The sequence below is a fragment of the Hyaena hyaena genome, unplaced genomic scaffold, assembly GCF_003009895.1.
Source record: "Hyaena hyaena isolate Hyena2069 unplaced genomic scaffold, ASM300989v1 scaffold_29, whole genome shotgun sequence".
NCBI lineage: Eukaryota > Metazoa > Chordata > Mammalia > Carnivora > Hyaenidae > Hyaena > Hyaena hyaena.
Window position 1 is genome coordinate 2,228,670 of NW_024080661.1, and position 61,318 is coordinate 2,289,987.

Here is a 61,318-nt window from a genome sequence, read left to right on the forward strand (position 1 = left end):
CTTCACCTCTCTGGGGGACCCAGGGCACCTTCTCCACAGTCGAAGGGTGAGCACCAGTGGGGCGGGGGGAGGCAGAGCCATCAGAGTCTGGCAGAGACCCCCTACCATACCCGCCCCCCCCAACCCTACCTGCCTGGTCTCAGTGTCCGGGCTACAGACAGAGGGACCCAGAGGAAGGGATTTGAGGAAGAGAAACAGAGGGTGAGAGCAAGGCAAAGGGAGGGAGGCAGCCCCTCCCCCCACCCCCCAGCGCCTGGCGTTTGATGCTGGGGATGCTGAGACATCTCCTCTCCCGGAAACCCGGAAACCCGAGGCCAGACAGATAAACACAGATGGAGGGAGAGACTCAGCTGCTTTATTTATGGGCCTGGTGACAGGCCCTCTCCTGTCTCAGAGTCCCTAATCTACCGGGCGGAAGAGGCATCCCACCCCCTCGCTACCCCCTTCCCTCCCTCCTGAGACTGGGGCTCAGCCAGGCTCTGAGCCTTCCCCAGCCAGCCAAGCACAGGCCTGTGTGGCAGCTCCCATGGGCTGGGAGAGAGTGTCCAGGGGCTGTCCCCCAACCATGCGACGCGCATCCCACTCCCTGCCCTCCCCCCACCTGTACCCCCTGCCTCAACGGGCCATCGGTTCTGCAAGGAGACCCACCCCCACAAATGTGCCTGAGGACAGGAGACAGCAGCACAGGGTCCTTCCCATCGAGAGGCTAGACTGTTCAAATGTCTTGACCTGGGAGGCGGCTGAGGAGAACGTGTGGGCTGGCCCCTCGTGGACCCATCCAGCAGGGACTGATGGGGGACTGATTCCCTGATGTCCCCGTAGGGTCAGACCCAGAGCTGAAGGCTCCTGTGCTCCTGCAGTGTTTCCCTCTGATGCCAGTTTGCACCCACATAAAGGGGGCTCTGGGGACCCACGTTCATTCCTCCTTCTCTCCACCTTTACCTTCTCCCCACCCGCCCTGACGCACACTCCCCGACACTCTCTTACTATGAGTTAATTCCCAAGTGGCTGTCAGAGTAGGGTCCGGCAGTGGCCAGGCCTCCCATCGGCTGAGAAACCTGGATTTCTCCGGCCCCCTGCCCTGCGCCTGGATGTACAGCCCCTTCGTTCTGTACCTTTTACCCAGATCTACCCCCAAATCTGGGTAGGGGGAGAAGCAAGTCAGCCTTCCCGGGAGGCCCCAGGGTCGGAGGTCAGAGAGCAGCGAAGAAAAGGAGGAGGTCAGGGAGGGGCAGATCCCTACCTGGCAGCAGTGGCTTTGAGGCCGGACAGAAGGAGCCTTTAAAGCCGCAGAGACTCAGGGATTTGGCTCATAGGATCAGACGCCCAGCTCCCTGACTCACAGCGGCCAGACAGGGACCTGCTCACCTCGCCTCTTTCTCTTTGTCATTTAAGGGACTTTGGTTCTTCTGTGGACCGGGGAGGAACTTCACCAAAATGACAAGCTTCCCATCGCCCTCTCATTGTAGCCGTCCCCTGCCTGTCTTCAAGCCCTCCCCACCTCCCCCATTTCTCAGCACTTTGTCCTAGAGCCCAATCTCCCCCTCCCCCAGCAACCCCGCCCAGGGAAAAGGGGTGACTTGGAATCCTAGCTCTGAGGTACTGATTTACTGTGAAGTCCCAGGCAGTTTGTGTTTGGGATAAATGGGCCCGGCTTACTGATAAATGGTCAGGGTGCCTGGATGGCTCATTTGGTTAAGGGTATGACTCCTGATTTTGGCTCAGGTCATGATCTCACAGTTCGTGAGATTGAGCCCTGAGTCAGGCTCTGCCTTGAGCCGGCTTGTGATTCTCTCTCTCTCTCTCTCTCTCTCTCTCTCTGCCCCTCCCTTGCTCCCACACACACACACACAGATACACTCTCTCTCTCAAAATAAATAAACTTTTTTTCTTAAAGGATAAATGGCATTCACTGGACTCTCCCCCTAAATCTACTTTGCCTTCTCTTCTAGGACCTTCTCTCCACTGACTGCACTCAGCCAGCTCCCTGGAGCGCCTTCCCAGTCTCCAAGCTACCACCTCAGGAACCCCACGCATTTGTTGTCTGTCCTTGTCTCTGGACTCCTGATGAGTCAGGGATGTGCTCTGTCTCCCCCATCAGTCTGGGAAATCTTTGTGGTCAAGAACCATGTCTCCGCTATCTGACCAACAGCTCCCTGAAGGGGTCGTCTTCTGGACCTACTTCCAGCCCCGGGCACAGGCCCCTGCCCTGGGTGGGGGCGGGGAGCCGAAGCAGTGCACAGGGAGGGAAGACCGGAGAAACTTGATTTCTCTACTCATTAAACGGGTCACTGCAAAGGTAAGCCCAGGGAGCAAAGGGGATAGGCTTCCCACTTCGGCAACTTTTAAGTTGAAACTGAAAAGAAGAAAGAAGAGAGTATGTTTCCCGCCCCCCACCGAGATTTTCCCCAGAGATTCAGAGCCTTCCCATTTCACTTGCTTCCCCCTTGAGGCCCAAGACAGAGGACAGTAGGGTCTGTATCATCTCTTCCGAACTGGCCTGGTGCCCCCTCCTCCTCCCCCTTGCCCGCCTCTCCAACCTCAGGGCCCTGCCTCCCACCCCCAAGTGTCAGCCTGCTCAGCCCCACCCAGGGTCCTTACTCAGGGCAGAACCAGCTGGAGGGACAGTGCCTCCTCTTCCTAGAAGCAGCTGCCAAACCCAACACCCCATGGTCCCCGAGGAGAGGCGGGATCAACATGTAAAGCAGCTTGTGGACCACTCTGAACTCAGGGGCGTGTCTCTACCCACTACAGGGATGATGGATATGTGCTCAGCTTTGGGTATGGCTTCACCTCCTTCTTTTTTTTTTTTTTTTTTTTTTTTTTTTTTTTTTTTTTTTTTTTTTTTTTTTTTTTTTTTTTTTTTTTTTTTTTTTCTTTTTTTTTTTTTTTTTTAGGGGATTTTTTTTTTAATGTTTTTGTTTATTTCTAGGAGAGAGAGAGACAGCGTGAGCAGGGGAGGGTCAGAGAGAGAGGGAGTCACAGACTGCGAAACAGGCTCCAGGCTCTGAGCTGGCAGTCAGCACAGAGCCCGACGCGGGGCTCGAACCCACGAACCGCGAGATCATGACCCAAGCGAAAGTCGGACGCTTAACCGACTAAGCCACCCAGGCGCCCCATGGCTTCACCTCCTTCTGCCCCCTCCCTTCCTTCAGGAGATCTTGAGATCCATGGTCTGGGAGAGGTCATTGTGTCCATCCCCCGGCCCAACCATCCACCATATACTGGGTAAACATCTGTTGGTCTGAGGCCACGGCCACCCTGGTGAAGAGACTGCTACGGTCTTCTGAAGCCATGAAACACACAGTCCCTTCTCTCCACTCTGCCTCCACAGTTGGATCTTAACTCAGTATCCATCTTCATTGCTGGGTCCCTGAGGCTGCGCATGCCAACCGCAGCTCCCCTTGCTCCCTCCTGGAGATGATGGACTTGCCCTGTCCACTGAGGTCTCAGCCTGAGCTCCCCACAGAGCTGCCAGGCTGGCCGGCTTCTGGCCTTCCCATTTCAAGCCTGGGCCGCTGGAGTTCCATCCTGCTTTCTGATGGATGGGAAGCTGCTGTCTTCCTTTGTACCCACTGCCCCCAAAGTTAATAAGAGCTCTCCTTTGCTGGGCCCTTGGGATGGGCCGGGCACACACATTTTCTTAAGTAACCTTTACAACAACTTCTGAGGTGGGTCCTATTATCACCCCCCATTTTACAGATGAAGAAATGAAGGCTCTGACAGACTACGGCTGCACTTCCTGTCCAGAAGGCAGCCCGCTTTGGGCTAGAACCAGAGTCATTACCATATATAGACAGCAAGAGTGGCCTACTGTGGACAAACCCCTGCCCTGAGCAACCGAGGGAAGGGGCAGACTGTCTACGAGGCATGGCTCTCTCTTGGGAAGAGAGCTTCTTGAGGACTTTTCAGTCGGATGGAAGAGACAAGGCCACTGCCTTCTGGGAGCTGCCAGTCTGAGAGAGGAGTCTGACTGTACTAAAAACAAAACCGAAAACATAAGGAAAAAAACAGTAGGGGGGCCTGGGTAGCTCAGTCGGTTGAGCGTCTGACTTTGGCTCAGGTCATGATCTCACGGTTTGTGGGTTCGAGCCCTGCATTGGGCTCTGCTAACAGCTCAGAGCCTAGAGCCTGCTTCGGATGCTATGTCTCCCTCTCTCTGTGCCTCTCCCCTGCTCACACTCTGTCTCTCTGTCTCTCAAAAATAAATAAGGATTAAAATTTTTTTAAATAAATAAAAAATAAATATAAATCAGCAATTCCCCTGACCTCTGAGACCAACATCCAGGGCGACAACAACCCGAGGCCTCCACGGGTTGAGCCCAGCTCCTGCCCATCCTGTTCTGGGAATAAACAGGAATGGGATTCCTCTTCCCTGAGTGGCTGGAGCAAAGGACAAAAGAAAGCCCCTTTCTCAGGCTTGTGTCTTGTGCGTCTTTGTGTCTTGTTGGACACAAAGGCTTGCTGACTTCCAGGGCCGAGGGCCTCACCTGGAGGGAAGTTCTCCTAAAGGCATCCCTCCCTCCTCCCCCACCCCCCCAAGCAAGGGAATGGCTGGGATGAACTCTGAAGCCATCCTGGCATTCCATCCCATCCCATTTCCTCTCCAACCCGGCCAAGCTCTTAGGATTATGACAGTGTGGGCAATAAAAAGTGCCTAATTGGTTGTTGTCCAGCCCAGGCCGCTCCCTGGTTCCCTCTGCGGGGGTGGGAAACCGGCGGAGTCAGTTTCACTTTTGCTATTGCCCAGCTTCCTGATGGTTGCTGGGTGCTAGCGGAAGCAGGACAGCCAGTGGGAGCCGATAGCTAGTCCCTGGTGCTGCTTCCAAGGTGGGTGTACCCCACCAGAACGGCTTTTTCCCTGAGCAAAGAGGACAACACTCCTGTTGGCGTCTGTGGGAGGCTGGAGGAGGTATCCGGGCCTAGGGGAGAGTGCCCTCCTTCCGCTTCTGCATCAGAGGAGGCATCAGAGGGCAGAAATAGAGAACACGGCCTGGGTTGGAACCCTGACCGTGCCATTATTCAGCTGGGTGATCCTGGGCAAATTCCTGAGACTTGCTGTGCCTCAGCTTCCTCATCTGCAAAGTGGGGCTAAGTGCACGTGACGTGCTTAGAGCAGTCCCTGGCACGTAGTAAGTGTTCAGTAAAAACTGGCAGCCACTAGCAGTTATCTTGGCCTGGCCGTGGAGTGGGGAGGTGGCACCCAAGTCAGACAGAGTCTGGACATGGTGGGAACTGGGAGGATGGTGTGAGGTGACTTTCCGGGGCCAAGAACCTGGCCTCCCAGTGTCTTCTCTTCTGGCAGCGAGCCAGAAGAAGTTAGGAGGGTCTTCTGGAAGTTAGGAGGGTCAGTGAGGCCCTGGGGTGGGAAGTTCTCTGCCCCTCGCGGAGCCCTCTCTCCACCTCCCACCTTGCCCACTCCCAGTCTTCAGCGGGAGGGCCACTCTTCCCTTCCCAGGTCTCATTCCAGGAAGGGCAGAGCCAGGCACAGGCTTCTCACCTTCCTGGCAAACCTGCTCTGTCCCCTGCTCTGTCTCTCTCCCCCAGGGAACCTTTGAACAGACTGTTCCCTCATTTGGAACCACCAGCACTCGCCAAGCTTCGGCTTCCTCCTCGGCAGCTCTCACCTTGCCTGCCTTTCCCAGCCAGTCCTGTGGCCCCTTCCCCGGCTACCAATTCCCAGGCACAAGCCCTTCCCTCCCCCACCTGCCCCAGCCCTGAGACACCCCAGGCCCTGGCAACGCGAGGCCAGTCTCTCTGCCCTGTCCGCCTGAGTGTCCAATCTCCCCGGTAAGACTGAGAAGTTACGAACTGTGTTTTACCACCGAATCCACTGGACCGTGCAAGTCATCTGTGACCCTCCACGTCTGTCTCCGGCACTGTTACCCCCTTTCCCATTCCTCGGGCTCCTCATTTTGATCCAGGAAAGTGGCACAGTCATTGGGCTGCCTGCCACCTCTGTCGGCACCTGGGGGCTTGGCAGACAGACAGCCACCTGTCTCAGAAGGCTCAGGTGGATGCTGGCAGGCAGTGGAGGCCGAGAGTCCTCCCCATCAGAGACCCGCAGAAGCCCTTTCAGTGCTGGATGCTGTCAAAACAGATGATTCAGTTACAGGGCCCAACCCCAGCCAGGCAGTGGGTGACGCTGAGGGGCAAAGTAGAAGGCTCCAGAAAACCCCTCAGCCATCTTCTGCCCCTCTCAGAACTCCTTAAGCCTCTCTTCCCTGTCCCTGCTCTGCTGTCCGCCATCTCTTGGAGGGTGGGAGGCTGACGGGGGGGGGGGGGTAGGAGGAACGCTGCTTGGCCCCAGGGGGGCAGCTGAGATTTATGGGACTGGATTTTTACAGGCTGGGGAGAGGCCCCAGGCAGGAGCTGTGGAGCCCAACAGAGAAGCATAAAAACCTCCTGACATGAAAGCCAAGTAGGAGGCACCCCCAGGCCTGTGGGTGGTGAGAGATTTACAGCTCTTGCACAAGGCCTGGAGGGGGCCTGGGGAGCTGCGAGGACACTTCAGAGCCAGAATAACTCCCCACCAAGGCCTTCACCTTTCTCTTCTAGGAAAAAAAAGTTACTCACCAATAGAACAGGTTGGAGCTGCCAGAAAGATGGTTATCGCTGTGGGGACCCCGCCCCACCTGGAGACTAGGTGACTCCCAATTTCCTTCCCCACCCTAGACTCTCCTCTCTGCCCCCAGGTCAGGGAGAGGTGGCTGGGGGGGAGTGAAGGGGGAGACTTCCAGAAGGGGCTTCCCTCTGGAGGTAGGGACACTCTTGGTCCCATGGTCCCTTTTCCCAGAAAGTGGAAGCAGGAGCAGAGGGTGGGTTCTGGCCAATTCTGGAAGAGTCTCAAGACTTAGGGACCACTTTCAGAGTCGGACTGTGGGGTAGGAGCTTTCCCTGAAGGAGACAAGAATGGGACAGTAAGGACACAAAAACACCGAAAGCTTGGTCACCCTGAGCTTGGTGGCCATCCTTCATTTAAACCAATGACTCAAGAGGCTGGGCTGAAGAAGGTGCCCAGCGCAGCCCCTACCCTCCGTTCTCAGCTGCCAGTCTGCCCTTGGGCCTGACCCCCCAGGCTCCTTCCCCATCCCTGAAAGAATGATCTAGTATCCCCGTCCCTGAAAGAATGATGTAGTAGTCAATGGCCTGTGTTTAGGACTTGATATCACTGGGGGCAGGCAGCTCAACTGGTTTAGGGGTGTGTTTCTGCTTCCTCTCTAAGTCTGGACTCTGCACCCCATCACCCTAGTCCCCCACGTCCTGTCCCCTGCACCTTCACGGAGAAGCCCTGAACCTCGGCTGGGTGGAGGAGGGGTGCGCTGCTAACCACTTAAAAGGGCCCCTGCGTAAGCATCCTGGGACAGGTGAGGAGCTAGAGCCTTTGAACTGGGCCAGGGGTGGGGGTTGCCGGAAGATGGAAATCCTGGGCCAGGGCTTGCGGTATCATCATTGGCAAAGAGATGGGGAGGAAGCTCTATAAAAGGCTGACCCACCCTCTTTCCAGCCTGGCCTTCCCCTCCCCACTGCTCAGTCCAGCCTCTCAAGACCAGAGCTGGCACGGAGACAGCCAACTGAGTAATGTCTCGGGTGCCCAGCCGGGTGGGCACAGACTTGCCCGTTGCCAGGCCCCACCCTGAGTGGTCCGTCAGCACTCCCCGGGAACAGGCCAGGGGCACAAGTGGAGAAGAGGACAGAGGCACTGCCCTTCCACAGCAGGGCACTGCTCTGATCCAGCCCACCAGGGAAGAGGTTGGGGGAGGGAGCCCAGGGCTGAGTAGCAGGTGGGGTGGAAGGGAGCAGCTATACTTTCCTTGGGTCCTTTCTTCTGCTGATTAGCAGGCAGGGAAGAGAAGGAAGACTAACTTGAGGGCAGTGCTCTAGCAGGGAGGGAGAGCAAGTCAGAGAGGAAAATGGCTTTTCCCTTGGTCCCCAATCCCCCCCCCCCCCCCCCCCCCCCCTGCCACCAGCTTCAGACTACAGGCTCAAGGAGGAGTGGGCCGGGCTGGTCAGGACCTGCCTTCCTCCCCAGCAGGTCGGGGGAAAATTGCTTTCCTGGTGCTGCTTTTTATTTTTTGAAGCCAGATCAAAGGTGGGACCCAGCTGGGAGCCCTAGTAAAATCTCAGCAATGTGGAGCCATTGAGTTTCAGCCCGGGAACGGGGAGCTGTGGGAGGGACGGGCCCAGGCCCTGGCTGCAGGGGTCACAGGGGCGGGACAGGAGTCAGGAGTGGAGCTGGGGGGGGCGGGGGCGGTGGTCAGGATCAGTGGCTTGATGAACCCAGGCAAGGCTGTTTCCACCGCTGCTCTCTCTAAGCAGGGACCCACCCGCATATGGAGAACTCAATCCCAGCATCCAAGCCAACCAAATGTCATCCAGTCTCTGTCACCTGCTCCAGGGCGTTATCTTGTGTAGCCAGGAAGCTCTCAGATTAGATAACCGTGTTCCCTCCTGCTGCACAAAAAACACGAGAGTTTTTTTTTCCCTTTCCGTGCCTGAATTCAGACAAAGAAAAAGTGTCTCCTCATTTCTTTTATACTTTCTCGGTGAAATCTTGAAACTGAGAATCATCCCCGTGCCCAGCTCCCACTCTCCCCTCCTCCACTTGTTCATGTCCTGGGTCTTCTTGTGGAGGCCAAATAAACTGCCATCTGGGGGCACCTGGGGGGCTCAGTTAGCTAAGCCGCTGACTTTGGCTTATGAATGTGAGCCCCCCGCCCCCCTGTTGGGCTCTGTGCGGACAGCTCAGAGCCTGGAGCCAGCTTCAGATTCTGTGTCTCCCTCTTTCTCTGCTCCTTTCCCACTCGTGCTCTGTCTCTCAAAAATAAGTAAACATTAAAAAATTTTCTCAATTTAAAAAATAAAGTGCCATTCTGGTTCGGGGAGCCCTTCTTCCTCTCTAGGGAGGTCACATCTCTTCTCTGGAATCACATTGTCATCCCTGGTATCTCACTGGTTCTCAGGGCGAACACGTGTCTGGCACTATCACTGAAGATATGGTGTGTGGAGACCCAGACGCCACCCCATTTCTTCCCCCATGAGTCCTGAAGTCTGGGAAGGCTCGATCCTGACTGACACCCTGTCAGACATGAGGCGTATTCAACAGCACAGAGAAAGATCTCCCCAGAGCCTTGGCTGGCCCTGAGAAGCGCCCTTCCGTGGTAACTGGGATTCCTTGTTACCCCAGGCAGCAGTCTTCTGCCCCACTTCCTGCTTCTCCCAGATGTTGAGGTCTGTGGCAAGGTAGAGGGATAGGTAGGGACATGTATGGGCGCGTGTGCATGAGTGTGTATGGGGGCACGTGCACTCAGGTGGGTCTGAATATAGAGGAAAGCAGGGAGAGAGTGGCACTCTACAAAGTCTGCTCTCACTAATGCACTGTGTGACCTCAGCCAACTCCATCATCTTCTCAGAGCCTCGGTTTCCCCTGGCCATAAAATAGGGGCTTAATTGTCCCTCCTAGGGAAGCGAGGAGGGTTAATTGGGCAATGGCTCTGAAGTGTCGAGGAAGAGAAGGAGATCTATAAATACAAGTGGTCATTAGAGGGTATTTCACAGCCATTTTGTGGGCCCCAATCTATTATTACTATTATTACTGTTATTGTTATCGCCATCGTCACCCACTTCCTGAGTCTCTGCCAGCTGGGTCTGGGCTCCCAGGTGAAGAAGTTATGCTCCCGAGCCCAGCATCCCAGCCAATGGCCTCACCGAACCCACACCGTCCACACTCAGGGTGTCTGGGGAACCTTCAGGAGGCTAGTGATGGCGATCAAGATGGGGCTTTGACAGAAGGGGGTCAGGGACCCAGAAGAGAGAGGGAGACAGGGCTCACCTGGGGAAATTCACTTTGTCCCTAGATATGTTGCCAGTCTGTCATGGGAAGCCTGGACTCAGAGAAGCAGACACAGAGCTGTGGTCCTCGGGGTCCGCAGGGGAGGAGAGGGGCTGAGGGCAGGGAAGAGGCTGAGGCCGAGACAGAGGAGAATGTTCCCAGACATGGTAAGTTGAGCTGATTGGTCAGAAATGATTCCTTAGAGAGGCAAATGGCTCTTCAAGGAGTCTTTGCAGTGGCTAGAACATACTGTTTCCAGGTGAAGCAGGGCACAGGCAAACAGCTGGCACTCAATGCATGCTTGTTAAAACTCAATTTCTATGCTTGCCATTCCCTTCCAGTAAGGTTAAAACAAACAAGCAAACAAGCAAACAACAAAACCCACCCAGCATCTTCTTTTAGAAATGCGTTGGATGCCCCCTAGTGGCAACAAGGAAGACTGAGAGGGTACAGGTGCCTTCTACCCTAAAGGGCTTCTCCATGGGAGGGGAGTGGGGAGGAGGGGGAAGGAGGGGCCTGCTCTTTCTTCCTAAGACTCCAGAGACCTCATCCCAAAGGGACTAAGGGTTGGAAAGAACCAGGTAAGAAGGAAGAATCCTGTGGGGAAGGAAGGGTGGAACGTTCTTGCTGGAAGATTCCGTGGCAGTTGGTGGACAGTCATCAGTCTGGCAGGGCAACCAGGGGGCAGAGGGAGTTGACAAGTCAGGGCATGGGTCAGGAGCGGCATCCCCAGGTAGTGGCGAAAGAGGGGTGGCTGTGTGTGTATACCCGGGGTGCGAGGTGGGGTAGCTGCCAATGTGTAATAGGGAGACGCACTTTACAGCCTCTGTCACTGTTTCGGGCTCATGGAAAACTAAGGAAAAGTAGATGGTTGAAACCATAGATGGGCCTGGGAGGAAAAAAGAAATCAGGATTCACTTAAACTAGGTGTTTTTGTCTGGGTGCTTGAGAGTGTCAGGGACTATGTGAAAAGTCGGCAAATTTGATTTCTCTGTAGGTGGAAAGGGAAGACATGAGAATGTGGAAAAGCAGAGGAGGTCAATGGGAGAAGCAGAGGCTACTGGGAAAATCCCTAAGGGAGGATGAGCAGGCTTTAGAAGGCTGAATTTGCTGGAACTCTTCAAAAATAAAGCAATCAAGCTTGGGTTGTAGTAGCTATGAATGAGGACCAGCAGGTAGTCAAAGGCGGGACACTGATATTCTTCTGGCTTCTGGACCCCCCCAGCATCTGCTCACTACCCCTTTCCCACGAGGCTCCCCAGAAGGAAGCTGGAGCTTCCTAAGGGCAGAGACTGCGGCTCTGCACCCCTTTCTCCCTCCCTCTGGTGCTCTCACCCATCCTTGGGGACAGATGCGCATTCTCTGGTACTGAAGAATGAGAGGGGAAGTTGCAAAAGGGAAGGACAAGGAGAATGTCAGGAAGCAGGGAAAGCAGGTCAGAATCAAGAGGAAAGGGGGTGAAGAAGCAGATGGGGAAGGAGAGGTGAAATGGAGGTAGAGGAAGCTGGGCCAGGAAGAGGAGGGAAGTCCATGAAAAGTGTTAAAGGGGTGCAGTCATTTAGTCAGTCAACAAACTCATTCTGCACATATATCAGGCAATGTGTTGAGAGTGGAAGGTGCAGGAGTGAATAAGACAAAATGGGGCTTTAAGACGGATGGGGAGTTTGTAAATGAGAAAGGGGGAGAAATTGACCACTTAGAGCAAGAAGAGCCTGAGTATAGTTGGAAACAAGAAGAGAAATATCACAGAGAGAGAGAGAGAGCCTGCCTCCAGGCCCATTGGGTGAGACACAGCCAGAACCACTTGTCAGCCCTGGCTCCGTGAAGACCGAAACAGGTAGGGTGGGCAGGGGAGAAATTCAGGAAGGGGAGGGACAGGAGTGGGTGGGGGTGGAGGGTCAGACTGTTCACAGCTTTTCACTTGGGCGCCCACAGTGAAAAGATGTATGTGCTACTGAGTGGTCTCCACGTTTGGCTGCCTGTGGGAGTCACCTAAGGAACTTCCAAATACCATCACTGAGGTCCCACCCCCAGAGATTCTGATTTTCTGGACCTGGGATGGGACTTGGACTTCAGAATTTATGAAGAGCTCTCTAGGGAGCCTATAAAGTGTGGCCAGGGAGAAAGCAAGCCTTAGAAGCTGGCTGCCTGGGCTCCTTCCTCTCTGGCGAGAATGGGGGCCATCTTGAAAGCAGCGACCTCTGGAAGGGAAGAGAAGTTGTACGGTGGTCTGAGGGGGTTGTAAACCAGGCTCAAAGACTCCAGTGGTCCTGACAAAAGTGTAAGGGGCTCCTTAGAAAAGGGCCCCCTTCCTCGCCTATGCCTCTAGTAAGAAAGGAGCAAAACAGCCTAAAAAAAAGAGAAAACATGGCGGTCTTTAAAAGGGAAGAACAATTCAAGTAACTCAGAACGGCCAAATTTCCGGGTTTGCACCCTGCTCCCCCACCCACACACATGCACACTCTGCCCCTCCCCCTCCCGTTTCTGCCATCTTCATGATGGGGCCTCTGGGGTCAGAGAACACACCTGCCACAAAAGGTTTGGCAGTGGCCCAGCAGGATATTCAACCTCGCCTCCCCCCGCCCCCCAAAACTCCCTGCACCCTCATTGAGCTGAGTCACTGAACTCGGGTGGAGTCCTCGGTTGACAGTGAAGCAATCTTAACTTGAAAAATGGCCTGGGAACAGAATGTATGGTCTATATAAACAAGTCCTATGTAGATGTAATTGTATGCAAATATTCATTCTTTAACTCAACTTAACGCTTCCTGCCAGTGCTCTTGTGCGGGCTTCAGCCCTTCCACTGCAGCTTACAGTGTACGTAGCAGGACACAGAAATGAAAATAGAAGCGCGGTGTTAGTGAGTGAAGCCCTCTGCAGTCTAGAGAAGGAAGAAGCTGTGGCTGTGTGGGAGTTAGGTGTTCAGAGTTTGGGCAGGGTCTTGAAGGATGTATAGGAGTTTACCAGGAGAAAGGAAGGATAAAGTAGGAAGGGAAAGAGAAGAATAAGCGTTTAAGAAATATGGAATCTTTTCTTGAGGCAAGAGGGTAGGGTCTGTAGAAAGGGAATCGGGTGGGGGGAGGAAAGATACACAAGTGTGTATGAAGGACATTGCCCCTTAAAAAAGGAGTTCGGATTTTTATCCAGGACGGCATAGGGAGCCCAATGAAGGAGCTTAACTAGAGGAGTGATACCTTTTTTTTTAATTTTGAGAAAGAGATCAGCAGGGGAGAGGGGCAGAGGAAGGGAGAGAGAGGCACTCAAATGGGATCTGCGCTGAGTGTGGAGCACCAAGCCTGACTCGATCCTATAACCCTAGGAAACCAAGAGTCGGGTGCTCAACTGACTGAGCCACCCAGGCACCTGGAAGGAGTCTTGCTTTTAGAGTCTTGGTTTTCAAAGGCAAAGGCTGAGATGGGAAGACAGGGAGATAATATTAATATTTATTCATCAATTACTGTGTAGCAGGCATTGGGCTCTGTATTTTATTTTATCACTCCAACCCTTTATGATGGCGTTTTACAAACTGCCAGTCAAGATCAAGAAAAGGAAGGGAAAAAAGGAAGGGAGGGAGGAAGGAAGAATAATAACAGTATAGAAAATATCAGTGCATCACCGGTAGGAAGGTTTAGTATTGCTTTTGGAAACTTCTGCTACCCATTTTCACCAGAGTGTTAAGTGTATCGTGTCGGGATTTGAATCTTATTTCTCACGGTGGCATATGGTGTTAAAAAAAAAAAAAAGAGAGAGAAGCCGATGCTGTCAGGTGTAGGTGTGACCAGCCTCATTTTACAGCTGAGGACGTAAAGGCGCAGGGAGTTTCAGTTCCCTGCCCCTCTCTGTAAGTGAGATGGAAATTTCAAACCCGGGCTGGTCTGAAGCCAGCGTGGATTCCTGCTCAGTAATGCCAGGCAGCCTGCCCAAGTTACGCATGTACAGCAAAGACTTGGGAAAGAAAAACGTACCCGGGTAGCGCCTTCCGAGGGCTGTCTGTACTCTCACAGCACCTCATTCAAGGAAGTAAATCGGAAAGTCCGTCCGCCTGAGGCGCTGGGCTGAATGCACATTCCAGGAGTGCCCTAGACGTACAGAATCGGATTATGATCGGCAGCCCCGGGACTCTCCTTTTAGAGAGCTTCAGGTGACCTTGGGTGGACCGCCCGTTGGGGGCGGAGGGGGGGGGGGTGTCGTCGCTCCAATAACCAGGTGAGAATGAACAGGGGCTTGAACTGAAACAGCGAGATAATCCCTTCTCTCAGAAGTGTCACGTAGCCCAACTCCCGCTATTGTGTTGGACTCCGACGCCTCGCGCTATAAAGTCGCCTGGAGGCTAATTTTCCTCTCCGAGGCGATAACGGCGAGGGACTAAGTAAAAGGCCGGTGGCTTCCCACTCACCAGGCACGGTGTCTGAGTGGCCGAAGAGCGTGAGTCTCCTGCCACTCCAGGGCGACACTGGACTGAGGTGCAATGTGTGTACTATTTATAGGGCATTTCTGGGCCTCACCCTAAGGACTTCTGATTGGCTTTAGGGTAGATCTATCACCCATCTTTTGGGTTCGAGGTGGGTGGAAGGTCAACCACGACCAATACAAAACCACTCCTCAGCTAAGCCCCTCCCCATCTAGCTTCCTGTTGCTGTCCATCAACCACCTCGTAGGCGGGACTTCACGTCCCGCCAATTGGTTGACGAACATGTCGTTCACTCTTCAGTAGGTTTCCGGTTGGTGCCCTCTACCGTCCATCAGTGACATTTCAGAGGTCTATTGGCCAAACCAACGTCGCTCTAGATGCCTCTCTCTGATTGGGTACTAGTGCTGTCGGTCCCCAATGTAGTGAACTCTTATTGGTGAACGCTGCCGTCGCTCGGGCGGTGGCGGGCTCCGGGATTGGCGGGTGCTGGGCGGGCGGTGTCAGGCTCTCGGTGGCGGCGGAGGCGGCGGAGGCCAGGGAGGAAGATGTCGTAATGAGCGGTGGGTCTTGGCCGCTGCCGGCGGGGTCTTCCCGGCCCTCAAGGGTCGGGAAGACGGGCAGAGGCCGCAGGGAGGGGAAGCCGGGGCTGGGGGTTCCCCCCTGGGGCCGGGCCTGGCGCCGGGGCCCGGCTCCGGGAGGGGCGGGGGAGGGAGGATTCCCGCCCGGAGGAGGAGCGGGGCTGGCCAGCCGGGCGGAGGCACCCGGAAGGGGGCGTTCGACTCCCCGCCCCCTCGGAGCCCGCTGGGCGGGAGGGCGGCGCTTCCGGGGGCTGGTGAGAGGTGTGGGCACCCGGGCACGCCTGGCACCCCCTTCACCCGGTTGCCGACCCACCTCAGTGCTTCCCGGCGCGTGGACATAGCCTGGGTCTGCTCCGAGGAGGCGGCCGACGCTCCTCGCGCTTGCCCTGTTTTCAGGGGACCCTCTTGCCTTCTGACTCGGTGCCCGCCGGCGATTCAGGGGCCTTCCGAGTGCAGAGAGGGGCAAGGGAATGCTTGAAATGCAGACGGCGCCAACCATGTGGGCACTGCGGCGTCTAGAAGCCAGCCTGGTTCCCGATATATCCCTATAGAGAAATGGTGTCAGGACACGAGGGCACACCCCCCCACCCCCCAACACCCAGGGCAGATGATCTCTTGCCTTAGACTGGAGTGGACAAAAACCTTGTAATGTTTTCACTTGGGTCCTTGAACACCAGCTAGATACCTGCAAGCCCTTAGCAGAATTATGAGCCGTTTAAGAACTTGCTGACAGAGCCTCCAGCCTGTTAGCTGATGCTCCGTTGGTGGGTCTGCTGAATCCCAAAAGCCAGATGCAAACCTGAGGAATGATAGACGAAATAAAACGGATATTTACTTTCTTCCTCCACCCCACCTCCATCCCACTGCTGACTTATGGTTCTCAGCCTCCTACCCGTGCTTCTTGGCTTATGTTCCCAGTGGCTTTCTAATTTTAGTTGAAAAGGAACTGTGTCTTCTCTTCTGGGCAATTGAGAAACCTGTCCTCACCGCATTCCTTGGTTTTGACTCCAGTATACCGTCGTGTTTATTTCTTAATTAACTTGATCCAGAAGGACTCCATCTGGCTTTTCTCAGTGCACATTCTCCCAGAGTTTTTTTCTTCTTGAGACTACTTGCTCCCTTATTTGTGGTTTCCTAGAGAAAGGGAGGGAGGAGCTAGTAGATCTGCTTTAAGCAATGAATTGGCTCACAGGCCCCCCCCCCCCCATTACACTGATTTAATTGCAGAAAAAAGGGTGATGACTATTTCAAAGTACACTAGCATGCACTATCTACAACTTGCATGCTGTACCCCAGAAGGCCTTAAGTATCACAGCGGAGGGCTAAGCATTGAGTTGATATTTTGGATAAGATTTTTAGGGCTAGAAAGTTTAGGGTGTCGGCCAGTTCAGGGTGTTGGCCAGTTCAGAGAGGTTGTTAAGGGAACGGTGGTGAAGTCCGCACCATAGAAGTCATTTTGATGAATAACACAAAGAAACCTCTTGTCTGCAATAATGAGTGTAATGGCAGTGTCTTGTTTTGTTTTAAATTCTTGTGTGCGGTGAAGGGGGCGAATCTGTCAGACAACCTGTCAGTTGGGCTGATGATGTCAATGTTCCAGTGGCTTCCAACAGGCATTAATACCTGTTGGAACTGGATTCTCATTGGCTGGGGCGATTGGTAAGTTTTCTAATTCTGGTTCTTCCACTTGGTTGTACGGAGGCTTCACCCCTCTTCATTTAAAAGCAGCAACAAGAGGAAAGAAAAAAAAAAGGCTGGTCTGACATAATTATAAACTCCCTGAGCTAGGCTGCTAAAGACACAATGTCTTTGCCAAGGAGACCCAAGTGGAATTAGTTCATTATTGGATCCTCACCTGACTGCCCTGTAAGGGGAACTGACTCCAGGAGGAAGAGCTTGGCGTAAGTGTTGACAAGCACATAGACTGACCGGCTTTCTTCTCTCAGACTCTATTAAAATTTGGGCCTCCGGAGGCCTGTCAGAGGAGAGAAGCTAAAAGAAGATTTTGGCAAATATCTGGGTAAAGGAACTTCGTGGCATAATAGCATATAGGGCAGTTCATCTTGAGATGTTGGCCTTGAACTTCCTCGTTCTTTTGTTGACCACTAGCAGCCTTTTGGAGAAGTTGCAGGATCCCTTGTAGCTTGAACAGTCCTTTGCAATAGGCATGTGATAATTCCTGACTCTACTTTCAGTGAGTATTGCCCAACCAGGGCCCTTATGAAGACATCCTAAGCTTGTTCCGCCAGCCAGTAGACCCTGGTGTTGGCTTGAGTTCAGCAATCTTCCAGAACTTTGTCACCACACATTTCTATGATGGAAATGTAGCATGTTCTTCTGTGACTTCCCTCCATCACCTCCATTCTCTGCTTATACACAAATTGGAAGTCTCGCTTCCAAGGATTGAAAAATGTAGTAATTATTTTGGAGGGGCGTGTTCAGTGGCCACGGAATGAAAGAGGCAGAGAAGTAACTTTTAACGTGTATACAGAGTACTAGAAGTCGTAGAGATGTGAACACTGCTGAGTTAAACAATTATGGGGTCTAGTCTGAAACCTTGTGGGCTGAAGACTTGAAGTAAAATGTATTTGGAGAAGCCCCAGTCCTTTCTTATGAGTTTACTGCGTGATACATCCCGAGGGTCCCTTTAGATAGTTTAACTGGATTAGGGAACTTCTTGTAAGTTCTAAACGAGGAAACCTGGCCAACATGCTGGACCAGAACAACACAGGCTGGCCTGGGAGATGGACATCTTTATGCATTCGCTGATGTTTTTGCTTACTTGTTGTTTTGCTATGAATTAGGAGGGTAAAAACATGGGACATTACCACCTAACTTGAGGGCACTGTCAGCCTAAGTATTGCGAAAGGATTAGAGATTGCCCTGGAAGAGATGTTCCCAGATGGTACTGGTAGATTTGTTCTCGTGGACAGGATTCCGAAATGGAAAACTGATTTTTCCACTGCCTTTACATGGTGCTAGAAAGAGAACCCAGGAGTAAGGTCAGTCAGCACTCGCTGCTTGGCTTCCCCCACATGGCTAGGGGGTGCTCTTCCCGGGGCCATCACCGGCACAGGGCATTACCTCGCTTCTCTTCAGGATGTGCCCCAGGGAGCCAGGCTCTGCACGAGATCGAGGGAGTGCGAAAGGGCTGAGTGCCCAGCCCAGGCTAGATGCTGTTCAGTCTGTCCCCGGGAACAGCTTCGAGCAGTAGTGAGATGTCCAAGCTGTTTGTGTCACAGGAGAGCATGTGTGCGGGCCCAGCTGTTTGAATCCCTCCTGGGGACATCTCCTTCCTTAGCTGCAGGTGGTCCCAGGTTTGGAATTGGGTGCTGTACGTGGCCAGAAGCCTCCCCACGTCGTAATGCCAAGGTTTAGCGTGGGGGACTGCTGTGTTTGATGCTGAGGGCTCTGAAATGCCGGCTTGTCCTTACGCCAGGATTTAGGCTGGTAGGTGGCCTCTTTCACCTCAGCCATGGGGTGAAAGTGGCCCAGGAACGCGCAGCAAGCTCTGGCCTGCCCACTGCCAAATGTCCTCTTTTTAGTGCTTCCTCTTTGGGGTGTTTGTTAGCTTTCCTCTGGGGCTCAGTGGAGTCACAAAGCAACTTCTCAGAGAGTGTGACTAGGGACTAAGAGACAGCAGGCAGGGCTCTGTGGTTGGAAGTGGAATATTTCTGCCCCAGGTCGGTGTCGGACTGAAGGCTTCTCAGATTAGCCTGAAAACAGACCAAAACCTTTCCCAGCCTTCAGAACAGTGAATGGCAAGCCAGCTCTCTCTTCCCTGGGGAAATGAAGTCAGAGCTCATTTCAGTACCGGTCTGAGCCTGGGATGAATGTGGGCGTGACTCTCAAATAAATGTGCCAAAAGCAGAGAAAACACGTGTTTTGTACATAGTTCTCTTCTGGCGGGGGGGGGGGGGGGGGGGGGGGGGGGGGGGAGGAGTGTATCTTGGTTTCTTTTTCTCTCCTGTTCTCCAAGAGCAGTGTGAGACCAAGCATTCTTTGCACCATTTCCTGGGATTGCTCTGTCAGGGTGAAGAGTTTTCACCACTCCTGCCGTCCCGGGGTCCCCACACACTTCTCCAGTGTCCCTTCCAGTACCACTGGGTGTGACCCAGGCAGGATGCAAACTAGCAAATGATAGTCACATTTTGAGGAGGCACATTCATCTAGCCGGCCCTTGTTATCTTAACTCATTTGGAAAAGAATTCCCCTTCCCCTGTGCATGTATCGTCCAAGAGCAGGACTGGACTGTGCCGGTCTGCACACAGGTACTTGTCCCCACGTGAGGTGACTGGCAGGCTTGGGAGTTCTGTCTGGGACAGTGTCAGCTGAGCTAACCTGGCGAGTGGATCCCACATCCGTGGGTTTTCTCCTGTGGTTCTTAAAACTCCATTTAGGTTCTCCCTCTCTGTAGTCTCCAGGATTCATTCACTCATCCATTTAAAAAATGTAAACTAGGCACCTACTATGTGCCAGGTAGGAGGGTTACCTCAGTGGGTAAGGGAAGGAGAAGTCCCTGGCTTTAGGAAGCCTGCATCTTAGTGGGTGACAGTAAATAAGTAACTACTGTGTATTAGACGATGAGAAGTGGTACAGAGACAAAGAGAAGACGGAAGAATGTGAAAGGGTGCAATTTATGTAGGGCGGTCAGGGAAGGTTTCAGTGAGAAGGTGACATGTGAGTAAAGTCAGAAGGAGGGGAGAGATTGAGTCATTCTCAGTCTGGCGTGGGGAGTGGAGGGTGAGAACTCAGGCAAAGAGGACAGCAAGTGCAAAGGCCCTGAGGAGGGGCTGTACCTAGCATGTTGGGAAGCAGCAGGGAGGCCAGCGTGGCTGAAGTAGTGAAGAGGAGGGACAGGATAGGTCAGAGGGGTCACAAGAGACAGGTCACGTAGGGTCCTTAAGTGTCACGGTGGGGACTTCGGTTCTTACTTTGAATGGGAGAGGCGGTGCTGTTGGGGGTTCTGAGCAGAGGAGTAATGTGATTTTGCTTAAGTGTGATGGGTCTCATTCTGGATGCATGTTGAGACCAGACTGACAGGAACAAGGTCAGAAGCCCGGCTAGGAGGCTTTCGCAAAGTTAACCAGGTGACAGATGATGACCTGACTCTGGGTGATAACAGGTGGTGGTGAAAGCAATCAGATTCTAAATGTATTTTGTACCTTCAGAATATATTTTCTACCTTGAACCGAAACACTGTTTGCTGGCTGTCAAATGTAGAGTGTGGAAAAAAAGAAGGGTCAAGAACGACTTGCAGAGTTTTAGCACTAAGGCGCCGGAAGGATGGAATTCCATTCACTGCATGGGAGAGTTTGAAGGAGACACAGTTAGGGCGATATCAGGTGCTAGTTAGGTCTGAGATGCTTGTTAACATATCCAAGTGGAGACGTCAGTAGGCAGTTGGATATACAAGTTTGCAGATATAAACTTGGAAGTCATCGTTATATAGAACCTGTATGCTACTGGTTGTTAAAGCTGTGGAGCTAGACGAAACCACCCAGAAAATAGGTACAGACAGAAGAATAAATGCTGAGACTTCACCTTCGGGCAGCTCAACCAGTTAGAATTGGAGAGGAGAGGAGGACCCAGCAAGGGAATCTTTGAAAAAGTAGCTAGAGACAGAGGTCAGCTTGGCAAGTGTGTTCTGGAAGCCAAGTGTAGAAAGTGTTTCAAGGAGAAAGAGGGGTCAGCTGTCAGCTCAACAAGCAAAATGAGGTCTAAGAATGAACTGTTAGATTTAGCAGCGCAGAGGTCACTGGTGGCACAAGCAGTTTATGTGGCATGGGCAAAAACCGGGAGCAGGTTCCAGAAAGACTGGCAGGAGAGGAATTAGGGGCAGCAATTATGGGTAACTCTTGCAAAGGGTTTTGTTTGAAAAGGGGAGAAATAACGGGTCTTAGCTGATGAAGGGAATTTTTTATTAGTGTTTACTGGGGCGGGGGGGGGGGGAGGGACAGAAAGGAGAGGGAGACAGAGAATCTGAAGCTGGCTCTGAGCTGTCAGCCCAGAGCCCAACATGGTGCTTGAATTTATGAATTGTGAGATCACGATCTGAGCTTAAACTAAGATCTGAGCTTAACCAACTGAGCCACTCAGATGCTCCAGGAATTTAAAAAAAAAAATTTTTTTTTTTTTTGAGAGGCAGGGAAGGGACAGAGAGAATCCCAAGCAGGCTCCGCACTGTCAGCACAGAGACTGACACGGGGCTTGCACTCACAAACCGTGAGATCATGACTTGAGCTGAAAACAAGAGTCAGATGCTTAACCGACTGAGCTGCCCAGGTGCCTCACGCTGATGAAGGGAATTTTAACTTCGTGATAAATTGTGGGCCCATATAAGGGTCCTGGGCTGAGCTTGCCGTCAAAGTTGGGCACAGGGAAGACAGGAAGGCTCCCAAGCCTTGACTGAGTAGAGGCTATAGATTAGATCTTTCCCACCCTCTGCCTTTGGCCTGAGGCATTAGCAAGCCGCCACCCAGAGTTCTCATTTAAGGCAAGTCAGTGAAGTTCCTTTTACCCTTATTGAGCTCTTTATAGTATGGTTATTACGGTGCTGGAGACTTGCTTCTCTGCAGTTTGGTGTTTTTAACAACCAGTGTTGCTGCCCCCTCCATGCAGGCCAGTTCTCTTAGCCCACTTATGAACTCCCTTCAAGGTCCAACTTTGTTCTCTAAAACCAGCCATGGCTTGCCTTTCCCTTACCAGCTCTGAATTCTTCCAGGCCAGGCAACTGGGAGAAACTGTTTTGTTGGCTTCTGGCCCAGCTGGGCTGACCAAAATAGCCTGCAGAAGGACTGTTTGTGCAGAGTGAAATTCCTCCAGGGGACATACCGTAGCGGATGGCCAAGAAAGCCATGGTAGGAACTCATGAGACCAACAACAACAAAAAGCCAGTTACCCCCAAGTCCTGGCTGTAGTTTGACCAAAGTTGTCTCCAGAGGGAAAAGAGCTTCCTAAAGCCTGTTGTGGTATTGCTTAGGTCCCCTTCTCTCTCATTCCCTGTGTCTCAGGAGGAATGTTCTCAAGTGAAAGACCAGTGGAACAGCCCCCAGCCTGATGTCCAGGGGCTTTGGGGTCGTGTCTGAGGCCTCCTCCTGTTACCAGTGCTTCCTGAGCCAGGCCATTGGAAAGACCCCTAGGAAGTTCCACTCCTTGCCCTGTGATGGGGGAAGGGGGCGGTGGGACCTATACACTGGCACACAGCACGGGCTCTTGCTCCAGACTTGGGGGTTGGGAGCGAAGAGGTCAGCAAAGGTTCTCCCTACTGAAGTGAATTCTAAACTGAGCTCTAAGGACTGGAGTTGGCCAGACAAATGCCAGAGGGAGCAAGCTTAGGCTCCAAGTGAGAGAGGGCGGATTGTAGTTCCAGAGATGGAAAACACCAAGCGCCTGTGGGGAGAATCTGAAGTGCAAGAGATAAAGGAGAGGTAGAGGGGGAGGGGCAGAGTGTTTTGGTTTTTACAAAGCTTATCCTAAGATCATCTGGAAGCTATTGAAAGGTATAATGGGAGGGGGTGGCTGAATGGGATTTACGTTTTAAAGATTCTTCTGACACTGATGTTGGAGGCTGGATTAGAGGGGGCAAGGCCAGAGGCTGGGGAGCCATTTTGAAGGCTTTGGGCAGTATTCCAGGCTGAGCGGAAGGTGGTCAGTGCCAGGGTCGCAGCAAAGGGGATGGAGAGTGGTGAGTGGATTGGAGAGAGGTTTATATTTAGGAGGTAGAATCATGAGGGCTTGATGAGTCATTGGCAGTGAGGATGATGTTCAGGTTTCCTTGTGATTGGAAATACCAGACAGAGGCTGGCTGAACCAAAGACTGCCATTATTCATCCGGCCCGCAGGCACTGAAGGGCTCCTGTGTTGTGTGCTGGGCTTGGTGTAGCTGCGCAGTGAAAACTGGCCTGGCCCACCCTGGGAACCCTCCTGCGAATATGGGAACCCTCCTGCGAATATCGAGAGACATTAAGCCTGTGATTATTTAATGGGTGGCGAGTGTTTCCGGAGGGGTTAGCCTCATCTCCGGGGTCTGAGTAAATGACAGCTAGGTACATAGTGGGCTCTCAATAAATTTTGCTGGGGAAAAAACCAGGCTGAGACGTGAAGGGAGAGTAGGTATTAGCTAGTAGAAAGAGAAGAAGGAGTTCTGAGCAAGGAAAGGTCAGCCGGCAGAGATGAAAACTTCAGGGATCTGGAAGAGGGCCTGTGGAGGCCAGGGATGAGGAAGCTGGGGAGAGAAGGGGCAGAGGTGGCAGCTCAGTGTGGGAAGTCCTGTGGCCTGCCCAAGTGGAAGGCTCACAGAGGGCTGGATGTAACCACCTGCTGCTCAGGAGACCTGGGCCACTTGCAGACCCGGGAGGTGGCAGTCTGTGGATAGTACCGGGAGCCACGTGAGTGGGCATGGTCACCTGTGGAACAAGTATTGGGTGAGAAGGACGTGTGTTGAGGAACAGAGCCCACAATTGGGAGAGGAGGCTGGAGAGGTAGGAGAAGATCCATGGGAATTTGAGGCCTTGGGAGTAGTCAGGTTCAAGAACTGCTGATGGGCGTCTATTGGATCTAGCCATGAGGAGGTCCTTGGTGACCCGGGCAGGAGCAGTGAGAGCATAGAGCTGGGGTCAGAGTCCTGCTGCTGCTGCTCAGGGAAATAAGCAAGTGAGAAAGGAGGGGAACAGGAGGGTGCCGGCAGCTTTTCCACCAGGATTGGCCAGGGCTCAAGGAAGAAAAGTCTGGCTGGAGGGGCGGAGGTGGAGATGGGTGATCTGTGCACAGAAGAGCTGGGAGACTCAGAGGATGCTTTTCTGCTGGTGTTGGAACTAGACTGGCCTCTGGGTCTAGGGAATGGAGAGTTAGGGGTGGTGCCATCAGGCCAGAGACCTCCCCACAGGCCCCACCCACCCACACACCCCCCTCTGCCCCCCAGTCTGGAAGCCTTGCTTGATGCCCTTGGAAGTTTTCCTTAAGAGCCTGAGAGAGCTACTGTTGCTTTTGTATAATAAATCACTGTAAAACTTCACCAGCCCAGGGACGGTTGGGAAAGTTCTAGCTAACCTAAATTAATGAAAAGTCTGAATGGCACAACTCTGAAAGAAATGCAGCTTTTTCTTTCAAGAACACTTAGTAAATCCCACTCACTGGTGCTGCTAAATGTAGGTTTCAGTGACCGGATGTAAACTGCTGTTAAAAGCATGCGGTACAATTAAATCGAAGTGGTATAAAACCATTACGTGGTTACGCGCAAGACTCCCTTTGCAGGCTTCGTACACTATTTAGCCTCCCTTTGAATAGTATGAAGACAAAGTCCAGCACAATCTATGTCCAGGTTACATGTTTTAAACGTAAGGTTCCAAATTAATGAGGTTCTAAAGTACCTTTGCATATAGTCTTGCAGTTACACATCTGTGCTTACTTTTGAACCACTTTTCATTTCCAAACACCCAACTGGAAATGCTTCTCTTTTCCCGTTCATGGCTAATCCTAGCATAGAGTTCTGCAGTGGCAGGGAGATCAGTCTCTGTTTTGGTTGCCCAGGCCTGCAGCTGAGGGGCCACAAAGCTCTGAGTGACACGAGGAGAGATACTTACAAACACTGGTTTGAAATCTAGAAGGTTATTTCGAGAGCCAGCTGGGGAAGAAAATGAAACCAAACCCAAGTGGTACAACGTCAAGTGCCAGCAGGGCTGTTTCGGTAGATGCTGCTGTAACTTCCTAACTGAAGATTCGCTCCGAGCCCGGCCTGGTCTCCAAACAGTTCGAGTCCAGGGTAACAGCAGCTGCAGAGGGAGAAAGGGAGATGGGAAGGGGAGACGAGTCAGAAGCCTGAGGCCTGTTTTCCAGGCCCATTTTTCAAGTCGTTTGCACTCTGTCCTATTCTAATGTCCTTCTATTTTGGAGAAGAGAATGCCGGTGGGAGTCAGTCACCAATTTTGGCTAACGAACCTGAGCCTAGGGGAGCCTCCTGGGGGAGCCCCTGCCTTCCTTCCCAGCCTTTGGGTGCAAGTAACTCATCTTGTGTTTCTAATCGCAACATGGTCTAAGAATTTTAAAAATCTTACAAAAGTTTGTTTAGTCCAGCTTCCCACTCCATCTAGATATCCCATCTCTGACAAAGACACACATCCTGCCTCTGTCTGAACGATTCCAGAAAAGGGAGAACATTCCCTCAAAAGGCAACTGATTCCATCTTTTGAAAATTTTCCCTTCTATTAATCCGAAATCTGCCTTCTTTTTCTTCTTCTTTTTAAGTAAATACTACCTCCAACGTGGGGCTCAAACTCATGACCCCGAGATCAAGAGTTGCATGCTCAATGGACTGAGCCAGCCAGGCGCCCCCCACATCTGCCTTCTTGAAGTTACTACCCTGAAGTCTTTGAACCACATATGGAATAAGTGCCCTGGTGGATCTCACTAGTCTGGCATCCTGGTCACACCACTGCTCCTGTCCTCTGAACAAGCTCCAATTGAAAATGTCCCTTTCAAAGTGTGCCTCAGAATGAAAGCTGCCACTCCAGATGTGGCCCAGGTGTGCAGAACACACTGGGATGATTTTTATTCTTCTGTGATTGAACTTTTGGAAATGCAGTCCAAGATTGCAATAGCTGTTTTGGCAACCACATTAGATTCTGTTGCCTCCCGTTTAGGTTTGAGACAAACCCACTGGGGCTTTTTCACAGGAGAACCACTGTTAAGCTCTGTCTTCCTGTCCTATATGCATGTGCTTTTTTTTTTTTTTAACCCAATGGTAGGATGTGCTCAACTTCAAAGTTTAAACCAGTATTTATTGATTACACACTGTGTGCTCGCTGCTCTCCATAGTAATTATTGACGCCCCCTAGAATCCCGGGAGGTGCCATGCCCTTTGTCTTACAGTGCAGCGAGGCTGAGAGGGTCGCCCTCGCCACCCCACAGATGACAGCACAGTCCCAGCTCTCATTTAGGTCTGGATGGAGCCTCCTGCTCTAAAAGCACTGCACATACTAGTTTTTAAAGATCTCTTTGAACCCTAATACTAACAGCCATTGTATTTATAATCCTCAGTTTTGTGACATCTGTGAGTTGAACTTGGCTGCTTGGTCTTCGTATGGTTTTCCAAACTTCGGTGGTGGATTTGACTAGTCTAAAGCCACGTTTTCCAGCCTCTAGGGCGTAGAACCAATTTAGTGAGTCACAGCCAGCATTTAAAAAAAAAATGAAATAGAGTAGTAGAAAAATACCCAAGTCCATCATACAGAGTAGGATAGATTTTGTTTCAGGAAACTTCAGTGCCTGAGCACAAGACAGGGAGATGTGTGGGTGCGTGCACATCGGTCTTGATGTAAATTGTTTTTATAGCTGTGGTTCGTGGTCGAAATACTTTGAACATCGCTGCTCTAAAGGAAAACTGTTTTTGAGTCAACTTAGATCGTTTTCATTAGAATGCTGCAACCTTACTTAATTATGCACATAAATCTGTTTATCAACTCATTGATCTCGCTCCTATAAAATTAATTAACTACAAAAAAGCCAGTGAAAATCACATCAACAACCTCATTCTGCGACGATGACACTTGATGGAACCCGTACTGCTGCTGTCAGCAGCAGCATGCCACAGACTTGACACGTCAGGCTCCCTGAGCTCTGCACGCCTACCCTGCAGTGTCTAGCGCCAGGCACCACAGTCCTCCCACGCTTCTGCAGAGCCGTCATCCCTCACTTTGCACAAATGTATCGTGAATTAAATGTGCAGAATTAAGTTGTCTTAATTAGCCCACGCAGCTAGAGCGGCACCCTTGGCACCGGTACCGTTGTAAAAACACACACAGGCCTTGAAACAGGCAAAGCTTGGCAGAGCCACAGTCACCCAGTAATCTAGAGCGTGTGTTCCTTTTTCAAAGACCATCACAGTGAAAATACAGGAATAAAACATTCTGGTAGAAAAAGCACAAGCCTCCCAGGAGAAGCTGCAGACCCTTGCCCTGGGGCCTGCCTCAAAGTTTGAGACACCCTGGTTGACCTTGTAGCAAACCCCCCCACAGTGTGTGGATCTCAGCCCTTTTAGGTGAAGGCACATTCAGCTTAGCCCCCAAACCAGACTATCCTGCCTGCAGGGTTTTTTTCCCTTCTTGTTTATAAGAATATTATGAAAATTTCAGTCAGATCCCTTGTTGAAATAAAACACAGTTTGTTTTATTCTCTTGATGTATCCATGCAAAACCCCAGGAAACAAGCATGACTCTTTTTTTATTGTTGTTGCAACCCTGTGCTTATTCCTTACCACCACTGCTTCCTTACTTCAGTAATTGTAGCGTGCGGTAAGCTGTTCTAGGACTTCGCCAAGGATCAGTGTCTGTGATATTGCAGGATCTCCTCATACAATTTTGCCCAGAGCTGCCTTCCAGCTTCTCACACAGGTTGCCAGTGTGCCCATAAAGTCTTATTCTGGAGTACAGTTTGTTTGGCCTTTACGCCTGGAAACCATTGAAAGCGTTGGTCTGTCTTCTTGCTGCCCAAACACCTATCCTGGGCTTTGTTCCTTCCCCCTTGACCATTTCTTTCCCTTCCCCCTGACCTCCCCCGTGGAAGAATGACTCCGCCAGAGGCCAGCCGAGACCGAATGGTTTGAGCAGTTGCTCTCTCTCCTTGACCTCAGTCCTCTTCTCGGGAGGTCAGGGGGGTCAGTGCCTTCTCCAGTTTCCAAAGTCATAACCTGGTTTCTGTACTTCCTGAAAGCTGCTTTCTAAAGGTTCAGGATGCAGATCTCACTGCCCAGTGCCCTTTTCCTTAGTGACTTACGAACCACAAGATGGCATAGATTCTTTGCCCCAAATTCTCATGATTTCCACTTTACTTATATTTCTCTTAGATCAGAATTAAGTTCAGAGTAGAGATTCCCTTCGTTACTTCCTCAACGCTCTTTATTTTTAAAAAACAAAAAGGCACAATAGAGTATACTCATTGTGGGGAAATGAGAAAATCCAGGAGAACAAAGAGAAAAATTCTTTGAGTCTAACGACATTCTACCACCAAGGGATAATGGCCTTTAGCATTTCAGCATTTTTAAAGACGTTTCCTGCTGTAGTCATATTTAGGAATATATACACATTTAACAAAAATAGAATTTACTCAGTTTTCATTCTTTTTGTTACATTTGACCATTAGTTCTAGTCTCGGTGACAATTTTGGGGCCATACCTAACTATCCTATATAAATTTGCTTAAGGCAGTTACCCGTATGCTGAAGACGTTGTGCCTTTGTGGTGAAGGCTGGGAATAAAGCACCTAAGGCTTTCTCACGGAGCAGGCATGTCCCTATCAGAGATCCTGGCTGAGAGATGCTTCTCTCCGAGGCTGGCATGGCATCTGGCATGGCATCTCGCAAGAGTGAGCAAGAAACTTGGGTTAGAACTAGAGGGCCAGCTGGGCGGCGGTGGTGGGGGGAGGGCTCTTCTGCCCACCAAATAGGGATTCTGATCTAGAGTCACCAGTACCTTGTAGAGAGAGCTCCATTCGGTGACTGAAGCTGCTCTTGGTATAGTCTCGTATCTTCATGTCATCCTAGGCTGTCTGATGGCTGGAGACAGGACGGGCTGTCCTCACAGCCACAGCTGGGCAAGTTGGAGGAGAGGAGAGAAGGTTATCTACTAACGGGGAGCCTGGGTGGCTCCGTCATTGAAGCGTCCCAATTTCAGCTCAGGTCATGATCTTGTGGTCAGTGATTTCGAGCCCCACGTTGGGCTCTGTGCTGACAGTAGAGCCTGGAACCTACTTCAGATTTTGTGTCTCCCTGTCTCTGTTCCTTCTTCACTCATGCTCGGTCTCTCAAAAATGAATAATGGTTAAAAAAAAAACCAAAACAGTGTAGGGTTGCTAATCTTGAGTGGGGAGGTGCGAGTAAAGATTAATCTCTCTTGGAGAAGCAGCAGCAAGGAGGCGAAAAGCGTATCTGAGCCCGGTGGGCTCGCGTTCTGTTTGGGCGTCTTAAGCATTGCTCTGTCTCTTTCCTTCCAGCAGGTCCACAGACGAGCATGGCTGCCACTGCCGCTGTCAGTCCCAGTGACTACCTGCAGCCCGCCGCCTCCACCACCCAGGTGAGTGGCAGTGGCTATGAGGGTTGGGGGCTGCATTGGCCCGGAAGTGCTCCCTGAAGCTGACTTTAAACCACAGCCGAGAGCTCTGTACTGGCTCACTCTCACTATAAACACCCTGGGATATGAGACCAGGAAGGCTCGGTTGTCTCCTTTCTCTGAACTAAGAAGCCAGGGCTGCCTACCTAAGGCAGCACAGTCGAGCCGGGGGGAAAGCAAGATTAAACTCAAGGTCCCTTCCACCAGACCCTCTGACCATAAAAGGGAAAGAGAGGCTGTGTCCCCACACTCCAGAGGCTCTGTCCCTGTAGCCTCGAAAGAGCAGCCCTCCCCACTTTACCAGAGTGTTTATTCTTCCTGTTGTCCCTCCCTCCCTCTTTCCCTCCCTCCCCTCCTCAGCCCTTCCTTAGCTGAGGAATCAGTGTCCCCTTCTCCCCTGTGATGGGCCCATGGACTTCTGTCTAAGAGCTGAGGATGGATGGCTTCGTGAACCCTAAGAAACAAGGATAGTGGGAAGTAAGAGTGTTAGTTTACCCCGCCCTGGGGGCTTCTGGAGAGTTCCTTCCTGAGGAAGGCATTGCCCACTCTTTCTCCCTGAGAGGAAGAGGAGCCAGCAGGGAGGGGGAAGATGCCGGCACCCTGCCTACCACAGCCGTGGCGGAGAGCCTGCCAAGGACGGCGCAGGGCAGAGGGTGGCTGGGCAGCGAGCTCCCGCCTCACTTTCTCTCCGCCTGTTCTCTCGCAGGATTCCCAGCCATCTCCTCTAGCCCTGCTTGCTGCAACATGTAGCAAAATCGGCCCTCCAGCTGTTGAAGCTGCAGTGACGCCTCCTGCTCCCCCTCAGCCCACGCCACGGAAACTCGTCCCCATCAAACCTGCCCCTCTCCCTCTCAGTCCTGGCAAGAATAGCTTTGGAATCTTGTCCTCCAAAGGAAACATCCTTCAGATTCAGGGGTCACAGCTCAGCGCATCCTATCCTGGGGGGCAGCTGGTGTTTGCCATCCAGAACCCCACGGTGATCAACAAAGGGACCCGATCAAATGCCAATATCCAGTACCAGGCGGTCCCTCAGATACAGGCGAGCAATTCCCAGACCATCCAGGTACAGCCCGGCCTCACCAACCAGATCCAGATCATCCCCGGCACCAGCCAAGCCATCATCACCCCCTCGCCGTCCAGCCATAAGCCTGTCCCCATCAAGCCGGCCCCTGTCCAGAAGTCGAGTACGACTACCACTCCTGTGCAGAGTGGCGCCAATGTGGTGAAGCTGACAGGCGGGGGCGGCAACGTGACGCTCACACTGCCCGTCAACAACCTTGTGAACACCAGTGACTCTGGGGCCACCACTCAACTCCTTACGGAGAGCCCCCCCACACCACTGTCTAAGACTAACAAGAAAGCCCGGAAGAAGAGTCTGCCTGCCTCACAGCCCCCGGTGGCTGTGGCTGAGCAGGTGGAGACGGTGCTGATCGAGACCACCGCGGACAACATCATCCAGGCAGGAAACAACCTGCTTATCGTTCAGAGCCCTGGCGGGGGCCAGCCGGCCGTGGTCCAGCAGGTCCAGGTGGTGCCCCCCAAGGCCGAGCAGCAACAGGTGGTGCAGATCCCCCAGCAGGCCCTGCGGGTGGTGCAGGCGGCATCTGCCACCCTCCCCACCGTCCCCCAGAAGCCCTCCCAGAACTTTCAGATCCAGGCGGCTGAGCCGACACCTACTCAGGTACCACACTCACCCTCTGCACCTGCCTCCCTCTCCTTCTGAATGGCTGACACTCCGTTCCCCCTGGGCTTGCTCTGGAAGATGGTGCTGACGCATCTCCCTGCTTGACCTGAGTGCTAGAAGTCAGCATCATCTGGGGTGGGCAGGAAGTGGCCGTTTTGGCCGACAAATGGGCTCTCTTCGGTTACAGGGCTGAGTACATCTCATCCTTAGAAATAAGCTAGGATATCCCTGAACACCTGTACTGTGGTCCAGTTTTCCTTTTGGGGAGTCGTTTTTGGAGGATGGGTAGGGGGCAGATAACATACTTTCTAATAATAAAGGGTTTTTAAAAAATTATTATGGAACTGCATACTTAGCACAATACAAGAATGAAACGAATTTCAGTCAGAACCATAGAATTTGATGTAAGGCAAGAAAATTCTGGTCATTGTTAATGACGAGAAAAAAATAGGGAGATGCAGGCCAGCTTGATGACAGGGACTCTTAGACTAGATTCATCTGTGATGCTAAGAACTTCAGCAAGAATTTTTTTTTTTTAATATTTTTATTTATTTCTAGGAGAGAGAGAGAGAGAGAGAGACAGCGTGAGCAGGGGAGGGTCAGAGAGAGAGGGAGATACAGACTCTGAAATAGGCTCCAGGCTCTGAGCTGGCAGTCAGCACAGACCCTGAAGCGGGACTCGAACCCACGAACCACGAGATCATGACCTAAGCGAAAGTCGGACGCTTAACCGACTAAGCCACCCAGGCGCCCCATCAGCAAGAATGTTTTTATTGGGGGCTTTTATTAATTTATTTTCTTTCATAGTTTATTCTTAAGTTGGTTTCCATATAGTGCCCAGTGCTCATCCCCATAAGTGCCCTCCTCCATGCCCATCACCCCCCTTTCCCTCTCCCCCACCCTCATCAGCCCTCAGTTTGTTCTCAGTATTCATGAGTTTCTCATGGTTTGCCTCCTTCCCTCTCCCCAACTATTTCTTTCCCCTTCTCCTCATTGGGGGCTTTTATTAAGGTGCTGTATTACTCTGGAATCTCTTTGGCTCTGTGAGGCGGTTTTATTCTTTGTGTATGCCCACTAAGTGCCAGGGAGTGTGCCCATGCTATAGATGGAGAACCTGGAACTCAGGGAGGTTAGGAAGTTTCCAGGAGCTCATGGGGCACAGGTGACAAGCGCCAGGATTCAACTCCAAGTGCTGACTTCGCAGCCTGTGCTCTTTTCTGCTTTTCACTTTGACTTGCTGGATCTCAGTGGCAGGTGCTACAATTAAAGTTGAGGACAAGGATTTTGTTTAATGTAAGAAAACAGCTGCTGCCATCGAGGAATTTATAATGCAGCTGTCTAGAGAGAAAGAGAGAACCACGACATCACAGTCAGTGAGAGCAGGGAGTTGTGTCCTCTCCTGGGTAGAAAAGGAGTGCCCTTGAGTTTGACCTGTGGACATGGGAGGCACACAGGAGGGAATCTGAGGTCTGCCCTGGAATGCCTCCCCTCTTCTGGCATATTTTGTACTGTCAAGTGATTTTCTTTAGATTGATTAATTTACTTATTATACTCTGTGAGGTATCATTATCAGCTCTACCTTACAGAGAAACTGAGGTGATACCCGCTCAGTGCACACATCCTTGGCAGTACCTCCCCTCTCTTCCCTGAGGCCCCGTATCTTGAGATTGATGGAGGCAGGGCTTAAACCTTAAACCTTAGGTGTTCCTAAGGAAATAATCATGCATATTCGGGTAGATTTAGCTACAACATTATTTTATTGTTTTTTTAATATATTTTTTTAAGTCTTTATTTATTTTTGAAAGAATGAGAGAGCACTAGTGGGGAAGGGGTGGAGAGAGAGGACAGAGGATCTGAAGCGGGCTCTGCTTTGACAGCAGAGAGCCCAGTGTGGGACTCGAACTCACAAACCGTGAGATCATGACCTGAGCCAAAGTCAGATGCTTAACCAACTGAGCCACCCAGGTGCCCCTACAACATTATTTCAAAGATAAAATAGTTTTCCAGTATCTTGAGGTGCTGTATATTTTACCACTCATACTCTGTTAAGTGTAGATACAGGCAGTTTCCAGTCTTCTAGCTAAATACATTCCTAAAAGTGGGGCAAAGGATATGGACATTTTTTTTAAAAGGCGTTATATTCTGATTCAGAGATGGGCAATTCACGGTCCAATCTGGGCCACCCATCTGCTTTCATTCATGAAGTTTAATTGGAAAGCAGACATGTCCATTTGTGCTGCATTTGCACTACAAGGCAGAGACCTCATGGTGACTTGCAGAGTTTAAAATATTTAGTATCTGCCCTTTACAGAAGTGGTTTGCTGACCCCTGCTCTACATTATGAACAAAAAAATGTTCTAGTAACAGAAACTTCAGATAACACAGAAAATAGCAATGATACGCAAAAGGGGCACATACGAGAAAACTGGGGATGAGAGTTGTGTATTCATTAAGACATGCTTGAAGATCTGTTTCTTTGCTTTTAACTGAGAAACACAGTCCCAGATAACCCAGGAATTTAAAAATAGCCCTAATCAAAGTCCCAGCAGGACTTTTTTTAACAAGTAACTTTTTGCCCCTGAATCATTTGAGTGTAAGTTGCCACCACAATCCCTGTCACTTCCAAATGTTTTATAGAAACTGTCTCATTAGTACGTGCAGGATGTTCTACGTGACAACAGTACAACCATCACACCTAGGAAATTAGCGACGGAACATGCTAGTGTCTAGTTTAGAGACTCCCTCTGGTCTCAGCACTTGTCCCATAATTCCCTTATGGCAGAAGAATCTCCCACCATTGCATGTAGTTGTTATGTCTCCTTAGCCTGTTTCGGTCTGGAACAGTTCCCTGTCTTAACTTGATGTTCATGACCTTGACACTTTTTTTTTAATGTTTATTTATTTTTGAGAGAGAGAGAGACGGAATGCAAGTGGGGTGGGGGGAGCAGAGAGAGAGGAGACACGGAACGTGAGGCAGGCTCCAGGCTCCGAGCTGTCAGCACAGAGCCCAACACAGGGCTCAAACTGACGAACTGTGAGATCATGACCTGAACTGAAGTGAGCTGCTTAACTGACTGAGCCACCCAGGCGCCCCTAATTTTAATTAAAAAAAAAACAAACAAACACTTTTTTAAATTTTGAGGGGGGAGGAAGGGGCAGAGAGAAAGGGAGACACAGAGTCCAAAACAGGCTCCAGGCTCTAAGCTGTCAGCACAGAGCCTGACACGGGGCTCGAACTCACAAACTGTGAGATCATGACCTGAGCTATGACCTCAACCGACTGAGCCACCCAGGCGCCCCGACCCTGACACTTTTGTAGAATGTTCCTCAGTTCAGGTTTGTGTGATGTTTGCTCATGACCTGTGGGTTGTGCTCCCCCCCCCCCCCGAAATATCACAGAAGTAATGCTATGCTGTTTCTCACTGTATCCTAGAAGAGGTGCATGATTTCAGTTTGTCTCCCTATTGGTGACAATTAAAGTGATGTTCGCCAGATTTCTGCACCTTTTTTTCTTTGTAATGAAGTAGTGTTTTGTAGGGAGATACTTTGAGATTATGTAAATATCCCATTCCTCATCAGACTTTTGCGCACTTGTTTTAGCAACTTATTATAAGAAATTTTCTTAAAATTAATGTTTTATGTTAGAATAAGTTTATATTTACAGAAAGGTTGTAAAGGTAGTGCAGAGAGTGTCTGTTTACCTCTCACTTGAGTTTCCCCCAGGGTCAAACATCACACATTACCAGGTATGTTTGTCAAAACTAAGAAACTTACATTGGCACATGATTGTTAACTCACTCCAAACTTGGATCTGGATGTCACCAGTCTTTCCATTTATGTCCTCCTCTGTCCCAGGACCCAATCCACATACCATGTGCACTTAGCGGGCGCATTGCCCTGAACCCCTCAGGTGATAGCTTCTCCGTCCTTATTTTCCATGATCTTGAGTCTTGAGGTGTATTGGTCAGGTATCCTACAGAATGTCCCTCAATCTGGGCTTACGGGTTTTTGGAAAGAATCCTACAGAGGTGAAATGGCCCTCTGATCATCTTATATGAGGAGTACATGATGTCCACATGCTGTCACTGGTTAAGGTGGCATTTGCTAGGTCTCTTCATTGTAAGTCGCTACTTTTCCCATTCTCTGTTCTTTGTTTTTTGTATTTTTTTTAAATTTAAGTTTATTGATTTATTCATTTTGAGAGAGAGAGAACATGTGCGTGTGCACAAGCCGGGGAGGGGCAGAGAGGGAGAGGGAGACAGAGAATCCCAGGCCCGCTCTGCACTGTCCCGATGTGGGGCTAAAACTCATGAACCATGAGATCGTGACCTGAACCAAGATCAAGAGATGGACACTTGGGGTACCTGGGTGGCTTAGTCGGTTAAGCCTCCGACTTTGGCTCAGGTCATGTTCTCACAGTTCATAAGTTCGAGCCCCGCGTCAGGCTCTGTGCGAACAGCTCAGAGTCTGCTTCAGATTCTGTGTTCTCCTTCCCTCTCTCTCTCTCTCTGCCCCTCCCCTGCTTGTGCTTTATCTCTCTCAAAAATAAATACACATTTAAAAAAAGAGAGAGAGAGATGGACACTTAACTGACTGAGCCACCCAGGCACCCCTCTCTGTTCTTTGGAAGGGAGTTGCTAAGTCTCCCATAGTCAGGGCGGAACTCGGGGTTAAGAATTAAGCTCTGCATCCTGGAAGAGAAAGTATCTACATAATATTATTTAGAATTCTTCTATAAAGACGAAGTTTTTCTTCTTTATTTACTTATTCAATTATTTAGTTCTAGCAATAGAGGGACTCATGTATAGTTATCTTCTACTTTGGGTTATAATCCAGGACCACGTTATTTATTTTGTTACTCACATTGGTCCCACCCATGGCCATTTGGAGCTCTTTCAGGTTCACCTGTATATCCTCTGACATACTCCCATCCTTTTCTTTTTTAAATCAGCTGTGAGATATTCACATACTATGAAATTTACCCTTTAAAGTGTAGGTTCGGTAGGTTTAAAGTAGGTTTTAGTATGTTCACAGGGTTGTGTAACCATCCCCACTGTCTGGTTTTAGAACATTTTCATCACCCCAAAAAGAAACCCTGTACCTTTAGTGGCCACCTCTCCCTTCCCCTTTCTCCTAAGTCCCCTGGTGACCACTAATCCATTTCCTATCTCTATGGATCCGCCTATTCTGGATATTTCATTAAATGGAACCTTACAATGGGTGAGCTTTTGCAAGGGACTTGTTTCACTTAGTAATAATGTTTTCAAGGCCCATCCCTGTTGTAGCAGGTCCTTTATGCCTTGTATTTCCCTAGCCCCAGCCCTGGGATGGATCCTTCTTCCCAGGAGTCCTGGCTCTTACTGGAAAGCATACCATTCCCGTCTCCGTTTGTTTATTTATGTCAATAGGGACTATTAGGTTCCCATTTTATTCAGTGGGTTATAATCCATTAGTAGTATTATTTTGATGTTCAAGTTATCTCATATTTGGCCAGTGGGGGCCCCCTCAGGCTGGCTCCTGTGTCCTTTTCCCATGATACCACCATCCTTACACCTTCCTACTTCCTGGTACAACAGGTGGTCCAAGTTCTTCTTGCACTTTCCGTGCCCCCAATCCTGGAATCAGCTTTTTCTCCAAGGAGCCCTGGTTCCTTTTAGTGGAGCATGAGATTTAGAAGCTAAGACCTGGGTGCTGGGTGCGCTCATTGCCCCTGGAGTATTGCTCCTGGCCCTTCTCGGTGGACACAGCCAAGAAGTGTACATAAACATACAGAAGTACACATGTACACATATGTGATACCTACATAAAGATACGGACATGCACATACCTACATATATATCACACATTCATGTCTCTATATTGAAACCAAGTGTCTCCACCAGTACCTCTGATTCCTGTCCAGTGCCACACACTTCATTCTAGATGCTCCCTTTCCATATTTGTAACCGTCTTCTGTGAGAGACCTCACTTCCGTTAGCCTGAAAGTAGTCCTTTCTGGATCACGGCCCCCTGGATCTCAGCTCTCCCATGTGGACAGGTTCTCAGCCTGCTGGGGCTGTGACACCCATGCCAGGCTGCTGTCATCACTGCCCCACCAAATGCCCTCCTCGTCTCACTCATGCTCTGACGTGCGGATTTTTAAGGTTTTTGATACACGTTCCCACATTTCCCTCCAGTAAGCCCAGATCACCTCACACTCCTGCTCCTGATGTAAGGGCGCCTGTTTCCCTGCTGCATCATACTTCGTTTTTCCATCTTTGTCAACCTGAGGCGGAGGACAACTGTCCCTTGTCGGCCGTGCCTCCTAAGAGCTCTTGTCGTTTGGCGGTCATTCATGGTGCATCTTTTGTGAAGTTCCCATTTAGTTCCCTTCTAATTCTCTACTTCTGAGGTTGGTGTATCTTTCCATGCTGAGGAAATTCGGTGTTTGGTTTCCAATCAGTCGTCGGCATTTGCCACCTTAGTATGGGGATGCCGTCGACAATGTGTGAATGTAGGTCTGGGCCAGCTGGAGAAGACTTGGGTGGATGAAGAGGCACCCCACTTCTCACTTGGGTGGGGGGGTGACACTATTCAAAGTGCGGGGCACCCAGTTTCTCTGGGGCACTGACCCTTTTTCTCTGGCCCTTCCCAGGTCTACATCCGTACGCCTTCCGGTGAGGTGCAGACGGTCCTCGTCCAGGACAGCCCCCCAACAACAGCTGCCGCCACCTCTGCCACCACCTGTAGCAGCCCTGCGTCCCGTGCTCCCCATCTGAGTGGGACCAGCAAAAAGCACTCTGCCGCAATTCTCCGGAAAGAGCGCCCCCTGCCAAAGATCGCCCCTGCCGGGAGCATCATCAGCCTGAATGCAGCCCAGCTGGCGGCAGCGGCCCAGGCCATGCAGACCATCAACATCAACGGTGTCCAGGTCCAGGGCGTGCCTGTCACCATCACCAACACCGGAGGTGACGGAGGGCCCCTGGGCCATGGTGCGCACCAGCCTGGGCTTCCCCGTACCCACGGCGAGAATACTGCCCATCGTTTGCCTGGCCTCCTCTAGCTCTAGACCAGGTCCACTTGGTCCTTACAGATGTCCTAGGAGATAGTTTAAGACACATGTTGGCCCCACCTGCCAGCTGAAGACCTTGAAAATGATGGAGAAATAAGATGTACCCGGGAAAGCTCTCCAACTAATACACATGCGCAAATTAGCCTGGTACAGACCAGAGAGAGATGTTCCAGGGAGGTTCCATGTAAAGGGACTTGAAAGAAGGCTTCTAGAAGGAGACAGCCTTGAGTTATGGTTAGAAGGAAAGGAGGGAGCCTCTGGCGGATGGAATGGCCTGAGCTGCACTTCAGCTAGGTGGTCATATTGGGCAGGATTGACAGTGCAACGGTCCTTGCACATAATCAAAGGAACATGGGAGCTACCAAGCAAAAATGGTTCCTGGCACTTTAGCTGGGTGTTATTTTCTTTTTTACATTTTTCAAAAATTTATTTTGAGAGAGAAAGAGAGTACATGAGCAGGGGAGGGGCAGAGAAAAACTCCCAAGCAGGCTCCATGCTGTCAGCCCAGAGCCTGATGTGGGGGCTCGAACTCACAAACTGTGAGATCATAGCCTGAGCCAAAATCAAGAGTCGGTGGCTTAACTGTCTGAGCCACCCAGGTGCCCCCTGGTGAGTATTCTTTAGCTGGGTGAGGAGCACTTTTCAAGGTACTGGGAGCTCTCCGAATCTCCTCTCATACTTAAAATGAATTTATGTCACCTTACGCATCTGGTTTGGTGACATAGGATGAATCCCCTGAGAGACACCAGTGTTGGGTCAGTGACACTCCCCACGCTTTGAATGGCTTTATGCAAGTTGTAGAGGACTTGATTTGTCCCGTTTCCTCACTCTTCTTTTTTTTTTAAATTTTTTAATGGCTTATTTATTTCTGAGAGAGAGAGACAGTGTGAGCAGGGGAGGGTCAGAGAGAGAGGGAGATACAGAATCTGAAGCAGGCCCCAGGCTCTGAGCTAGCTGTCAGCACAGAGCCTGATGCGGGGCTCGAACTCACAAACCATGAGATCATGACCTGAACTGAAGTCGGACGCTTAACCGACTAAGCCACCCAGGCGCCCCTCCTCACTCTTCTTAACAAAACTCCCCAGAGACCTTCCTGAGAGCAGAGTTGGTATCTAATAAGGGCCTGAGATTGGAGGCATTCCTGAAGAAACACTTCCAAGACCACTCAGGACAAGACCTTTCCCCCACTGAGGTCACTTGGGCAGGGCCTGACACCTAATTCTGCCTGCATAGTGTGCTATTCAGGACACTGGCTCGGAGGTCGAGCCTCCGATGGGCTCAGATGTAGGTTCTACTGATTATTAGCTGTGACCTTGATATGCTATTGAGCCTCAGCCTCCTTAACTATGGAAGAGGAATAACAGCATCTAATGTAGGGGGTCATGAAGGTTGGATCAGTTAATGCATTTAAAGTCTCTAACATGGTTTCTGGCACGTGACAGCCTCCCGAAAGTATGAGCCACTCCGATGATCCCTTTGTCGTGCCCAGAAGGGAAGAGGGGTTCCAGGCCGCCTTCCCCTGAACCGCGCCCTCCTCTTGGCCACAGGGCAGCAGCAGCTGACGGTGCAGAACGTCTCCGGGAACAACCTGACCATCAGCGGCCTGAGCCCCACCCAGATCCAGCTGCAGATGGAGCAGGCGCTGGCCGGAGAGGCCCAGCCCGGGGAGAAGCGGCGCCGCATGGCCTGCACGTGTCCCAACTGCAAGGATGGGGACAAGAGGTGATTGGGGAGGGGGGGGCGCGTGCCCTGTTCCCAGGCCCTTCTCCGGGACCCAGACGGGAGAGGGGTGAGGTAGCAGCTGCCGGCCACCTGTCCCCCTCCCCTTTCCTGTGCCCTCTGACCTGACCTGACCTCACATCTCTCTCCAACCTGTCCTGCCCCCCTCTTCTGCCTCCTCCCTTTCTCGGCTTCCCACCCCCTCCATCCCCACCCTCAACCCAGGTCCGGGGAGCAGGGCAAGAAGAAGCACGTGTGCCACATCCCCGACTGCGGCAAGACCTTCCGCAAGACGTCCTTGCTGCGGGCCCACGTGCGCCTGCACACCGGCGAGCGGCCCTTTGTCTGCAACTGGTTCTTCTGTGGAAAGAGGTTCACACGGAGCGACGAGCTCCAGCGGCATGCGCGCACCCACACAGGTATGTCCTCCCCCCGCCCGCTCCACTGTCCTCGGCGACATCGGCGTCCCTGGCCCCAGTGAGAGCCGTGCGCTGTTCTCGGGGGCCCCAGGCCTACCCAGTAAGTTCCTTCAGGCCAGTCCTTCACTGTAGTGCTTCCCAGAGAGAGGCATTGGTGCCGTGCAGCCTCAACGATGTCTGCTGTACCCGTACCGCACACTTATCTAGTCAACAAGTCCTGCTTCCTATCAACAAACTAATTTAATCCTCGGAATGACTCTGAGGGGAGGGTTCTGAGACACGGGGAGGTGGCCTGGTCACCAGGCCCTCTGGTTCCCAGGTCAACACTCTGTTTTCTTTTTTTTTAAAGTTTATTTATTTATTTTGAGGGAGCATGAACGGAGGAGGAGCAGAGGGAGGGAGAGAGAAAATCCCAAGCTGTCAGCGCAGAGCCCAACGCGAGGCTCCGTCTCATGAGCCATGAGCTCATGACCTTAGCTGAGATCAAGAGTTGGACGCTTAACTGACTGAGCCCCCCAGCTCCATGCTATTATTAATCACCACCCCACACTGCCTCTGCTACTCTCATCTACCAAGTGGTTTTCCTCAACTTGTTTCCCTATTTTTAGTCTTTTATGTCCAGTGAAGTATTTATGGCACCACGGGCTTGATAACAGTTACATATTTTAGTGCATTGGCAAATAAATGCAAAACTGTAAAATAGAACAGGTCTCCTCGTCTCCTACCTGACGCTGTCGCGGATGTCCCCAGCAGCCCGCGGCACATGCTTTGAGAACCACTGTGCCAGAGCGAGTGCCTCCAAGGAGCAGACCCCTGGCCTGGGCCTGGGGCTGGAGCACATGACCCGAAGCTATGGCCCCTGGCCTTTGGGGGTAGGGGGCAGGTCCTGCTGCCCCCCCACCCCGTAGGGGCTGAAGAGTAAATACTCAGAATGGCAGCTGACAGGTCAGTGAGGAGTGGGGTGTTTCCAAGGAAGGGGAAGACGTGGAGCCGGGGTCAGTCACAGGGACAAAGATCAGAAGGAACCAGGTGACAGCCCTACTTGGGACGAGTCCTAGGTGCAGGTACAGGGGCACAAGTACAGCGTTTCAGGCAAGGGACGAGGAAGGGGAACAGAGTAGACCAGGAAGTGACGTCCCGCGGGGGGTGGAGAGAAATGTCAGCTGTCGGAGGGTTGAGGTGAGTCGAGCACAGGGAGCGAGTGTGTACACAGGATATGATGACAGTGCAACGCCAGCTTTACAGGGTGCCCCTCACACCTCACATGCACCCCCTCTTCCGGGCTGGGACAGTGTCCCCGCACGAGGGCTCTGAGTGACAGCATCTCGTCTTCCCCAGGGGACAAACGCTTCGAGTGTGCCCAGTGTCAGAAGCGCTTCATGAGGAGTGACCATCTCACCAAGCATTACAAGACCCACCTGGTCACGAAGAACTTGTAAGGCCACCTGAGGCGGGAGGCCCCGAAGATACAGTCCCCCGTCTGTGTCCTGTCTGGACCCCTGGGGGACAGGTGGCTCTGGGCTGCCCCGGGCCACCCTCGGCCCTTCCCTTCTGTTCTGCGACCGTCCCCATAGGAAGGGGCTCCGTCGCCCAGTGCTCACCTCCTTCTGAAGCCCCTTGGCTCTGCCCTGGCCCTTCCCTCTCACCTCGAGCTCCGGCCTGCCCTGACCGTGGGCAGTGGCCGTGCTCCATGAGACGTTCTAAACCAGGACGAATGGGAACCCTTATTTCCAAAGGAAAAACATGAATTTCACTCCGTCGAGGAGCAAAGTGAGCCCCCCCCAGCCCAATCCCCCCAACACTGCCGGAGTCGCATTGTGCCATGCCCCTCTCTCTCCCCTGCCCCTCCCCGGCCCCCTGACAGCCACCCAGGACGCCCTGGGACCCTGTCCCCAGGGCACAAGCTGGCATCCACCTCCGGGGAGGCTCACGGGGCTGCCTCATGCCACATGCCGAGCCCTGCCACCGCCCTCCTCCAGCACATTCCAACTTTCTATTTAAAAAGTCGAGCTATCCACTGATGCCCTCTTTTTCTATGGAGAACGTTGCCTTATACTCTACTTCAGATGATGAACACTGTGTATTGTGTGTGCTTTAAAGTTTTATTTAATTGCTCCCTTCTTCCTGTCCTCGTTACTTGCCTCCCCCACGCCTGCTTCAGTTTAGGGTTTGGGGGACCGTGAGGGGCATCGGGGGTTTTCTCTCTCTAGCAGTTCTCTTTTGTAAAAGACACAGCATTTCAACTCGAATCTGGATTCAGATAAGAACACCTCCACCTCCTGACCCTCTGCCCTCTGCCCCCAGCCCGCCCCGGCTGGCCTCAGCCCTGCTTGTGTACAGTGTATATTGTATAATAGACAATTGTGTCTACTACATGTTTAAAAACATATTGCTTGTTATTTTTGAGGCTTTTAAATTAAACAAAAATCCAACTTTATTTTTAGTTGTAACTGCTTGAGGTATGTTTTATGAATTAAGTGACAGATTTGTTATCCTTTATTAACGATGTACTTTGTTGGTCAGCACTGGGCTGACAAAAATTTTTTTCTTGCTAATAAATTTAGTTGCCTGAGGCAAAATCTGCAAGTTGGCAGCGTAGCTTCTTTGCTGTTTTACCCCAAAGAGAGCCTGGAGAGGGGGCCTCCGTAGAAGGGAGCCCTGGCCCCTCGCCCCATCCACGCTGGGACTGAAGCAGGACCTGCCCTCCTGGGCAAAGCCTGGCCAGAGCCCGAAAAGGACAGTGGCCACAGACCTCCTGGCGTTGGCACAGGGCCCAAGAGCAGCCTGTGGTGGGGGGGGACCTCAGGGGCCAGGGCCTGGTGTAGGTGTTCCCGCTTCTAGAAGCCAGCTCCACAGGAATCAGAGCTGGCACGCTCTGCCTGCAGACTCGAGTCCCAACGATGCCCTCCTCATCAACGAGCGCGTTCCCTCCACTCCCCGGTCTCCAGAGGGAGTGGCCTGGCCTCAGAACCTGTTAGTAAGAACTGTTACTCTGGGGGACAGAGCCAGAGGGATCCTGGCTTAACCCCTTCCCAGAGGCTAAAGCGTCTGGAGAAAAGACAGTTCCCTAAGGGCCAAGATCCCCTTCCTGGGTGGAGGGCTGGGAACCCAGCTTTACTCAAGAGAGAACCCTGGCCTCAGATTCTGTTTGCCTTCTGCTCCCCACCCCAGCACCCCGGAGAGGACAGCAGGTTGATTTCGGTGTTAACATGTGCTGCAGCTCTTGACATTTTGGTGGGGGTCTTGGGGGAGCATTGCTAGGAGGGCAACAGGGCACATGCCGAAACCTAGCAGGGGCCTGAGGAGCCTCTGGGCTGAAGGGAGAGGTGAGTCACACAGAGAGCAGTATGTGCTTTCCTCTTAACAACGCCTCTTACCCTCCAAGGGACACAGCCAGGGCTGCTGTTCTGCAAGAGTGGCAAGGTTTTTTTTTGTTGTTTTTTTTTTTTAGCCATCCATTCCCTCCCTGTTTCCTTTGTCACCCGTGGCCTGCATGGGCAAGCAGATAGCTTTTCCTTAGAGGCAGCCCACCCTCACGTCAGAAGAAATGAAAAGGATAGGATCGCAGACGGATCATGGGTTCTCTGCCCCCCGACCACTGCACGTAAGCCCTTTGGGGGGAAACCAGACCAACAGCTGAATGTGCTCTGGCACAGAAGTCTCTCGACCAGCGCCTACCGATCCTATACCTCATTGCCGTACTGGCAGGAGGAAGACGTGAGGGGGTTTCTCTCCCTCACGTGTGGGTTTTAAGACTGGAAAAGTGTCTTGCCGTGTTCTGAACGGGGATTGCTGGAGAGAAGGGGAATATTAAGAAATTGCCCCCTTTCTGCCCTTAGCGTTGCTCTTAGGACACAAAGAATTATCCTTTCCTGGGCGCTGATTCCAAGCCATGGGCCTAAGGCTTCGTACACAGAAACTGACCCAACTCCTGGGCATCCTTTGGCAATGAGGGTGCCACCCCCTGGCAAGCAGAACTGCCTGTTGGCACTCAGGACTTCCCTTCTCCGGGGAGCTACGCAGGCCTGACTGTCTCTGCTTCCCGTGGGATGCCTGAGTCAGACGGCGAGTGGGAGCGTGCCCTCTGCCTACTGTGGGCGGTGGCCTAAGGAAAGAACAAAAAGACCGGGTGGCAACTCCACCCTCATCTGCCTTAGGTTGCTGGAGAGTAGCAGGGGGAAGGGGCTATCGATAGTGTGATGGAGCCCAAGCTCAGCCCTGAAAATCTGGGGGCAGGCCACCCCCAGCAGCTCAGGAGTGTGGGTCACGCTCCCAAGTTCCCTCCTCTGCCCCCTTCCCTCCTCAGGCTCGTTGGCATCAAATCCGCCCCTCACTGCCCCCTCCCTTCTGCTCAGTGATGCTCAACACTGCGGCTCTTGGATCCCACATACTAGAATTACAAGCCTGGAAGGAAAGCGGACTGGGTCCCTCCTTTCTGAGACCCTCCCTCCTAAAGGCAAATCCAGGCAAAATACCTTAAAAACAAATATTAAGCCTGCAAATAGAGCTCAGGCTTCTTTCAAACTTCTCAGTCCATCTTTGCAATCACTTTCTGAGGGCCCTTTGAGGCCCCGCACTTGAGAATGACCAAAAGCCACCTGCAGCCTCCCAGGTCCCTGTACCCACTGGGGGCTCATGGCTGATGGAATGCGGCTGTGGTCTACACGGCAGTGGGCTCCAGGAACCATAACTTGGTGATTCGCCACCTTGGTCTTCGGGGTTGGGATGAAGGAAGTGCAGTCATGTCAGGACAGGCGGCAACTAGATTTCCTAGTGAAGGAGCCGACGAGGGAGAGGAGGAGGTAGGAGGCCTCCTGGGAAGACGGACTACAGAACAGGGATGGGCAAATCACGGCGAGACAGGGCAGAGAATCTGGGCGGGAGGAAATGAGCAGTGACCACGGGTGAGGCCAAAAGCAAGGGCCAACCAGGACTTCTCTGATGAAACTCAGAAGCCACCAAGTCGTATTCCTTTGGGCCTGCCTGGGAACCTGCCATCAGGCCCCCTCCCGCCGCCTGTGGTCCACCTTCCAAAGACCAAGGCAGGCAGCCACGGCTGATGGCCTGACACTGCACTCAGCCTTGGAAAGCGTACCATCCCTCCAGGCAAGGAAGGCACTCGGCCCTGCTCCCACCAGCGCCAAAAGCCCCCAAGCCCCGCCTCACCACGCCCAGCACCCGGGTCCAGAGAAGCTTTACAAAGGCAGTGTATGCATAAACATTACAGAAGAGCGTTTCCTGGCTGGGATTTTGAGTAGGAGCCAGAGACAGTAAGGGATGTGGTCCCTCCCATGAGGGCACTTCTGATGAGGTCTGGGGCTGCCCGTGAATGGCCGTGTTGGGGGAGTGATCCGGGAGCACACGCAAGCGTGTGTTAGCTAGAGGGGTTGGCCACGCAACCACGGGCAGAACGCTCGGGTCAGCCTCCTCTCTCCCGCTGCAAGCCTCTGAGGACCCGGCCCCCATCTGGGGCCCCCAATGACCATACTACTCAGGGCTCAGGTATCTGCTGGCAGAGTACCAAGTACTCACCCTCCTGTGTGTCCTCAGTGCAACCCAAGGCTGGGCCCATGAGTGCCTGAGCTTAGGGCCCCCGGCACACCCCGTCTGGCCTGCCCGGAAGGCTGGGCGCTGCATTTTAGCAGCATCATTGGCACCTTCCTGGGCCTCCCCCACCCCACCCCCTCCCACCCCAATCCTCCTTAATTCTCCCAGGCCCTCTTCCCTTCTCAGACATTCTCGTCCTCTCCCATGGCCTCAGGTGCCACTTCGGAGGCTCAAGATGATTAACCAGGTCTCATCAGCCTAGACCCCTCCCCTAAGATGGTCTCCTCTCCAGCCGTGATTGTTCAATCTGGAACATCGGTGTTCCATAAGCCCTCACACTCCATGGGTCCGACGGGCTTCATTTCCCCCCCGAAAACGTCCTCCTCCAACATGCCCCACTTCAACGAACAGCACCACCCATATTTTCTCAAGTTATCCCCGTGAGTGGATTCCCTCCCCGCCGGCCGCACCCCAGACTCCGACACCAGGCTCCCAGCTCCCAGCTTCTTAGGCAGCATCGTGGAATCTCTCAACATCTCCCTGCCACTGCCTCGCCCTCCCTCCCCACCACCCACTCGGTCTCCCGAGTCCGGTGCCCAAACACAGTCACTAAGGTCCAAGCGAAATACGTAATTCAACCAAACAATCAGACCCCAAGGTGACTTAAGGACATATGTACAAAAGCACCGGAAGAAAACAGGCGAGGTACAGTCCCCAAACCCGAACCCAGCCCTTTGTTTCATACTGAGAAGCCAGTGTGCATCCTCTGTAGAGTGAAATATTACAGTACGTTCTCTTTTCATTTAAGACTCTCCCGAGGAGAGATTAATAATGTTGCAAAGTTGGGGGAGGGAGGAGGGTGGCAAAGTGTTTAAGAAAAAGCAGTTAACCATAAAAAATTCATTTCTCCCACGCAGACAAAGCCCCTGCTGGGGTTTCAGCAGTAGCAGCAGGGCCGGCCCCTCTCTAGTTTGCGCCGCAGGGCTGTTTTGTGATCCAGACACCGAATCCCACTCGGCAGAAAAGCACAACACAAGCCTACGTGTTATTTTCAAGACAGAAGGGATGATCTAAAAAGGCAACCAGTTGCAAACTTCCTGCCTAATCACCGAGGATGGGAGAGGCTGTTGGAAGCTAGTACTTTTTCTCTCCATCTGGGCTTAAAAAAACCAGAAATTAGTAGACACTCTGGTTCAACAACAGCAAGAAGGATTAAAAAAAAAAAAAAAGAATCATTGTCTGAAAGCCTGGCCCTTCCCACTGCCCGATCTTCAGCAGGTGCGCGAGCCCTGCCTACTTGTCCAGCCTGTTCCTCACCATCTTGCTCGAGGAGAATCACACTGTCTCACGTTTTCCCTAACGCTACGCCTTTGCCCACGTCGTTCCCTCTTCCTGACATGCCCGTTCCACTGTCTAAATGGCAAACACTTACTCAATAAGACAAATCAAATGTCCGCTCCCTTTATGAAGCCTTTCTGACTGTCTGACGCCTGGAGACAATTTTTTCCTTTCTGCTCCCCTTTACCTCACAGAGATAACTTAACAGTTCCTGTAACTCATCAGCCTTTAAATCTGCTTCGCCCTATAAACTACAAACCCCTTGTGGGCAGGAAGCATGTCACCTTCTTCAACTCAGTATTCTCAGACCTAACTCAGTGCCTGATCCAAAACAAGTCTTTAACAAACAAATGTCTACTGAATGAATAAATATCTATGCTGAGCTCTTGGCTCTTAAGCAAGCCATTCACATGATCCTGGTCTTCTCCCAGAGTCCCAGGTCCAGAGTAGCATAGCCTAGGAGTGCTAAGAGTGTGGCCCCAGGAACACAACCATCTGAGTTGAAGGGTGCTAATTACCACTTACACAAGTTCAAGTGCACCTGCTTGGAAGCAGCAGAGGACAGCAATGTTCACATGTGGAAAGACAGCCCCAACAAGAAAGTAAGTCCAGTCAACTCCCTCAGTCATGTTGATGGAGGAAAACGATGTAGCAAAATTTTTCAACCAGCTGAGAATCCATAGATCAACATCATTAAGCCGTGAGACATGAATTATTTCATTGCAGCAAATTGGTCTTCCAGATTCCATTTGGCTCAAGCTACGACCATATAATAAAAGATGACAGGTCTCTAATGAAGGGCCTTATGAAGCTTCGCACCTGGTAATGCAGACACGTGGGTAGGGCAGGAAGTTCCCCTTACCTGGCACAGTCCTGGGGTGCCTGCCTAGATGGCTCTTGCAGCTCCCCTTCCTGATGTTGGTGGAAACCAGGACTACAGAGAGGACTTGACCCAAGGCTGCCCCAGCCGGGTCAAAGCCGGAATGGGTACTGGCAGGTTTTCCATTTCTCAGCCCTGTGTCCACAGCCTGGAAGTGGCTTTGCACAGCTACCTGCTCCCCTGTGCCCCCAGTTATTGCTGGCATTGACCTAGGAACTAGACTCCAACTACCTAGGAAGGGCAAAATGTGAAGGGGGGAGAACTTAGCTAAGATGAGGGAGGCCCAGGAGGGGTGGGGCGGCGGTAACCTTTCCATCTACCAGAACACTGACTAATGTGAACTCCGTTGCACCCTGAAAGGAGAAACCATGAGCACCATGAAAGGAGAACCCAGGGTTGGGAGCTGGACAAGGAGGATGGCTCTGGTCTGAGATGGCTTGATCCCAAATGTCTCTCTTCCCTCCTTTCCATTCAGCAGTCTTCCTTCCCACCCCACAGTCTCTTCCTGACCCCACCGCATCTCCCCCTCTCCAGAGAACCCCACTCCCACCCTACCCCCACGCCCTACATACACTCACGCACAATATACAGCACCTATCCTGTGTGATCCACAACTCACTTCAACCTCTCCCACTCTTCAGCCCAATTTCTCCCCCCAACCAAACTGCCCCTCCTGTGTCTCTCCATCACCTGGCCTCCGAGTCAGGCCTCTAACTCCATTTTCCAGTTGTCCTTTCCCTGCCCACCAGCTTCCCTCCAGGCTACGCTAGGCTCGCCTCCAGGCACCTGCTAGAGGCCAGCCATTTAACACTGACCACTCCCTTTAAGCCCCCAGTGACTCATTCCCCGCCCCCCGCCTGGGCTGCAGCCGTCCCTATACCTTTAACAAACCTCCACGTGCGTGTTAACGGCGGTGACAGCATTTCCTTGTCTCTCTGCTCCCGCCCCCGGAGGCACCGCCCATTGGCCACTGGGTTCTCCTGCTCTCGCTCTAATTGGCCTCGCTCCCGCAAAACTCCAACCAATGGCCTCTCCGCGCCTGGCTCCCTCCTCCGATCCTGAGCGCTCATTGGTTCCGAGGACTTAAGACCTGTTAGCCGGGATTGGCAACTGGCGAATTCTTCCTATCCCCGGGTAAACTCCCGGCCTGAGAAATTGGTTCCGAACCCAACGGAACCCGGCGCCGGGCGACGCCGGGTCACGTGGCTGGCGGCCTCCTGACGTGCGGGCTGCGAGGCATCACCGCGACGTTCGGGCGACCTACCGAGTGGCCCCCGACCTCCACCACCTGTGCGGTGGTGGTGTCGTCATGGACCTGGGGCCGATGCGCAAGAGTTACCGCGGAGACGGAGAGGTGCGGCCGCCGGCAGGGCCTCCCGCAGGGAGGGGTCCCCACGTCATCCCCCAAGGGGAGGGGATGGGAGGGGAAGGAACGCCACCGGGTGGGTTTGGGGTCATCTGGGTAGGAGAAGGGGGTTCAAAGACAAGCAACAGGGCGAGGAGCTCTGGGGAAAAGGGATGAAAAGAGGTGGCTGGGCATAGTGGGTACGTGCGAGCTCTGGAGGGGGCCCAGGCTGCAGTCCTGCCCTTCACGGGGTGCATCACCTTAGACAATAACTTAACCCCTCTGGGCCTCAAAATTTCCTCACCTGAGAAGTGAGCACCTTACTCAGGGACGTTGTGGACTTTGATATTTGCAAAGTGCTTAGCACAGTGATAATCAGCTAATATTTGATAAGTGACACATGGGCGAGGGTACCGTCTCACGGAGGAGGGGAGGAGAAAGCTCCAGTTCTCACTGCCTGATTCACCCCCTTCCCTCACGATTTCGATTTCGAGAAGTTCTTTTCCTTTTCCCTCCTCAAAGGTGGAACCAACAGAATTGTTTTTGGAACTGGGGCCCAGAGCCACCGTTTTTTCAATCTGGTTCTGTGTGAGCATTTCCAGAAGTACTTGTTAAGCATGTAGTTTTTCCTTAAACCTCAGACCTACAGAGAATTTGGGGAGGAGGGGTGGAGCCCAGGAATGTGGCTTTTTTTTTTATGCTCTCCAGGTGATAGGTTTGACACCCCGAGTCAACGATCACTAGCTATGGGACTTGGCAAGTTATGCCATGTGTTTCTGCCTCTGTCCTCACCTGTAAAATAAGGCTAGCAGTACCTGGGTACTGGTCTTTTCTTTTGTTTTGTTTTATATGAAAAGTGCCCGGAACAGTACCAGGTACACAGTAAGCACTGTATATGTTTATTAAATAAAACTTTCCTTTCTCAGGCATTTGAGGAGACTCAGCTGACCTCCCTGGACCCCATGAAGCAGTTTGCTGCCTGGTTTGAGGAGGCTGTCCAGTGTCCCGACATAGGGGAAGCCAATGCCATGTGCCTAGCTACCTGTACCAGGTGGGCATAGCTGTGGGCCCACCTGTGGGTGGATACGGATGAAGTAGAAAACTTAGGAAACCGCAACTTGATGGAATGCAAATTTATGTTATAGCAGTGTTATTAGCATGCTGTGTGGCCTCAGGCGTGTTACTTGTCCTCTCTGGGCCTCAGCGCCCTTTCCTGTAAACCAAGATCACACTTCGCTTAATTCCATTTCAGTAATAAAGTATAGTGCCTCATTCATCTCTGCTCTTAATGCACCTACCCCCAACACCTTTGTCTCCCTCATCTCCCTATTTACCCAATTCCCATCTGCCCTTTAAGAGCTATATCTCCTGGGGGGTGCCCAGGGGTGCTCAGTGGGTTAAGCTTCCGGCTTCAGCTCAGGTCATGATCTCATGGTTTGTGAGTTTGAGCCCCGCCTGGGGCTCTCTGCTTTCAGCCTAGAGCCCGCTTCGGATCCTCTGTCCCCCTCTCTCACTGCCCTGCGCACACTCTCTCTCGCTTGCTCGCTCTCAAAAATAAACATTAGAAAACACACACACACACAAACAGCTACATCTCCTGGAACTTCTCCATAAAGCTCTCCCTCTCCTGAAATCTAGCACAGTGCTTGGTCATGTTATTTATTTAACAATCAGTCATATACCCCATGAGACACCTCCTCTGTCTGACTTCGGCTCAGGTCATGATCTCACAGTTCATGGGTTCGAGCCCCGCATTGGGCTCTGTGCTGACAGCTCAGAGCCTGGAGCTGCTTCAGATTCTGTCTCCCTCCCTCTCTGCCCTCCCCCACTCGTGTTCTGTCTCTCTCTGTCTCTTAAAAATGAATAAATGTTAAAAAAAAATTTTTTTTTAATCGGTTCCTAACGAGGCCTCTCTGGCTTGTAGATGACCACCTTTTTGCTGGGTCCTCACATGGCCTTTCCTTTGTGCCTGCAGGGAAAGGGAGGGAGAGAAAGATCTTTCTGGTATCTCTTCCTCTTCTTATAAGGACACCAGTCCTATTGAATTACAGTCTCCCCTTTATGACCTCATTTAACCTTAATTACCTCCCTCAAAGCCCTAGCTCCAAATATAGTCCCACTAGGGGCTAGGGCTTCAACACAGAATTTCAGGGGGACACAGTTCAGTCCATAACAGGCCCCAGGCGGTAATGTCATACTTACCCCTCTAGGACAAACCCCCAGGGGCAAGTGGGAACGCAGGGTAGCCTGCGTGCGCTGACAGTGCAAAATAAGGGGCATAGGTGGGAGGTGCTCAGGGGAGCACCTGTGGGGAGGGGTGGTAGCAGGGACTGTGAAATGAGCGCTGATCACATGCTCCGGTCTTCGCCCCAGAGATGGAAAACCCTCCGCCCGCATGGTGCTGCTGAAGGGCTTTGGCAAGGATGGCTTCCGTTTCTTCACTAACTTCGAGAGTCGAAAGGGAAGAGAGCTGGTGAGGGTTCAGAGTACATCCTCCCGGGCCTGCAGGGTCCAGCCCTCGCTTCCTCCGTCACCTTCATATGCCATCCCTGCCCCAGCCCACTTGCTGTCTGTGCTCAGGCACCATCCTGCCTGCGGGCCTTTGCACTTGCCCTTCTCTTTGCTGGGAATGAGTGCTCTCTCTAACCACCCCTGTCATCTGTTTACCTTCTGTCCCGTCAGCTCTCAGACCCAGGAAAGTCCTCCTCAATTCCTGTGCTACATCAGTCACTGTTCACTGTCATTATAACTTTTAGCTTTACTTGTGCCCTTTGTTCGGTTTATAATTGTGGGTTTATTTATGTGATCGTGTGCTTCATATTTGTCTCCTCTGCTAAACCCCCCGTAGGCCCTGTGGGGGCCAGAGGCTGCGTCTGTTATATCTCTGTTCTTCCCCCCCAGCCCCTCTCCTGGCATCAAGCCTAGAGCTGATACTCTCTGTGCGATCAACTCATGAATCCAAAGGAGGAGCCCTCCCTGAGTCCGTGCCAGCCGCAGATGCATTTCTGAGGACTTGCAAATCTATGGATTAGAGAAATGGCAAGACTCACGTTGGAGTCCACATGGCTTGGGTTTTCAGCATAGCTCTACCACTTACCGTGTGAACTTGAGCATGTTACTTAACCTCCCCGAGTCTATCTCCACACCTGTAAAAGTAGGCACACCTTTGAGGGTTTCAATAAGATGCGGTAGTGAATGCATCCGCTGTGGGCATGGGTGCTGCAGACTTCCTGCCTTCTTTCTGCATGTGGACGTGTCCTCCCTGCAGTTCTGATGGCTGACTATGAATTCTCTTTTGCTTCCAGGACTCCAATCCCTTTGCTTCTCTCGTCTTCTATTGGGAGCCCCTCAACCGCCAGGTGAGTGAGCATTCCCCGGACAGCCTGGGGCTCATTAGGGATGAGCCCAGTGGAGGCCCCCAGGCCAGGCAAACAGCCCACCTCTCAAAGAGCTCTCAATGAGCTGGTCTAGTTGGGGCTAGCAGTGACGGGGCGGCAGGTAAGGAGAAGAGAGAGAGGAAGGGGGCCTGTGGGGAGGGCGGGTGGTGCTGAATGCCGTCTAGCTGGGGCCATGCCCGAGCAGGTGCGTGTGGAGGGCTCCGTGAAGAAGCTGCCAGAGGAGGAGGCTGAGTGCTACTTCCGCTCCCGCCCCAAGAGCAGCCAGATCGGGGCTGTGGTCAGTCACCAGAGTTCTGTGATCCCAGATCGGGAGGTGAGTTGGGCTCCTCCTTTGTGCCCCGGGTGCCAGGGCCCTTCGCTCCTCCCCAGCGGCTGTCACCTGGGGATGCCAGCTAGTAAATGGTTATTATGTGAAGCACCCACTGGTCTGGGCCTTCCTTTGTTTCCTTCCCCTGGACAGTATCTGAGAAAGAAAAACGAGGAACTGAAGCAGCTCTACCAAGAGCAAGAGGTGCCAAAGCCAACATACTGGTGAGTGATACCTGGTCCTCAGCAGATGCATCCCAGCAGCTTCCTTCAAGGGGCCCTGGGATGGGGGCGGGGGTCCCTGGGATGGGGGCCTGCTGGAAAAATGCCCAGAGCACAAACCCACCACTTCTCCTTGAAGGGGCGGCTACATCCTGTACCCGCAAGTGATGGAGTTCTGGCAAGGCCAAACCAACCGGCTGCATGACCGGATCGTCTTCCGGCGGGGCCTGCCAACAGGAGACTCCCCCATGGGGCCCATGACCCACCTGGGGGAGGAAGACTGGCTCTATGAGAGACTTGCACCCTGACTTCCGATCTGCTGGTGCTGACAGGAGCCGGAGGCTGGGTGCTAAGAGAGGGTGTGGGGTTGAGAGCCAGGCCCTTCTAAACTCATCCCATTTCCCTCCCCGCCCCTTCTATTTAAGATTCTTCAGAGTTCAAGCTCTGAATTCTGTATTTTCAGTTGGCTCTCAATTAGGTGGTGGAGTGGAGTGTAAACAGTGGCATAGAGACTCAGAAATGGCGGGGGGGGGGGGGGCATCCCACAATTATTTTCTTGATCTTGAATATGATTTACTGGAATAGCTCCCTCGAGAGGCAATAGCTGGTGTGATTCCCTTTTTCTGGAGGCCCCCATCTGCCCTGTTACTAATGTGACTGAGTCATACCACTCAAAGCTAATTGGTTCCGGCATAAGCCAGTCTAGCCAATCGTTTTTTTTCTTGTCAACAATGTGAAATTTGAAAGGAAGAGACCCTGAGTCTGAGAGGCCGTGTAGCCAAGCCGTTAGTGGCAGCCAAGAAGATACAGCCTCCAGCTGCTGCTCTTGAAATTCCCTGAGTGACCTTGGATCCCTCCTCCCACCTCTAGGTTGTGCAGTTCCTCTTCCAGCCTCAAAACACCCACTATCCCTGTGGGGCTGGAGGGGAAGAAGGGAAGGAAGGGAAGAAGGAAGTTAGGAAGGAAGTAGTTTTTCCTTAAACTAACTAGAATCAATTTCTGTTGTTTGCAACTAAAGGAGGCTTAACTAACTTAGTAGGATATTTTTATAGCACCCTACCCTACTGATAACTGCCTCCCATTATCTGAAGCACAACAAAGTGGAAAAGAGATTAAATTTATTCTCTGGAGCCCCAAAGGGACCATAAGTGGAAGTTGCATGGCAGTAGATTTCATCTCATGGAGACTTCAAATAGCTAGGACTGCCTAAGAGGGAATGGGCTACCTTCGAGGTAGCAAGTGTCTCTAAAAGTATCCAATCCCAGGTAGTCAGGAGTTTTATAGAAGGGATTCATGTGCTGGTACCTATGAGCCCAGCGGATTTCAATCAAGCTTTATCTTCCGTGCTTGTTTATGAGAACTATATCTGCGTGTATAGATACATACACGTGTATATTTCATTTTCCAGGTATAAAGTTGTTATAGGGATTATACCTTGCTGACTACTCATACATCCCCTTCACCTGTCTCCCCCCCACCCCCGCCACCCCTACTGATGATTACTCCCAGACACTGGTTTTCATCCAGGCCGGGATTACCCAGGGAGCTTTAATCGGATGTGATTTAACTGGTCTGAGTGTGGTCTGAGCTTTGGGAAATTTAAAAGCTCCCCAGGGAATTCGGTGCAGCCAAAAGTTGAGAGCCCCTGGCTTAGATCCTTGCCACAGACCGGCAGCAGCAGTACCACTTGGGAGCCCGCCCCAGACTCATGCCTCCCATTCTACATCTTAAAATTTTTTTTTCTTTTAACTTTTATTTATTGTTGAGAGAGAGAGAGGGAGACAGAATCAGAAGCAGGCTCCAGGCTCTGAGCTGTTAGCACCCCACCTGACTCTCAGGGCTTGAACCCATGAACTGTGAGATCATGACCTGAGCTGAAGTCAGAAGCTTAACCTACTGAGCCACCCCTCCCCCCGTTTCTACATTTAAAAAGACACCCCCTCCCCCATGACCGGACACAGTGGCCCTGACCTCGAAACCAACGACCTCCCATCCTCACCATTGGATTCTTCATCCAGTCTGGGCTGAGGCCTATGCTGAACTGTATTTACTTTTCCTGAGCTCAAGCCTAGTGACCAATGACAACTTGAATGAATGGCCTACAGGCTGTGGAGGGGGAGCCAGGCTGGGTAAATGTTTGCTGTGACTAAGCCAGGATCAGAGATCTATTATCGGTGCGTGTTGGCATTGAACTTGCCAACTCTGTAAACTGCTTCATTCCATTGTGTGGGTGTGTGCTGTGCCTCAGTGTCACAAACAGGCTCCTCCAAGGGTGGCCCTCTCAGTGCTGATCCCTCTCTGAAGCCTGAGTGCAGGGAGGCACAACGCTACCCTGTGGCTGTTGTAGGAGAGGGCGCGGGGCGCGGGGGGTGGGGTGGGGGGTGGAGGTGCCCTTCACTACCTTGCCCTGTTATTGGAAGCTGTGTGTCCCCCACCCCCTAGGTTTGGGCCTGGCTTTCCTGTTCTTTGACAATCACTGTGCCAACTCTGTAATAAAACTTCATCAGCCGTGTGCGATATTAATATGCAACCTGGCCTGGCCTCCTCCTCCGCCCTGCACACCACCCGGACCCCAGGAAAGAGGGGAAGTGGGGAACTTAAGCCACACCTCCCACCTCACGCCTCCTCTCCCTAGAGGTTGGGCGGCCAGCAGGGGGAGCCCGCCGCCCAGGGTTGGCCCCTTCTGGGCAGCGCAGGCCAGTTCTGGCCGGCCCCTCCTGCCTCCCCCTTCCCCGCCTTGGGTCGTGTCCCAGTGAAACTGTGGTCGATAACCCGTAGCCTCTTGCAGCTCCTGCACATATTTGCACTCTCGGTTCCTCCTCCTCCGGCCTCGTGAAAGCTTGTGGCGGCCTCCCACTGACTCCCTGGCAGCCAGATTTCCCCTTGGCTTTTAGTATGCACCTACTAGCGGCCCCCAACTTAGGGATGTATGTGGGGCCTCCCTGGAAGATTCCTGCGGACATCACTTTGAGGCTGGAGCAGGGTCTCACGCACAAGGCAGAGGGGCCATAGACCCTCTCACCTAAGAGCGATAATGGTGGCAATGTGGCAGGGCTTGTCACCCCAGGGCCCAGCATCATCCCCAGGCCCTACCTCCCTCAAGGAACCTCAGGATGGGCTCAAGTGGCAGGTTCCTGTAGTCTGGTGTCTCAGAAGACACTCAGTCTTTTTTTTTTTTTTTTTTTAATTTTTTAAAATTGTTTTTTATTTATTTCTGAGAGAGAGAGAGAGACAGCGTGAGCAGGGGAGGGTCAGAGAGAGAGGGAGACACAGAATCTGAAGCAGGCTCCAGGCTCTGAGCTAACGGTTGGCACAGAGCCTGACACGGGGCTCGAACCCACGAACTGTGAGATTGTGACCGGAGCCAAAGTCAGACACTTATCCGACTGAGCCACCCAGGTGCCCCAAGAAGACACTCAGTCTTGAAGGCGGTTCGCTTTCCCCCATTGGTGCCAGCATCAGGATTCCAAGCCCCAGACCTTGCCCTCTCCGACCCTACCTCCCCTTCTGCAGGTGACTGCCCTCCTTTCTGCTGAGCCTCAGTTTCCCATCCCCCAAACAGATGAGAATCAAGAGTGGAAGGGGCTGTGTGCAGGAGTCATGTGTACAGGCTAGCCCTAGCTTCAGTCTCAGCTCTGCCATTGCAAGCAAATGGCTTCACTTCTCTCCGCCTCAGCTAACTCAGCTGGGAAATGGGGATGCAGCACCTGCCCTCATGTGACGAGGGGATTGGATGAGGAACCTCCTGGAGTACCTGCCACAGGGCCTGGCCCGTTGTAAGCTCTCTGTAAACCTTGGCTCTTCACAGTGGACAGGACAGGGTGGGGGAAGTCAGTTCCTCTGTGGGATACTTTATGGATTAAGTAATTGGATGGACCCTAGAAACTTCCATGTGGTGGGAAGGATAGGGGAAAAAGGCCTTGGGGAAGACAACACACCTGAGCCAGCCTTCCTTCCCTCCCTCCAGCTCCTGGTGTCCCTCACTCATCCTCAGAACTCCCCCTGGCCTGGGTGAGGCCACCCAACAAAGGCCCCCTTGTATGGGTCTATTTGTTTTGGTAATAAATTTCCCTGAGCCACATTCCCTCGGGTGGAGTGGCCCAACAGCCTGTAAGGAATTGACCAGGAAGCTGCAGGACCATATTGTTTGGTTGCCACCTTGGTTTCTCCCTGTTCCCACCAAAAGCTCCAGAGATTTGTCCAATTTTTTCTAGCTCCCAGCTCCTGGGGCTTGAGAAAAATCTGGACCTAACAGCACAGGGAGCACACTCTTTCCCCTTCCTTAAACAAGCTGCGGGCTATGATGGAGCTCCCTAATAAAAGAAGGCAGAGAAAACCAATGTTAACTGAGCACCTAGTATAGGGCTACTTACAGGGCACTTAATATTGGCCGTTCCCATGAAATACTTACTATCACAACCCTTTTTACAGAAGAGGAAACTGAGGTTGAGGGTCAGGGACTTTCCTTCCTTCCTTCCTTCCTTCCTTCCTTCCTTCCTTCCTTCCTTCCTTCCTTCCTTCCTTCCTTTTCTTTCCTTTTTAAAATATTCCCCAAATCACCCATTTACTAAGCTGTGGAATGAGAATTTGAATCCTGATCCCAAACCAAACCCCTGTGACTTTGGGGTAAGTCACCAAAGGTCTCCTCCACTCTCTTAGAGCCCCTGATGGTCTCTCTGTCGACCAGAAGGAACTGATCACTGAGTTGAAGCTAGCCCCTCCCTTTGCTATTTTTTCACACTAGGGACCCTTCCTTTAAAAAAAAAAAAAAAAAAGATTTTATTTTTAAGTAATCTCTACACCCAACCAGGGGCTCAAACTTACAACCTGGAGCTCAAGAGTCACATGCTCTACCTACCCAGCCACGTAGGTGACCCCTAGGAGTCCTTTCTGTTGCTTGATAGGAACTTTGAGCGCAAAGTTCCACTTTACTTACACGAAGGGAGTAAAGGCATTAGAAATGGTCCTCAGTACATGTAAGACAAAAGCATCAATAGGTTCTCTGCTTTTGCAGCATCGTTTATTACAAAGAGAGAAACCTACAATTATTTTTTTAAGCAAAATTCAAGGCTCCAGGATTCATCCCTGGGACCTGTCCCTCTTAAATACTAGTAGGAGAAGGGGAGAAGAGAGCTGGCTTCTCTCAGTTCCTACCAGAGCTCCCTACCCCCTCCCCGAGTGCAGCGTCCCTTTGAGGATGTATGCGGGGAGCTGTGGGGCCCCTCGCCTGGCCTTCTTCAGCAGCCCCCAGCGTCCTCTTCCCACACACGTGGGCACCGAATTCCCAGAAATTTGCCTCTTGTGATGGGAGGTGAGCTCAAGTTCAGGGTCTCCGCCTCCTCCAGCTCCAGGAAAACCATTCCATCATGTGGCTTCTGGAAAATTCACTCTCAGAATTGGTCCAGAGAACAGTTAACAGGTAGAGAAGGTAGAGGGAGCAATTGAAACTCACCCTTGACCCTGTGCCCCTGGAGGAGGTGAAGTCTGTCCGCTTCCTCTCTCCATTTCTTGCCATGCCCACCTCTCTGCTGGCACCACCGCTGTGAGGAGGGCTGTCCTTCCTGGGTGGGGTTCTCATTCTCGGGCTGGAGTGCCTTTGTATGTGCTGGGGGACGTGGGAGGGCCCTGGGATCTCCCAGACCTTCCAGAAAGCTAGGGGATATAAATACAAACCTAAAACCAGACGTTTCCTGCCAGCAGGCATCAACTGTCCCCACGGCTCCTGTGGCCAAGGAGGCCAGCGTGGCAAGCTCCCGTCTCAGATCCGGCTGACGGCAGGAGTGGGGAGGTGCTAGCATCCTCCGTGGGCCCCCTCACTGTCCTTTGTCCTCCCTGTCATCAAAGAGGTTGGGGTTCTCTGCCAACGTGGCTCGGACTTTCTTCTTCTCCTTGAACCGGCCCGAATTGGAGACTTTGACATGCTTGCCCTTTGTGTTCTTGTCCACAATCTTCTCCAGGCGGGTGTTAAAGTTGCCATCGGGGCCTCCACCCTCGGGCCCAGGGGGCTCTGCGCTGCCCTCTGTTTGGGCATAGGTGTCAGGGATCTCGTAGAGCACCTTGGGAGTGGATTTCTTTTTCCGCAGGAAGGTCAGCTTCCACCAGCCCACTTCGGTCATGGCGTTCCCGGGCCGAGGGTGAGGCTTTCTGCAGGAGGAGGATGGGACAGTGAGAGGAGTCAGTCAGTGGGGAGCAGCCCTCTCTAAACTCCTGATTGTGGGCTATTCTAAGAGTCCAGGCCTGAAAGAACTGAAGGTGGAGCTGAACAAACCCAGGATTTGGGAAGAGAGGGCTCTGGGGAAGGGCCAGCCAAATGGACATCAACAGGCTGAGGGGCAGCGGGACAGCCACATACTTTGCCACGCAGGGTTGTAGGGAGCTTTGAGGAATCAGGCCCCTCAGGGCTGCAAGGAGGTGAACGGCTTGCTTGGGTCACCCAGCACCCAGGCCACTGACACCCTTCCCAAGCTGCTCCCACTAAGCCACCAGGTCCCACTGCCAGAAGCCGGCGGATGGTTGGCTGGTATCAGATGGCCAGAAACACCCTGTGCATTTTGCTTAGTATTCATTATGAAATCAGTAGGATTTGTGATTTTGAGAGTAATTTGGACTTCCCGGGGGGGCCAGCAGAAGCGAGGGCCTGTTGCATCTTTCCCGAGTAGAAGGAACCTTGGGCTGGGAGTGGGAAGTCCCGGGGACTGTACCAGCCTGGTGACCTCTAGCAAGTTACTCCTCTGGCCCTCAGAGTCCCCAACCATCCCTTCTGGCCCTAACATTTAGCTCTAATGTTAATTCCTGCCCACAGAGGGAGGCATGCTCGGTAAAGTAAAACATGATAACAGTGGTAATTATTGAAGGATGGCTCCTTTCCCCCACCTAGTTTCCATGAGGACAGGAGTCTGCGGGGGAGCTGAAAGTTTGGAAGGAGGTTTAGTGGGGCCATGAGGCCCGCATGAGATATGGTTTAGACCAGGCTGGACCCTCCATAAGGTACCCGACAGAGGTGGGGCTTGGGGCTGGAATCCAGGCGTCTTCAATGATAAGCAACGTGCCCTGGCACAGCTGTGGCCTCATCTTTCACTAACGTCCACATAGGTGCTGTCTGAGAGAGAGAGTAGGAGGTCTGGGAGACGACGTTGCATGGACATCGTTGCCGGGTGGGGGTGTGTAAGATGCAAGAAAGAGGGGCGCCTGGGTGGCTTAGTCGGTTAAGCGTCCGACTTTCGCTTAGGTCATGATCTCGCGGTTCGTGGGTTCGAGCCCCGCGTGGGGCTCTGTGCTGACTGCCAGCTCAGAGCCTGGAGCCTGTTTCAGTCTGTGACTCCCTTTCTCTCTGACCCTCCCCTGCTCACGCTGTCTCTCTCTCTCTCTTAGAAATAAATAAAACATTAAAAAAAATTAAAAAAAAAAGATGCAAGAAAGAGACAGCAGACTGGAGGAATTCAGAGCGATGGAAGGGCAGGCAGAGGGATGAGAGATCAAGGCATCTGTGGGCCTGGAGAGGGTGGTGGTCTGGTTCTCAGGACTCTGCATGTGGCTGTGAAGGGTCCTGGGAAGGAGTAACCACAGTGCGCCAGAAGGCTACAGTACACAGGAATGCTAGACGGTCAGGCAGCCCAAGCACATGCAAATATATCACCTCCTTTTTTTCTTTTAATTTTTTAAAGTTTATTTATTTGTTTGTTTTGAGAGAGACACGGAGAGCACGAGTGGGGTAGGGGCAGAGAGAGGAGAAAGAATTCCAAGCAGGCTCCATGCTGTCAGCGCAGAGCCTGAGGAGGGTCTCAAACTCACAAACTGTGAGATCTTGACCTGAGCCAAGATCAAGAGTCAGACACGTAACTGACTGAGCCATCCAGGCACCTCATATAGTACCTCCTTTTAAAAACCAAAGGTCTTGGGGCGCCTGGGTGGCTCAGTCAGTTGAGTGTCCGACTGCAGCTCAGGTCATGATCTCACAGTCTGCAGGTTGGAGCCCCATGTCAGGCTCTGTGCTGACAGCTCAGAGCCTGGAGCCTGCTTCTGATTTTGTGTCTCCCTCTCTCTCTGCCCCTCCCCTGCTTGTGCTCTGTCTCTCTCTGCCTCTCAAAAATAAATAAACATTTAAAGAATAAATCAATAAAAATAAAAACCAAATTTCTTAACCACATTTTCTAAAAAGTCCGGAAAGAAATATGACAAATGATTAATCGTGGTTTTCTTTAAGAACAGGGGATGTTTTCTCCCTGTATCGTTTCTGATTTCCAGATCTTCCATAATGAGCAAGGATTTTTATTAGAGGGGGAGCATATCAAATTTGAGGAAAACGGAAGCAGGATGCTGGTCTAGGCTCAGAATGGGTTGAGGGCCCACGTCCATGGGCCTTTTGCTGCCGTTATCCCCTGGTCCTTCATATACTCAGCCCCATGCCCAGAGCACACGCCTGATGGATTCCTTCCTACCTCTTTGTCTGGCGAGCAGATCCACATTGCCAGCTCTGTCCCTCTAGCTG

The 61,318-nt window shown here is 52.0% G+C and overlaps 3 protein-coding genes and 1 long non-coding RNA gene across 6 annotated transcripts; 2 read left to right on the forward strand and 2 right to left on the reverse strand.

Annotated features, from left to right (window-relative positions):
* The first annotated feature begins 14,721 nt into the window (after positions 1 to 14,721).
* SP2 (Sp2 transcription factor) lies at positions 14,722 to 42,380 on the forward strand. Of its 2 annotated transcripts, none has more exons than XM_039227813.1 (7): positions 14,722 to 14,802; positions 28,806 to 28,885; positions 29,628 to 30,602; positions 37,240 to 37,552; positions 39,204 to 39,378; positions 39,601 to 39,794; positions 41,133 to 42,380. In XM_039227813.1, the coding sequence occupies exons 1-7, from the start codon at positions 14,796 to 14,798 to the stop codon at positions 41,231 to 41,233; spliced, it is 1,845 nt and encodes a 614-aa protein (XP_039083744.1). In that variant the 5' UTR covers positions 14,722 to 14,795; the 3' UTR covers positions 41,234 to 42,380. The 2 variants fall into 2 exon arrangements, with proteins under 2 accessions (XP_039083744.1, XP_039083745.1); XM_039227814.1 differs by having other exon boundaries at positions 28,809 to 28,885.
* On the reverse strand, positions 15,456 to 24,589 carry LOC120229067. Of its 2 annotated transcripts, none has more exons than XR_005527656.1 (3): positions 24,405 to 24,589; positions 15,808 to 15,954; positions 15,456 to 15,619 (listed from the first exon to the last, which is right to left on the reverse strand). It is a non-coding gene; the product is annotated as an uncharacterized LOC120229067 (long non-coding RNA). The 2 variants fall into 2 exon arrangements; XR_005527657.1 differs by lacking the exon at positions 24,405 to 24,589 and adding an exon at positions 16,676 to 16,786.
* Positions 42,381 to 47,569: 5,189 nt separating the features above from the next.
* On the forward strand, positions 47,570 to 54,591 carry PNPO (pyridoxamine 5'-phosphate oxidase). The gene is given in 9 exon segments (XM_039227787.1): positions 47,570 to 47,666; positions 48,712 to 48,834; positions 48,837 to 48,913; positions 49,831 to 49,955; positions 51,278 to 51,377; positions 52,210 to 52,263; positions 52,487 to 52,615; positions 52,763 to 52,833; positions 52,970 to 54,591. Coding segments are annotated over 9 exon segments (945 nt in total). The 3' UTR covers positions 53,139 to 54,591.
* Positions 54,592 to 58,606: 4,015 nt separating this feature from the next.
* PRR15L (proline rich 15 like) lies at positions 58,607 to 59,021 on the reverse strand. The gene has a single exon (XM_039227922.1). The coding sequence runs from the start codon at positions 58,944 to 58,946 to the stop codon at positions 58,644 to 58,646; it is 303 nt and encodes a 100-aa protein (XP_039083853.1). The 5' UTR covers positions 58,947 to 59,021; the 3' UTR covers positions 58,607 to 58,643.
* Positions 59,022 to 61,318: the final 2,297 nt, after the last annotated feature.

Coding starts and splice junctions, on each gene's coding strand:
- SP2 (XM_039227813.1), top strand. Junction 30,603..37,239: donor CTGAGCCGACACCTACTCAG/GTACCACACTCA, acceptor GGCCCTTCCCAG/GTCTACATCCGTACGCCTTC. Junction 39,379..39,600: donor TGCAAGGATGGGGACAAGAG/GTGATTGGGGAG, acceptor CCCTCAACCCAG/GTCCGGGGAGCAGGGCAAGA.
- PRR15L (XM_039227922.1), bottom strand. CDS start 58,946: ATGACCGAAGTGGGCTGGTGGAAGCTGACCTTCCTGCGGAAAAAGAAA.